Raw genomic sequence first — 53,299 nt, forward strand, 5'->3', positions numbered from 1 at the left:
GAGCTTAAGGCAAATTATAATAAAACCCGGAAACCAGCTGGGGATACCTTAGGCACATTTTAAGCGCTAGGAATGCCAGAATAACTTCAAGTTTGACCGTCCGTACGACACAAGAAATATGGTCGAGATGAGTAGCTTGTAATAGGAAGTTAATGTCAAAGATATCTCCGGAACCATAAATGCTAGGGGGTCGGGAACGGTATTGTTGCTGCGTAACGTGACCGGGAGCGCCTCTCTGACGTATTGGCATCACCCGGTTTTTATTCGCGTACAAGGTTCTCGTTTACGTTGCAACAGACTCCGACATAGCTTAATTGTAATGTGAATTTAATGGCGAACATATCTCCGGAACCACGAATGTCAGGGGGTCGGGACCGGTATTGTTGCTTAGGTCTCTTAATGCCCTACGTAACGTGACCAAGCATCTCTGACGTATTGGCGTCCCCTTTTCTATTCGCGTACAATCTTAAGTAAATATGACAACAAACCTAGTATATATACATATATGAAGAGATCGAAGTTAGACACATTCCTTTTTATTTATTTTTATAAGAACTATCAGACATTGCAATATTATAAAAAAGCTTTATTTGCATATATACAAGAGACAAGTTCTACATCCTTGACCCACACGAAAACACATTTAACCTCTTTTGATGTTCTTGTTGTTATGCTGACCTTGCGCTTTCGTGCTTCAGGCTTTTTTCCATTGGTGCAGGGTTCAACAGTAGTACAACCCCATCAGTGGAGTTTAACTAAATATACGTGTAAGTCCTATGTGACCTGAACCTTGTTGCAGATTTGACCGCTGAATAACAGCCATGGCCAGTCACCCAGCTTTTGACACCTTGAAACGCCTATAAACGGGGCAATGCGAATCTGGACAATTCTTAAAAGGGTACGCTTGACTTCTTTGTACTAACCAATAACTCGATCATGGGATAACTGGGTAGCCACGGTTTACCGTTTGCTTCCAAATAAGGTTGATGTATTCATAATTTTTGAACTTAATGTTAAGATTCTCAGACAGCGCCTGAAATTTCTTTGCCACTGTTATATAAGTTAATGGGTCGATTGTTCCAATCTTAAGACCTTAGTGCTCTAGAAGAATAATAGATACACATGTGAACTGTAATGTTCATAACAAGATTCCAAACTGTTTCAGCTCTACTTGTTTTCTTGAAATAAATAAGCGCATCGTCAAATATTTCACGTTCAAAAGTTAACAACACTGTCGTTAATCATGTTGGTATTAAACTTTAACATAGTTCTGAAAACTCAGCCCGATATATCAACTAGTTACGTTACATAACACATTTCTGGAAGACCATTGTTGAAGGGTGATTGAAATAAAAAAGTGAGTAAAATAATTTTATCAAAACATTTAAATCATGCAAATTGCCAAGGAAATGCCTCAGTAAATAGAAATGTAATTTTCTTAGTTTGAGTTTACGATTTAGAAGAAAATTAATTTCCTTAGTTAAATGTAACGAACGCTAGGTTGCGCTGTAAGTCTGCACGAGGAAATGTAGTATTTGTCAGGGAATTGGTCATTCAGCTTGACAGCTTTGGACAGTCAGACTGGCAGGACTTGGCTAATTTTATAAAGATAAACATTTTTATGGACCCTGTGTGTACATTGATAATGGGTGATTGCCTATATATATATATATATATATATATATATATATATATATATATAGGATATATAATACAAATTGGAATAAGTTGTATACATATTTAAAATGTGAATGTAAAATGATAATTTGAATTATTTGAAGTATTTGTTAATTTGTTATGTTATATTTATAAAATGTATTCAAATACTTTACAATTTAATGTGTGTGAACTTTTGCAGAAAGGGTGTATTATGTATTACGATGTGCGTTCAGTTGACTGTCCAGATGCTTACTCAAATACAGTAAATGCATTTCTTAGATTGTTGTTCGTTTTTATTTATTAAAAATATATATCACTTATAAACATGTACCAGGGTCATATGTGATCAAATTGAAATAAGTGAGAGAATTTGTACGTCAGGAACCATACATCTTTTGGCATGTATTCCATAGTACGTAAGAAAGGTATCCACGTCTTTGTCATGCAAGGTTATTTGATGTGTTTTCTATTATCTTTTTAATACATGGGATATCAATTTAAAGGAAAATTTGTATACAGTCCTTGGATTAAATGTTTGCCTAATAAAACCAAGGGAAACAATCCATACATTCTCAAGAGAGATCGCTCAAAATATATTATAACACATTTTGAGACCAACATATACCCAGAACAGGGTTTTATACCGATTATATATATATATATATATATATATATATATATATATATATATATATATATTTCACCTCAAATTAAGCGTACGATTATAAGTAGTAAGAATTGTAATTTGTCCCAGGTATATATTTTCCGGTATATAACCTTATTTTTTAATTTGGCATTTATTGATCGGAAAGAAACGCAAACTATAAGTCTGTATTTATAAATGTAAGTTGTTTTCAGCGCTCCAAACACAGTTGACGTTAACCAAGACAAATTTCGATGGATTTCAGTATAAACATGACATTAAACCGGAAACAACAACAACAAATAAGATCCTGACCTAGTCACTATTTCTTTGGTCGAGTTATTTTGATAACATACCAGTATGTAGATCTATTTGTATAAGATTTTGTACAATACTAGTGTGTAACCTGTATACACCTTGGAATTACATACTTTTAAAAGCATTTTTTTTATTGAAATCTACATTCTGAAAGCAAAATGTCCAACTTTCAAGGGACTGTCAATATAAACAAACAGCTGTCAAAAACCACGTGTATTTGTTTTGGTTAGATGACGGAACAGATATTCGCGCATGCGTAACAGGGCAATATCCGGGAACCTGCAGTCAAAAATCAACATGGCGGCCACTGGTGAGGGTGGAGGTAAAGAAGAGGTGAAAACGAACTTTGTCACTCGTGAAGGAACCTATAGACTTATGCCACTTTCTGAGTACTCAAAGCCAACACGTGTACCGTACAATGGACAAACAAACACTCCTTGTAAAGTGACATTTGTCGATCTGGAAGATGGAAGTGGAAATTCGGATAGAATTTGTTTCAACGTTGGCAGGGAACTTTACTTCTATGTTTATAAAGGAGTTAAAAAGGTTAACACCCTGTTAATTATTTAGTAAACTATCACTGTTGTTTATATGCCATTATGGGGTTTTGCTCCTTAATCATCATTGTCTTTAAAATGCATTAATCTTTCAAAATGTCCTCGAAAATAAACAAAATGACAATTTAATTTCTGTGAGTTCAAATTTCTGTGAGTTCATGATAAATTAATTACTTCTAGGGTATGGCTAAAATTTATTAAATGTATAAATTAATTTATGAAATATAAAATCATTAATTTTAGCAGCGCAATAGTTAGCATTTTATTTCATAATTGTTGGACATAACAGAATCATGGGTTTGTTGACTAACACTGTAATTTAACATGAATATTCACTAAAGTTAAAGATCAATTCATGGCTGGAATTTTATATTCACGAATTTCTTACAAGATAATTAGTCGAATACTATGATTCATTAAATAAGACGTAAGGTCACATTGACATTTAAGCCCAAAATGCACCAGTCAGTTGTAGCCACGCATACCCCTCCCCCCCAAAGCGGGGACTTTGACTTTCAGTCCAGTCAAGCCCGGGTATAAGCCTTGTCCTGCGGGACCAATGGCTGGTAAAATCCCCGCCAAATGCCCCCACACCCTAGGTACCTTAGATAAGGCCCATTCCCTGCTATTTTGGGCACGAAGGCAAAACCACCGCATTCACCCGGCACTGCGGGGCCACCTGGAAGGTAAAAACACGGCCCATTTCCTGTGCTATCCCTGGTATACCCCGGGACCTGGGGAGCTGTGTTACAATTGACTGGTGCATAACAACTGTTGTTCTAATGGTCCAAACTCATTGTAAGTACATACTCTTTATTGTTCTTAAGTTTACATAATTGATGTTAGTTATTGTAACACTAAGCTGAATTAAGCATCTAAGAAACTAAAAGTTTTTGTTGGAAAAGCATTTCAAACATATTAAACATATATATTTCTTTTTTACCTACAAGGGTTCTATTAGCAAAAAATTACAGTTACAGTTACACCTTTTTTCATGGAATTATTGGTTGATATTGAATTTTTTGTGACTGATAAATATAGAGGATTTATAATTGTTTGTTCCAGTGTAAGATCGTAATTATTTTCACCGAGTGAGCTCCAAAGTTTATATTTCACAAGTGGCGTAGCCACAAGTGAAACATTCACTTTTGGTGTTCACAAGGTTTTTAGGGAAACGTGCAAATTTGTATGAACACGAAACATCATTTTGGAAATGACTTCCTTGAAATGGTGTCCCAGTCGTATGTGTGCTGACGTTTGATTATGAAACGAGAGTGGGGTTACATTTCAAAACAATAGAAAATGTCAAATTGATATTTTCAGTTTGAAACAGTGAAATATTAAATTTATTTCACTGATTAATTTCTTTAAACCATCAGAGAGCATATAGTCAAATCATGTTTCAATCATTTTTGGTCTTGAAAAAAATTGGTGCCGATGTGGCCATATGGTTGGTCCTGTCAGCATTTTTGCTGTCTGTGATTCCCATGGTGAATACTTATTTATATCACATTTTTTCAGTCACAATTTCATGTCTTCATAATAATGGTGTCTCCTTGTCCTTGTTCCAGAATTCTCCTCTAAAGGTGCACCAAAATGTGCCTTTTGGCAGTGGTAATGTAAATCATCTTGAAATGTGGAAGGGGGGTCTCGCCAAAATTTGTGCATGAATTATTTTCTGGGGAAGGTCCTGTAATTGTTTGTCAAGAATTGTCTCTGTTTTAGTGAATAGGAATCATTTTGATTTATAATCATAACAAATGTGTCCTGTTTCAATGTTGTTTTTTTCTGACTCATTTTGTGCTGGAATTTTGCCCAATTCCCAATGCTAAAACATACAATTTTTCCATCAGTGTGAAACTAAAATTCCCAAATTTGTTTTTAAATGAATAAAACGGTATAAATGATGGAAATTCTTTTTTGATTGGAGATGTTAAGGTATTGGCACAATTTGAAATCCCATTTTTTGTCAAATGATGCATTTTTTTCCAGTCAGAAAGGCCTGCTCCCCTAAATGTTGAAAAAAGCACTGTGTTTTCAACATGTCCTTCAGAAAAATATCATCAATTCGATGCCCAGCATAAATAAACACAAATATATTGTCAGATGGTGCTCTGTGACAATCGAGTTGTCTTATCAAGGTACATGGAGGTGAAGACTTGAAGAGATTTCCTGACACTCTTATGCAAGACGTATATTTGTTCATCTCTCCACTGAGTACTCGTTATACATGTATTACTATGCATTTTAAACACAGTCCAAAGAAAAAAAGCATATCAAATAATCTAATCTATGGCCTTTTTTTTTAATTATATGTTTTACGAACGGCCAGAGTTGTGAAGTGTCAGAGGAGGAGGAAATAAAAATAAATTTACATTTCTGGAATTTTATTTTTTGGTCGGGAAAAAAAACACACAGAAAAGCAAAAGCTATGATGTATTCTCTATGATTTTCTATTTTAATGTCAAGTCAATATGTATGTGTGTGCACATTTGTTTTTGCTTTATCTAGATAAACATGTTCAAGTCATATTTTCATTAATCACTCTTTATACTTTGTAAATGCATCTTATAATAGAAAAAAGACATAAAAAAAAAATCAACTATTTTCGGTAAATTTATTTGCCATTTAGAGTTTAAGGAATCGGCTATCACTTCACTGTGTTGTCTTGGCTGCAAATTGTCTGATACCAATTCACCAACCATGTCATTGTTACAGTTACCAAAAGAGCTTTTTTGTTTCCTTCTATACAGGGAATATTTATCCGCCAGGAACTAGCAATCCAGGAACTCAACTGATTATAGCTGTCTGATAAAACAAAAGCTGTCTATCCAACAGTGACTCAAATAATACTAGTTGTCCATCACACATTCTGTCCAACAAGCTGTCCAAACAACACTGGTGGTCCAACCAACACTTCCGGTCCAACCATTTATAGTAACTGTTGTTCAACCAACAAGTATGATCCATCCAATATAGCGGTCCAGTAAGTAATAGATGCCCAACCAACAATAGAGTTTCAACAGGCACTAGCTTACATCATGTTGCTACCAATTTAGCAGCCCAACCGATTGTAGTGATGTTCTTCATTGAAAGTGATGGTCTCGGTAGAAAACATCAGCATATTTGAATCATATCTGTAAAGAAAGGAACGGAACATTAAAAGTATATTTTTTATAAAAAAAATAAGTTACTCTCAGACTTTTTTATGGATGGGTTTTAAGACAATTGGACCCCGATTTAATTCCAGGCCTGGGTGTATGTGACTAGTCCGGTGGCCATCATAATGTTTAAACATAACTAACTAGTAACAAATCATTCAGAAGCTGAGAACACTACAAAGGTGACAGCATAACATAATTACTCTTTCTAAGTAAATTTTTTATTACATAGTAATAAAACACACAGAGCACTATAAATATCATAATTTATATTGATGATGATTTATATAGATGTTCGTTCATATGACTATTACATAGTTATACTGTACCTGGTAATGTACATACATATTCCTCATTATAGATTATCACTGTCAGATAGTAAAACAGCCTAATGTATTATTTATTTTAATTTTCAAAACAAATGTTTTAGAATAGGTGATATTTTTTGTTATTAATATAAATACTCCAATAAGAATAGTAACCGCAGTCTTTTCTGAACCATCTACCCCACCCACCAGAACTAAATTGTCCCGGTAAACCGTCAAGCGATTTATATCTCATGACATTCAAATTATATCACAATAATGTAATATAAACTCATTTAAATGACAAATCTACTGAAAATAAATAAATAATAACAAACCTGGAACGATAATTAGTCCATATTTACTAGTCCATATTTATCGCTGTTATTATACTTCGTTATAACCCGGAAATAAACCAGAAGTCACCCTGCCGCAAAGGATTATCTGGGTGAGCTAAAACCTGGTACCAGGTATCGATATCGAGAAAAGCCGTTATCACAGTTTATGATACCAGATTATGTTGATACCATGTTATTTAAAGTATGCATTGGTTGTCAAAAAGCAATTAATAACGGACTGTGGATACTTGGATTTATCATCTGATATTAACCCTGATGTTAACATAATTCGGTATCAGAAAGTGATACCGGATACCGGGGGATACCAGGTACCGGATATCAGGTTTTTAGCACCAGCCTGCAAATCCGATGAATGTTTTTCATTGGATTAAACTTTTTTCAGAAATGTTTACACCAATATTTTTACACCTATTGCGATGTCCTCTGCTTTTAATGATTTGCCGCGATAAAGTTTCATCGGCGGAAATAAAACAAAACCCTAAATCACAATTTTATTTTTATTTCAAAAATGAGTTTTTTTGAGCGGCGATGTTCGTAAAACATAGAATCAAATAAAAAAGGCCTAAATATCTAAATAAATAAGTCTGCGTTACATGTAAATTTACACACATTTTTTTCCCAGCTTCTGAATAAGGCAATTTAAATTAAAATCACCTGTTGCAGTATTTATTCAAATATATCACCTGTCATATGTCATTAATGGGCAAGTCTTTGTGGATCTTGTGCTTGATATGAATGACTGTCAAGATTTGGCAATGTGTTGAAGTCTGGATGAAGTGCTGAGTAGGAAAAGAAGCCTATTTTGTCTTCTTTTTTATTTATAGTTTTCATGATTTTTAAAAAATGCTTTCGAGGGGTGCATGGATAACTAAATAGCTACCTAAGAAGCATGATACATTATTATTTGTTAAATTATGAATCGTAAAACTGAAATATTTTGGTTGTTTATTATGTTATTAATACTAATATTAATGGTATATGAGGTGTTTCCAACGGATAAAATCTACAGCCATTAGGAAACATATCATTTTCAAATACACTTCATAATTTAAAGTGATTGCAGAGAATATATATATTATTCCCTGAAAATTCAGCAGTTTTGCTATTTTTTGACAGGGACTACTTTAATTGAATTCGTAAAACTCTTCATTGATTGATCATTTAAAAATTTGGAATTTTTTTTTTCAATAGTTTTAACGCTAATGCTGAGTTTTAATATTTGTGTCACATCAGCATATTATGACCTTTGCATAAATTTTACACAGTGAGTGATTTTTCACGAAAGCGAACGGAAAGCGGATGTGCTCACAGGATCATGGAATAGTGACAATTGGTTTTACCTTGTTGGAATTTTGGGGATGCGAAACATGTCTGGTGTGAGCACACCGAGTCATTGAATAACGGCCTAAATCTGGGATGAAAAGGGTGCATTGCAGGGCTCACACCCAACAAAAAAGTCATTGAAACTCTTCTGAGCTAAGCTGGCAGTTGGTTCTTACCCACCCACGCACTCTACAATAGGCAATCTGTCAGATTGCTCAGCGCATTGGCACTTCGTTCAAGGCAGAGTACCAAACTTTTTAATTTGCGTAATAAGACAATTCGTCTGTTATCAGGTATCATTGAAATTTAATTTAGTCAAGTATAATATTTGGAATAATTGGGAAGATGATCCTGCCATTCCATAGCTGTCAAACTAGAGTTTTTTGTACATACTTGTTTGGTATTGGAGAAAAAACACCCAAATATTACGATAAATGTACTATTACAAAGCAGGATATACATATATTGACCAATAAATATCATCATGTTTCATCTTATTCGGCAAATTGTTGTATTTTAGAAAATACCTTTTGACAAGAATTTATAGAAGTCAGGTTGTTATTAAACTGAACTGCTCAGGTGAATATGAAAATAATTTTAGTCTATGAAAATAATTTTAATCTATAATTCTCCATGAATGTTAATGTTGTGAAATGTCAAACCATTGTGAGGGCATTAGACATCATAACCACAGAATGTGAAATACACATAGAAATGAACTATTATTTTTTAAAGGATTGAAGATGAAAAGAAGGAATTAGGCTGAGTATCTCAAATTTCCATGCTAGTAAAAATTGTAGTGACTTTGAACCTGGTATGTGTATAACAAGAAGCAGGTTACGAGATTGTTTGAAAAGTATGTACATTTATTGTACTTTCATGTATCGAAAATATACAATAGGGGTTCGAAAAGGTCAGGGTCAATTCTGAATATTGTACCATTGTAAAGATTGATTTTTGCCTCGGCATTTGCATCAAAAACAGTAAGAAGTACCTTGACATAAATATAATGTCGGGGAAACAATATTGAAAGGGTTCTAAGCCCCTTTTCTTTGGGTGTGTATTCCTCATACGTAAACAAAGCCCCAGTAATTTTTCAGGATTGACAATTTTCAGCTGTTAGAATACAACCTACATTTTCAGTCAATGAAACTGCAGACAGGCAATCATTAAGTAGTAAACTTAATTATTAAAAGAGTTTCACTTTTTGCGTGTGTTTTAAGTCAGCCTATGTCACTCATCCGATACACACCCCTGCATCAGAAATTGCGTTGACAGTGTATCAGCTAACGAGGTTGTATTCTCAGTCTGTTAGATGACATGAAGTTATCTCTTACGCTATGCTCACTCTGCCCATTCGTAATCATTTAGAAATAATTTCAAGTCATCTTACCATTATTTAAAACTCCCGATATATACATGTATTTTAATTTTGAATCCTAATTATCTGTATGTGTGGTTACAGGCTGCTGATCTCACGAAGCCTATTGACAAGCGTGTTTACAAGGGGACATTTCCCACGTGCCATGACTGCAACGAAATGCTCATATCACCGGACAGTGTCCAGTTACTGGTGGGCTTCACTGCCGGACAGGTGCAACTGATTGACCCAATCAAAAAGGAGCTCAGCAAACTATTCAATGAGGAGGTAACACTGTATTTTAGTTGAAATTTGTAAAACACTCTTAACTAAATTTCTCAGAGGGGAAATGCCTTATAACAAACCTATTACATGTACACAGTAGACTTGGTTTGAACAGGAAGTCATCCCAAATCCAGAAGCCATTGGGGGAAAACCTGTATACTAGTTATTGTAGTTACAGGATAAGAAAATGTACTCAGCCAGGGATTACCCGCATCGTATTGAATTGTACACCTGAATACTTGAGTGAGCTGTCCACATGTGCAGAATTTTCATTAGCTTTGTCTCAAAATGATATATGGTTGTCCAGAGTGGGAAGGTTGACTCCTCGTCAGAAATTGCTTTGAGTTGTTTCTCCTGTAGAATTTTAAAAATACAGTAAGGGAAGACTTAAAATTACTAAAAGCTTAACCAAGTAAATTTTGCAAATATATACACAACCTGAGCACCTGATTTTTATCTTGACTATTCTTAGAATAAGGTGAACTGTGCTTCTGACCCTGGGGTTGGCGTCACACCTTGGTTTAGGTTTTGAATGTAAGCAACATTCAAAAATATTTGAAAGTTTTTGCCCATTTCCAGGATCTATATAAAACAATTTGGAAGTTTTTGCCCATTTCTAGGATGTAATATCAGTCCTAACTTCCTTTCACAGAAACACTGTGTACAGTAATCTATATATCTTAATTAACTTGGTGAATGTGATTCACTATGAAAAACCTTTCATGTTTCTTGTGGAGTTAGGGTATCAGTGTGTGTGTGTGTGTGTGTGTGTGATAAATTATGTCATAGATGCTGTCAGAAGGGAACTTTTGAATGAAGATTTAAAACAATTTTTCTTTTTCTTCACCATTTTAAATAAAACAAAGGGCAGTCTTTGCTTTTACAGAGCCAGACCTTTGTTTTAAAAATGGAGTTTGATTAGGTAATTAGTTTCCTCAAACACTTCTACAAACCTGTTTTCACAGTGCTAAAAACCTGTTTCCAAAATAATGTTTGACTTTAACAGCTGTTTTGTAAAAAGGTTTGTTTTTGCCTAGATGGCGCTATTTTTCTTTTAAAATGGTGAAGAAATAGTAAAGTTATCTTTGTTCTTAGTCTTCATTCAAGCAAAATATTGCCTTCCGACGAAGCATTAATGACGCAATTGATCACGATGTAAAAAACACTGGGTATGTCGAAGAAATTCATACTGCCATGTTATTGCAAATATTAAATCCACAATACAATTAAAGAATTCAAAGTAATTGTTTTAATTGGGCGTGTGTCTTTGAAGTTGATTTGAATAAACTCTCCAAGAATGCTTTTCTCATGCATTTTGTAGAGAATACTTGTAATTCAATAGAATTGATTTGGTTTCAACAAGTATCATTTTTGCAAACATTAAATTGAATTAGAGGCTGTGTTGATGAATAATTCAAAATCCGTCAGATACTGTTACTGCAGTTACTTTTGAGCAAGTATGTTATAATTTATTCTTAGGAAATAATTTGTTAAAGTGCTTGCCATTAAACTTCTGGTATGAATGGATCCTGTTTCTTAAGTAAAGGAAATTTACAGCATTAAAATAGTTTTGTGAGATTTCCTGTTTAAATAAACTTTTTAATTCTAGAAATGCATTGTTTTTTGTTTTCTTTTTACAATTTCTATGTGGATTTTATTTGAATAAGGTATAAAAATTGTTCTTAATGTTTCTGAGAAAGAAATGTAGATAACAGTTTGAATTTCTTCTAAGAATTCCTAACTTTTTTTGAAGTTTCGTGCAATTTTAACGTGATAAATTCATGTGGGTTATGGGAATAATAATAACCCTTGAATCATTGTATAACAAGGTTGGGAGGACAAGTCTGCTTAAGATAACATCCCATGAATGTAGCTCTTTCACCATTTTTGCCTAGATATACAAAAAGTCTGAGAGTAAAGGAAAGGCTTCCTGTAATCGTGTAAAAATTGTGTAGAAGGCAGCGATGTTCATTGACTTTGGGAAGTTTGTGAGGCAGTACAGAGTGATTTATTGGTAATTGTGTTGTGACTACAGTCTTAATGTGATTGTTGTGTCTGCAGTATATACATGTCTGGTGTTTACAACCTACTGCGGTCAAGATTAGCACAAGCCACAGTTAAATATGTACAGTAGTGCTCAAATTTTATATTTTGTATAGCAGGTCTTGTTAAAACAAATGATGCCAAATACTGCATGGTGTAAGATTCGGGCCTTTTAATCAAAATGTCCATTTTTAACCAGGTTTTCAACTTAACCAGGTTTTCAACTAAAACCAGGTTATTAGAATGAGGTTGTCGTTGGGTCGTCAAACATTGGTTTCTGTTGAATAACTTTAGTTAGCATTGATAGATATTGATTAAACTTAATGTGTAGGTAGCTTATGGGAAGAGCTAGCTTGGGATTGCTTTTGAGGGGGTGGGGCTAAGGTCAAGGTCACTGTTACTAAAAATAGAAAAATGGTTTCTGCCCAATAACTTTAGTTAGCATTGATAGATATTGATGAAACTTGGTGTGTAAGTTGCTTATGTGAAGAGCTAGCTTGGGATTGCTTTTGAGTGGGGAGGGGCTACGGTCAAGGTCACTATTACTTAAAATAGAAAAATGGTCAAGGTCACTGTTACTTAAAATAGAAAAATGGTTTCTGCCCAATAACTTTAGTTAGCATTGACAGATATTGATGAAACTTGGTGTGTAGGTAGCTTATGTGAAGAGCTAGCTTGGGATTGCTTTTGAGGGGGGTGGGGCTAAGGTCAAGGTCGCCTGTTACTAAAAATAGAAAAATGGTTTCTGCCCAATAACTTTAGTTAGGATTGATAGATATTGACGAAAGTTGGTGTGTAGGTAGCTTATGTGAATAGCTAGTTTGGGATTGCTATTGAGGGGGGAGGGGCTAAGGTCAAGGTCACTGTTACTTAAAATAGAAAAAATGGTTTCTGCCCAATAACTTTAGTTAGCATAGATAGATATTGATGAAACTTGGTGTGTAAGTTGCTTAGGTGAAGAGCTAGCTTGGGATTTCTTTTGAGTGGGGAGGGGCTAAGGTCAAGGTCACTATTACTTAAAATAGAAAAATGGTCAAGGTCACTGTTACTTAAAATAGAAAAATGGTTTCTGCGCAATAACTTTAGTTAGCATGGATAGATATTGATAAAACTTGGTGTGTAGGTAGCTTATGCACAGAGCTAGCTTGGGATTGCTTTTTAGGGGAGGTGGAACTAAGGTCATGGTCACTGTTACTAAAAATAGAAAAATGGTTTCTGCCTAATAACTTTAGTTAGGATTGATAGATATTGACGAAATTTTGTGTGTAGGTACTAGTAGCTTATGTGAAGAGCAAGCTTGGAATTTCTTTCGAGGGGGGTGGGGTCAAGGTCACTGTTACTAAAAATAGAAAAATGGTTTCTGCCCAATAACTTTAGTAAGCATTAATAGATATTGATGAAACTTAGAGCGAAGGTAGCTTATGTGAAGAGCTAGCTTGGGAGGTGGGGTCAAGGTCACTGTTCCTAAAAATAGAAAAATGTTTTTCTGCCCAACAACTTAGTTAGAATTGATGGATAGTGATGAATCTTAGTTTGAATATAGCTTATATGAAGCTGCAGATTGAACTTGCTCATACAACAAATTAATTGGCTATAATTTCTGATTGCCCATAACAAAAACCTGGTTTCGTCGCATTGCGGCGCTTCTAGTTTGTCACTGTACCAGTAAATATGCCTCCTCTAATCGATTTGGGAGACACACAAATGGGTATATAGTGGGTAATGATTCCTTCATTACTTATAGGACAAAAATTGGTTGGCTAGGGATAGTAGGGCATTAGTGGGTATATTTTTATAATGGGAGTAATTGGAAAAACCTAACAAAGGTTGATATGTGAAAACATCTGTCCGTCCATTAGTCAGTCAGTCTGTACATCACAATTCACTATGCAGGTTGGTCATGACCAGTGGATGACCCAAATTGATTTTGAGATCAGTAGGTCATAAGTCTCAGTCGCATTGACTATGAGGTGAAAAAATATGGTTTCCGCTCAATAACTTCAAAATACTTGCACCCAGGATCTTCATGACCCCTATTGATTTTCAGGCAAGTAGGCCAAAGGTCAAGGTGACCTTTAGGTAAATCAACGGTTTCCACTGAATAAGTTAAGAATGCTTGGGCCCAGGAACTTCATACTTGGTTTGCTAGTTGGTCTTGATTATTAGATGATCCCTATTGATTTTGAGGTCAGAAGGTTAAGGTCACGATGCCCTTCAGGTGAAGATAAATTTATTGGTCACCAGTCTGTACATCACACTTCTTTCCACTCAATTACTAAAGAACGCTTGGACTCTATAACTTCATTCTTGGACCCAGGAACTTTTAATTCATACTTGGTATGCAGGTTGGTCATGATCAGTAGATGACCCATATGTTTGTACGTCTCCAGTTTAAAAGTATAAATTTCATGTCCATTATTGATTATTTCTTACCTTCAACCACACAATGGAAATCTCTAATTATTTGTTCAGAAAGGGGCTTCAGTGATTGTGTTATTTTTCAGGGTCCCATGGGCCACAGACATAAAATATATATCTGATCCATTCCTAATTGGATATTTCCTTTAAGATATGCAGATTCTCAGTTTTGACAAGTTACTTTTAAAATCTCATGCTCAATTATTTTATCAATGATTTTCACAATTATTGGTGCGAATGCTTATTCCCTAATGCCTAGAAAATGGTGTCCTGTGCTTCTAATTCTTTAAAACATCTAACCATAGGCTGTCTAAAAGACATAATGAGTGTATATAGTTAGAGAATTTAGAGTTTATACAATTAAATGCTCAAGACTGTCAAATGTTTCTTTTGTTTTTGTTTAAAACTTATAATAAGATTATATATACATACACACTTTACATATCTGGCAGTTTAAACCTAATATTACTTCAATAAAACACAATTTCTAATATTTTCTACCAAATTCATAATGTTCAAGTTCTTCATAGCCCAATTCAATATGCCCTTTTTACCTATAGCACCGTGTCCCTTTTCTGCAGCACCCTGTCCTTTTTTATTCCTGGCTAAAATCCTAACAGAGATGGAATTAAAAGTCTGAGGAGCAAACTTAATGAACAATAAAATTTAACTACCATAAGGCTAAAGTAACAGCAAGCAACAGTTTCTACTATGATATATCGTTACATGTACATGTATTTTACTCCAGTGTGAATAACTGAATTTTACACATCATAAATCTGCAAGCAATATATACACCACAAAAAACTCTATATTCCACCTACTCTGCTGACACCATGTCATCATCATTGTTAGGTGTTAAAGGAACATCATAAAACAAAACAAGTTTGTCATATAAGTGATTTAAACCAGTAATGTATAATAAAAGGGTTATTAGTACTGCATTTGGATCTGGGAGGTCATATTCAACTCACATTGATTCTTTGCAGATTTTGATTTCACTAGGCTTGTGCTTCATGAAGTCTAACACTACAAAACCAGCCTATTATACTTTGTTCATGCCATTATATAAACTTAAATTATGTACACCATGTTTTTTAATCTCTTTGCTACCAGTATAATATGTTCGCTGTAGATACTTGGAAGTTGAATAAGAATTTATCGTAAATTAAATTCTATTGTATGGATGAATATCATATGAAAATGGATTAACTCTCTTTCAAAAATTGAAGCCACTGAAAGTAAGACTTCTGGGTAATTGTCACTGCTACTCTGAACAAATTGAATCAACGGTATTGATTTTCGCCTCCAATTTTATTATTTTATTATTAAGTCTTGATTCCTCCTTGTACATTAGTCTGTACAGTTTCTAAGATTACTATAGCCATAATTTCTGTTTGTAATGTGATCTCGGTAATAAATTTGTGTCCTAAATCTGTGTCTTCCAATGATTTGTTCAAGAATTACATGTCATATCATGTTCTTTTTTCACAGATAGTTCTTAGATAAAGCATGGGGAATTCAGGAGTATGTATTAAATTGGTATAATTATATTGAAGGAAGGGTACATAATATAAGTTCAAGTATATGAACATAAAAAAATGAAATTAAGAAATTAATTTGAGTGATACTCATTGTAACTGTTTCTCATATTCTTGTCAAAGGCTGGTCTATAACAATGATAATGGTATTAACTGATGCTTGGCAGTGTTGGTGTTGTTGGCAGCATTGAAATAGAAATGTTAGCTATAACTGAAATGACATTAAGGTTAAATTCGGTTTACACTGTCTCAGTCATTCACAACAGTTAATCATAACAAGTTCACCCCTGTAAAAATACTTTATTTTCATATTTCAGAGGTTGATAGACAAAACCAAAGTGACGTGCATCAAGTGGATACCAGGATCCCCGAACCATTTCCTGGTGTCGCACGCTAGCGGACAGATGTATGTGTATAATGAAGAGATGCCTTGTGGACCTACACCACCTCACTATCAGCCCTTCAAACAGGGGGACTGCTTTGCTGTGTACACTTGTAAAACTCGTAGTACACGTAACCCAATGTATCGATGGGTGGTTGGCTCCGGGGCCATTAATGAATTTGCATTTTCACCTTGTGCAAAATATTTGGCAGTTGTGAGCCAAGATGGCTATCTTAGAGTGTTTAGTTATGACCGAATGGAATTAATAAGCTCAATGAAAAGTTACTTTGGTGGTTTATTGTGCGTGTGTTGGTCCCCGGACAGTAAGTTTATTGTAACAGGAGGGGAGGACGATCTGGTGACTGTCTGGTCTTTCCATGAAAAACGGGTTATTTGTAGGGGTCAGGGTCACCAGTCATGGGTTAGTTGTGTAGCCTTTGACCCCTATACTACCACAATAGAAAATGTCTGTGATTCTACTGGCGAAGAGGAGATTACCTCAAAATCAGAAAACAAAAATGGGAGTTCAGTTTACCCAAACGGAATATATCCATTGACAAATGCTACTGAAAATCACACAAAGAAACAGACTCCAGTTAGTAGTGCTAATTCTAGTGTAATAACTTGTTACAGGTTCGGTTCAATAGGGCATGACACACACTTGTGCCTATGGGACCTTACTGATGATATCATAAAATTGCCTTGTGGTCGTGTACGTGGCAGTGTTGTTTCGACATCTGCAGCACCGGCATACAGCAGTAACACAATACCCCGGTGTAGTAGTGCTAATGCAAAGACAAACGCAGTGGCAAACGATGTGTCTGTGATGGATGGCAATGCTTATGCAATGACAAACTCTACAATGAATCCAACTACAAAATTCGCAACATTATCATTGGGTGATCGGAGAGAAAATTCAGAAAAGAAAGAACACAAAAGGAACTTTAGCCTTGCTGGACGAAGCAGTGACAAAAGTCAGACTTTAAAAGCAAATAGTATACGACCTCCCGATAATGCGTTAAAACTGCTTGGGACGCCGGCGTGCCCAAGACTAAATGAGGCCCCACTGTTGGAGCCACTTGTGTGTAAGAAAATCTCAGTGGACAGACTAACATCACTGGTATTCAAGGAAGAATGCCTAGTGACAGCGTGCCAGGAAGGTGTGGTCTACACTTGGGCGAGGCCTGGAGCTGTGGTAAGGAATTACTGTGAAAATATTAATCGTAAATAAGTATGGTCTAACCTTTTCAACAATCATAAATGAGAGAAGTTATGATTAATTAAATATAAAACCACTCATAGTATGACTGTGTTGCGAGTCAAGATGTACAAATGTACAAATTCCTTTTACCAGTTTTTAGCTCCACTGGCCAAAGGCCATGGAGCTTATGTCGTCACAGATTGTCCGTCGTGAGTGCGTGCGTGCGTGCGTGCGTGCGTGCGTAAACTTTTACTTTAAACGACATCTCCTCTGAAACTGATAAGCGGATTTTGACAAAACTTCACAGGAATGTTCCTTTGGTGGTCCTTTACCAAAATTGCTCAAATGGTTCCGGTCCATTGCACAATATGGCCGCCAGAGCTAAAAATAGCAAAATCTTTAAACGACATCTCCTCTGAAACGGTTCGGCAGATTTTGATGAAACTTGACAGTAATGTTCCTTGGGTGGTCCTTTATTAAAATTGCTCAAATGGTTCTGGTCCATTGCACAATATGGCCGCCACAGCTAAAAATAGCAAAATCTTTAAACGACATCTCCTCTGAAACGGATAGGCAGATTTTGATGAAACTTGACAGAATTGTTCCTTGGGTGGTCCTTAACCAAAATTGCTCAAATGGTTCCGGTCCGCTGCACAACATGGCTGCCAGGGCAAAAAAATAGAAAAACCTTTAAAGAACATCTTCTCAGAAACCGATGATCAGATTTTGATGAAACTTAACAGAAATGTTCCTTGGATGGTCCTTTATCAAATTTGCTTCAATGGTTTCGGTCCACTGCACAAGATGGCCCCCAGAGGTAAAAATAGAAAAACCTTTAAACGACTTCTCCTCAGAAACAGATGATCGTATTGCAATGAAACTTGACAGAAATGTTACTTGGGTAGTCCTTAACCAAAATAGCCCAAACAGTTCTGGTCTGCTGCACAACATGGGCACCAGAGCTAAGAATAGAAAAAAACGTTAAACTACATCTTCTCAGAAACCGATTATCAGATTTTGATGAAACTTTACATAAATGTTCATCGGGATGCCCTTTAACCAAAATTGCCCAAATGGTTCCGGTCCGCTGCACAACATGGCTGCGAGAGTTAAAAATAGAAAAACCTTTAAGGACTTCTCGTCCGCAGTCTTCACGAAAAACATTTTAACCTACTAGCCAGTTGGACTAGCATAATGGCATATTTTACTAGTCCGAATGACAATCTAGTAGTCCGACTATTTTGCCACATTATAAAACTGTATGCTTGAGGTAAATACCTATTTCAATTGAGCAGCTTGCAGTTTGAGTAAACATTTCTTTATTATGATGCTCTCATGCAGTGATAGGGAGTGACATCCTTCTGTTGGGAATAGTGCTCCTTGTTTTTCAGAACCTATGGGTACTATGTAAAAACAAAAGGCATCTTGCTTGAATAGACTGTAATAATATCAACATGGTTAGAAAAGAAATGCCATGCTTTAATAGCTTTGATTACATTTTACTACTGAATTACCTCCCTTTAATAGAAAAAAAAATAATGTCTTAATTTTTCACCTATAGCATCTTTAGATAATTTTTAAACAATAATAATTTATGAGTAAACATATAAGCATAAAGTTCTCACAAAAAGATCAATTTAAAAACCTTACATTTATACATAGGAAAGTATATATAGACTGAACATTAATTTTTTTGTTTAAGTGACATTCTGAAAGTTTATGAAACAGCTATTTTTAGTAACTTAAATGGCCGAAAAGTGTAAGTGAAACACCAAGTCGATTCTATCTCGTCAGTTCTTGTTCAGGTTAGATATTTGCTTCGTAATCTATTCAGATTAAATGTTAACCGATGATCAGATTTTGATGAAACTTGACAGAAATGTTCCTTGGGTGGTCATTAACCAAAATTTGTTAAATGGTTCCAGTCCACTGCACACCATGGCTGCCAGAGCTAAAAAATAAAAAAACTTTATACGACTTGTCGTCGAAACCGATGACCTTTTTTCGATAAAACTTGACAGAAATGTTTGTTTGGTGCTCCTTTACTCAAATTGCCCAAATCATTTCGGTCCACTGCACAACATGGCAGCCAGAGCTATTAAAGTAAAAAAAAAAATTAAATAACTTCTCAAAAATTGATGATTGTATTTCTATGAAACTTGACGAAAATGTTCGTTAGGTGGTCTTTGCTTGAACCTTTTGGCCAGTGGAGCACAGGCACTGATGTGCCTCTTGTTATACAGTGTTCTGCCAAGGGCACCCTTCAGCCATTGGCAATGTAGAATTTCAAATTCTATTTTATTTGTGATCCTTATTAGTGTTGTGACGACCGAACAATTTCTTGCATTGATTATACCCACTTCTGAATTATGAAATAGTGCACTCGGTTTATGTCATCCTCTTTGCACCTAGCAATTAAGTATAAAAACTGCTGTTGTCATACATTTCTAATTCTCAAATTGATGTGTTTTAATGGGAAATTCCAATAAGGTTACCATTGCTTTAATATTGCCCTCAACTTCTGAAAATGACTCAGCCATCTGTCTCCATGTTTTAAGTCCTTGGTAGAACACTGATTTATGAATGGAACACATGTACATGTATGTAGATTACTGGATATGTTATTTTTATATAACATACCTACTTATAACTTGAAATAGTAATAAATTAATCTTCTATACTATAATATAAATCTTATTCTTATGTTTTTATGAGTTGTCAAAAGTAAAACAAGATGGTTGTGAAGTTTTTGTTTAGAAAGCATGCAAGGGAACAGTTTTATTAAGATTTAAAGGAACGATTTTGTTACAAATACAAATTTTCCAATGTATTACCATCTTTCCCATCTATTTCAGGGTCTGACACAACAGCACACAGTTGTCAGTGTAAGTACATGTAGCAAGTTGTTTAATCTTTCGAAGCAGTGGCTGAAATGCGCTCAAGCCTGCAAGTTCTGGATTTTACTCAGCAGGGCTTCTTAAAATATTAAGCAGGGCTTCTTAAAATTGTGATGCGCATTGGGGACTTGTCCATCTGATTCAAAAGTGTAATTTCAATAATTGTTAATTAAAGGAGCTCTCACATAAATTGGCTTCAAAATGTATTATCCATTAAATCAACATAACCATCAGATGAGTATTGAAATATTTAACTGCTTTCACTTTCGGAACTTAATCCTAGCCAAATTAACTAATTAGTAGTAACAGTACAGCAATGATTTTGGTTCCATTTCAAATTTAGCACAAGCAGCTAAAATATTGTAATATTATTAGTAGTACTGATATTAATGTCATCTCAACATAGGCTGCATTTAATTTTTTATCCCAAACCTGTTAACAAAGGAGTTCAAAGTCAACAACATTCAAGACAGGATTTGATCATGACTTGCCATTTCCTGCATTGTGCAATTAACCTAGTAACTTGAGCTTTCTAATTGCTAATGATTTGCAATTTTTGCACTCCATCAAGGAAAGCAATTTCCCGAAAATGTGCCTGTCTATAAGAGAGTGCCTTAAATTGGTTGCCAATAACCGTTTAGGCCAAGTTAGGTGTTCAGAAAAGTAAGCAGGAAAGGGAGCAGCGAAATATTAAAATAAAATCCTAATACATACACATATATACGTACATCAGGTAAATGCTGATAGTAAATCTAAATGTTTACATGTTAATCAGAAGTTGAATTTGAGAAGCTATTAATACTTATATTGTTTTATTCATCTTTATTTATATATATATATATATATATATATATATATATATATATATATATATATATATATATATACACATCACGTACAATATTTTTTTAAATACATTTTTTTTTCAACGTGTTTATGTTTTCTGAGCATAGCTGTAGACAATTGTGTGGAATTTAAGGGAATATAAAACACTGCACATAAATCTTTATTGCCATGTTTACTTAAATTTACCCCATATAACACCCATTGCCCATTTCTATTTCAGGAGAACTTGTGACATTAAATGGCCTGTGTGTCAAAGACTGTGATACAGCAAACCAGTTTGGTGTTACGTGTGCTTATACACTTACATTTCCATCAAGCAAAAATCCAGCCTATCTAGTGGCCATGCTCCAAATGCTATCAATCAGTATAGCAGAGATGTGGTTACAGTCCACTCGTAGCGTAAATGTTCACCTCGCAGATGTCAAGAAGTGCTATCGCTCCAGTCCACTCCAATTCAACTCCACAGTGATCCAGCTGACATGCAGTTACAATTCACTTATACTTAGTGTCCACTATAGAGTGGACAAGCAGACCTACGACTTATCATGGTTATAGTCCACTCTTTCTTGAAGTTAACATTGGAAATATAATATTATAATTCAACTTGGACAAGCGGTTATAAGCGCTTTGATGTACACTTTTAGTTGACTATAGTCTGTGTAGGGCTGAGTTTCAATCCTAGTACAAGGCTAGTATTCCTGTGTGCTGTTATGTCTAGGACCATCAGTCAGGAAAAAGTATACTCTCTATTTCGATGCAACACTTTTTTGGGGGAAAAATGTGAATAATGCAATGTGAAAGAAATACTGGATTTTGTATGTACATAAGTTCAATGGCTGTACGATCACATAGGTCAAAACATTGACAATTGGATGAATACTGAAGAATAACCTAAATGGGTTTAGAATATTAATCACAATTTTGGCATTATTATGCATCTTCATATTACATGGTTTTGCTGTCATAGATACAGCATCTCAGATTCAGAAATGATAACGGTCTTACTGAGCTTTATACAGGCATTGAAGGAGAGTAACTTGTTTCTAGCTGATGGGCTGACCCTGGACAATTTGTGTGATATCCACTAGAAAAACCGGCACAAAACATTTTAGCAAAATTTTGTTACGCTTTGTGATATGTTTTATATTATATTGTAATGTTTTTATTTGGAAACAGTTTATTGCTGTTCCAAAATAAAATTCTTGTACCAGACAAATAGAATGATTCCATTGTAGGCAAGTGAATTGATTGTCAAAAACATGGTTAATTCTGCTTTTTCAAGTCTTTAAAAAATTACTTTAATGGTTGAAATGTTGAGTTTTTTTTAATATACACTTGTTACTGGGACTTTAAAAAAGGGGGCGATAGAATTGAACAACAAGCATGAAATACACCTGAAAAGTACTTGGCTTATACGGGCACTAGAATAAAAAAGAGACTGTTTTTAAGGGATGCCAATTTTTCTGAAGTTGAAATTTTCATTTTTTATTAAAAAAAATATGGGTTTGCAGGTTCCATTAACAAACAAATAAAAAACAACACCATCAATGTATCTGTTTTTGTTAACGTTTATATTTAATGAGTAACATTGTGTAGAACTGTTTTTCTAGGTCTGTAATTTTCAGCAGAAAATTGTTTTGTTAAGAAATGGTCAGGCATCTTTACAATTTGTGCTATTCATTGTCAAATCACAATAAATCCTGTTGAGTTATTGCCATAGCCTTGATTTATTTGAGGTAGATGTCATCTGCATGCAAAAACATTAATATCTTTAGACATAACTCAAAACTCGATTGTAACTTGAAACTTAGTTCAAAATAATATTCATAATGAGTCAATGACAGTTTGTATTAGCACTTGTTCAATATGACCTGTAGATGGTTAAAACAAAAAAGATCAATTAGTGAGAGCCCTCCTGGCTGCTTTTTTGTTGCCCCTTAAAAGGTGATGTGAGAGGTCCTCAAACTCATGCCTACTTTCAGCAAATATCCAGCTTCTATCAGAACAAAAGTAAATGAAATCTTGCATACGTGTAACAAGTCATTTCACCCTAGCTACAACTATTTCTTGAGATATTCCCTCTAATCAATTGGAGAAATCAACAGACTAGCTCTAGCATATGCTTGAGATGCTCCCCATGATTTTTGTTTTCACCTGAATGTTATCTACAGCTCTCAGAAGCAATATATTTGAGAAAGATACCATGTCAATTAAGGAACAAGTTTCACAACTTTGAATTCAAAACCTATTTACCTGTTGCCATAATATAAATTAAGCATGTTATGTTTAGTGTTACTACACATATGATATATGGGTCATAAAGAAACTGTAATCCTGAAATTATCCAGATTATTTATTAAATGTTTAACAAATGTAGCTTTTTATTGTGCAATATTACTGTTTGTCTATATTAAAAGTGACATATTAAATTGACACACAGAAGTAATGAACTCAAAACCTTATTAGAATTGGTCCTTAAGAGAATATAGATGAGATTCCAGCCCTAGAGTGGTCTAATTACTATTATTATATGCATTCAAAATAAATTGGTTTCTTTGAGATGTTCTATATGCCCTCGTAACTTATTTTTGGAAGATGTTATACATCTAGAGTTCTATGGATGGAAATGATCTAACTTGACAGTTTGGTTTTAGTAAGACCTTCCTTTTGAAATCTGTTCAATTAAAAAATATTTACCAAAGAACATGTATGTTAAGATTGTGGCTGTTGAGATACTCTGCTTTTTCAAAGAGACGATGCACACATGTGTAGCAAGGCCCATAACTCTGGCTTTTAGAACTGTTATCTTTATTCACTGAGAAAAAAACAGATGTCTGCTTGTCAATTTTTCTAGCTCAGGTGGAATGTATTGCACTGTTGTTAAGACTTTGGCCCCTGAAAATCAAAAAATCAATCATCCACCCACCTGGTGCTTATAAAACATTAGAAAAAATGTCTGTTCTGTTGCAGTTTTAAGTTTTATACAAATAAAACAGAAAGGAATTTTCGGGTTTCCACCCATATGTTATTGTCTGCTGAAAAGGAATTCTGTGAATTCAGGACACAGCTGTTTTTTCTACAGCTCATTTTTAGCATCTCTTTTCTTTGTAGAAACAAGAGTTGCCTTGGTGTCATCTTCATCAGCATCATCAGCTTGCTTAAACTTTGACCTTGGCCGTTACTTGAAAAACTTCCTTACATTAAAAAATGAAAAAAGGTACATATATTGCCACAGACAATACAAATACGTAAAGTGAGGTCCATAACTAAGGCTTTAATAAGTTTTAAGTTATGCCCCTTGTTTGACTGCAAAAAACAAAACAGACATAGCTCCGCAGGGCTCTTGTTGGTTTATGCTCCTTTCATTAATAATTTATTGTCATTTTTATATTAAATTTATTTCGCTAAACATTGATTCAACATTTATCATTAGTTGCTGTTAAATAGGATTCAACATTTAAACAAAATGTTAGTCAACATCGAAAAGAAATGTTGTGTTTAATTATTTTATTTCAGCAATCTTTTCATGGTCATTGTACATGTACACCGTCTGTTGAATTATAATCAAGAGGAAGGGAAAAGAATATTGAAAAAAATATTTGAAAACAAATTTTTAACAAATTTTTTCAGATGTTACTGTCCTGTGTGTCATAACAGAAATTGCAAATTTTTAAGATTTGTGTAAATTTAAGCAAGCTTTGATGTAAAGTTCAGTCAGTTGATGTTATTATTTATTAAAGAAACTGTAATTTGCAATTTTCATTGATGCTATGTCTTTAAGCACTTCTTTTTATCTGATTATATATTTTCTTTACCGATGTTATTATTGTGTATTTGTCATCATATTTATTTTAAACAGTAAAACATAAATTGAAAGATTAAATTAAAGGTGATAAACATATAAAACTGTGTTGTTCTTTTGTGTTGTGTTTTGATTTCAAATCAAAATGTCTTGAAAATTGTGTATTTAAGTTTATTAAGATAGTTTGCATGAAAAAAAGACCAGGCGCCATTTTCAATACAAATCATATCCTTGAACATGTCACAATGCTTACATTCAGTCTATTGGCCAATTAATTCTAATTTTAAGTCCAATCAATACACTCTGATGCTACTCTTAAATTTAAGTTAAATCTAAGACTTAAATTGGTAATGGAATACAGTATATTTTGAAAGCTGTCTCAAATAAAAGAGTTGGCCAAACACCCGCAGCAGAGTAAAATCTACTATGATTATACCGGTAATTGTGTCATCATGATATGGTTATAAGAGGAAAAACAGTTGTCTTAATGCACCAGTCAATTGTAACCACGGTCCCCAAGGTCCGGGTCCAGCCAACCCCAGGTATTATCCCCGGGGCGGTTACAACTGACTGGTGCATAAACTGGGTCGTTATTCATGAAACATCGGAAGAGATCTGAAGTCCTACATTAAAGTGAGACTCTTATTCAAAATTAATACACATGTATAACAAACACAAATTTCGACTGATAAACCTTTAACTACTAACTTAATGCATTTATGAAAAATATTAATTACCGATAACAAGATTGTAAACATGTATTTAATAGCAGAAAGCACAAAAATATTAAATGGTTGGTGAATGTTAAACAATTTACTATGGTCTACTTTAGTTTAATAAGGGAGAAATACCGTGTTTTATGCTCATTTTTTTTCAAATTCAACACGGTTTTCTTCATAAGAACCATTGTTTTCAACATTTATTCATCCTTTTTGGAATATTAAAAAAAAAATTGTGGTAAATCTTATTCGGGAGTAAGAGTGTATCTCTAAGTCACTTTTCTAATATTTTCATAGTCAAATTAGAGATATAAATAAGTGTTTTTGCATATAAGTAGGAGCTTTGTTTAAAGTCTATGAAAATATGTATAGGACAGCTTCAAGAATTTCACCAGCGAGAATTATGTTGAGAACCAGGACTTAAGTTTTATGAATATTGTCCCTGAACTATACAATGGGCAGCTTGCTTTCATTTGATATAAATATATTTTATTCAACATATATACAAACAAACTACACAAAATATGCACAAACACACAAGTTGTCTATAATATTGAAATGGATTGGAACGAAAGCATAGCTTTTAGAGTTCTTCTCCGTAACCTCTTTCTTTCATTTAACCCCCATTAATACCATTTGTCATTTGATAAATATTAGGGTTTCAATTTTAAATAAAAAAAGTATAGAATTTTTTTAAATGAGATTAGTTAAATGATATATAATATGTACTCATATCATGAAAAATGGTTTAACATATTGAACAGTTAATTTCATAAAAAAGAAGAGAGAGGGTGACACATGAAAAGGTCTGGGTGAATAACCCCAACTATAATATTATTTGGTATCATGAACATCTACATTAGACTGTGTAAAGCACCAATAGTTATACATGTAGACAGGTGTAACTCCAACCCAACTGTCCTGTTTTGTCAAATGAAACTCCACCCCAACTGTCCTGTTTTTTAAAGTCACATGTTTGTCCATTTCAATGTCATGTTTTTAGTGCATGTATGTATGGGGTGATGTTTTAGTGGTAAAACAAGTTTTATATTTATATCTTACATTCTGATTGGTTCATAATATGAATTCACCGCCCTTAACTATTTTCTGAGGACTAACCTGCACTATTTGCCTAGCTCTCGAACTGCAAGGTTCAAGCAATTTCTTGTTCTACTTGTACACCAAAATTCAATTATCTTAAGACTACTTTAGTTGTTCCAGAAACCTTTGTTTAAGATATGTTTATACAAATACCACAAGCAGTCTGGTGAGTTGTTTTACATATATATTATAATCATTTATTAGTATTAAACTGGAGATAATAGTTTAGCCCGTTTTATTTATATTTACGTTTCATATATTTGCTGTGTTCTCATATTCATATTGATTTATTTATTTTGAAAGTTTTTTAAATCGGTTGGAAAGAAATTTGTCACCCCAGAAGGGTGTTGGTTGTGAAACCCCAGGTTCTACATACAAAAATTTATATTTCTTCGGGTCAGTGAGGTTGGCGTCCTTTTTTTAAGCGTAGGTATCCTCAGATACTATTTTAATATTGTCTTTGGCTTCTTAGACACTCCAGTTTGGGTATAGAACATCAGAGGGTGATGCTGAGAGAACAGAGTTACACACATTTGCTTCAGGTTCTATATGCTCCAGGGCCCGAGTAACAGTGTTTTGATAGTGACTGTATAGACGTCCTGTATATCATGGGAGTCAAAAATTAGAAATTTACTGAAAAACATGTTAATTTAATTAAAAATGACCCCTAAATGTATAATACAGACTTAGAGCACGTGCCAAAATGTCAGTTGTGTGATAAAACCTGAAAAATGGTGTTACACTGTCAGGTGTATGATAAAAAGTATGAAAAGGTTTTCTATTTTGACAATAAAAATATAATTTTTCGTGGTCGTGAAAATTAAAATGCTTTGTAAAAGGAACACGTTCAAGGTCGTGATATGGCCTTTCGTTCCTCCCAAAGCCCAAAAAGTGTTGACTGCTACTGCTGTTCAACATGTGCATCTTGGCCGCAAAGTACAAACTATTTTCTCAAAAAAGGTTAGCTAAGTGCTTGTGTTGAGTCTTTATACTCTTAATTGTTTTATATGTATGGCCCTTTTCATGTTTTATGAACAAGTATTAATTGCTATTCTATCAATATCACGTAATGGGATGACAAAATGTTTTGACATATATTTTCGCGACAGAAAGTACTTGAACATAAATTATTATGTTAACAATTTCCTTTTATGGATTTATTTCTTTCTATATCTTTTTTTCTTTTTCAAAATCTGTTGTTGAATCTGTATCCTGTCAAAGTTACTTCCACCTGTTCATTTAACAAGACATATGATCACCTATGACCATACACAGTGACTTGGAGGGAATGTGCTGAATTTTGACCTCTACAAAATTTAATGACATTTTACCTAAAATAAACCTAAAATATATATACACATGTATTACGGCAACCCATGGCAAATCGGGGTTGCCGTAATACCTGTGTCCCCCGACTTCATTTGTGAATAAAACTTCAAGAAAATATAATTTTAAAAGGAAATGACAGCTAAAGTCTGCTTAAATACGACGGGCCGGACGTTTTTTGGTTCAACTGAATTATTCATGAAGCAGACGTGGTAGCCGAATTCGGGGAAAAAGTAATAGTGTAACGTAACCAAACCTGCATGTGTTTTTTTTTAATTTACCCATTATCTCGCGAGTAAAGGCTGTTTTGTTCGTTTATTAATGAAAGGTAATTGATGAAATATTAGTAAGGTTGATTGTATTATTAAATACAATATTAAAAAAAAAATTAGACTGGTTTATTTTCATTAATACAATTTTTTTGGGATATTTTCAGAAACTTCAAATCAAATTTCCCCAACTAGATGCATGTTCAGGTGAGAATAGTGGTTGCAATTGAAAGATTGAAGGTTTATCTGCATGTTGGCAGCATGTTTTTGTTGCAACTTTTCGTTTGGGTGCTTTAGTAGGCATGTTTTTCTTAGCTGTCACATTTCGATGAAATTGGAGTTGTTTCACTTTACTCTATTTAGACAAATCGAGATTTTCTGACTTTGTAAAAGTGCCGTAATTCATAGTTATTTATGCTAGATAGTTGGTATGAGTGACCCCTTTGATGAATCTGAAGAAAAAAAAAAATATATATATTAGGTTTATTTTAGGTAAAATGTCACTAAATTTTGTAGAGGTCAAAATTCAGCACATTCCCTCCAAGTCACTGTGTGACCATGCACAAATTGAATATATGATGCACTAAAATGCAAAATATTTTTTAATAGCTGACAATATTTTCAAATATTGATTTGTGACTAACATCTGAAGTGGCCAAAGCAACAAAATTAGCTGTATCAAAACTGGCCAATAAACAGATTTTGGTGACTGGTACTCTAGTCCATATAAACGGGTCCTACTAAACACTACAAAGCCATGCAAAGTCTAGCAAAGCCAGTTTTATTTCTATTTTTTTTTATGTTGGACAAATGCATGATTTATAGCAAATATTGTTAAATATGTGAAATTACATTAGGCCACTACTTTTATATAAATTGGTTTACAAAACCGGCGGGTCTAATTTTCCGAAAAGTACAAAAAAAATAAAAAAATGAATTTCACTTTTTTTTTCAAGATTATTTTCCCGACCGTATTGATTTTGGTGCGAAACGAAAGAAAAACGAACAGATAAGAATACGAATGCAGTAGATCTCAACTGGTTTGTTGTTCCGTAGCCGTAATCGCCGATTTATAGTGATAACATGTGAGCCAGTCAATTGTTATGGCAGCGCCGTTGGCAATGGCGAAATTGACGATAGAAGTCATTCTTTGTATGAAATAATTAAGTTAAATATGCAGGAGTTGTTAAAATAACAATAGCAAAATACATTGGCAAATTTAACAGCCGACACAAACAATAACTGTCACGTGATTGTTGTTTTTCCCCGCAAATTTAGGTCATGAAAATATTGTTGTTTATAGATGAAAAATAAGTGGCAGCGGCTGCCATCGAATAAGTAGACACAAATATCTGTAAATTATGTGCGAGAAAAATATTTTATAACATTTTATGGTTAAATATCAAATAACAGTGCACTTAGTGTGAGTGGTGAAATCGAAAGTAAAATTTCTAAGTTGACACCGGTGATCTAGTTTCACAAGTTCGGTCGGTTGTGTTTATGGATTTTAAATCACAAACTGGTTTGGAAATACTTGTCATTGAGTCAATGTAAAAGCTTGTGTTTATTCTAGATTACATGTTTATTCATGTTTGGGTTAATAGTAGAGTAAAAACAATGAAAGAGTTGAACACATGTGTCAATGCCATTTACTAATGCCAGAAGTTGTGTGCAAAACATTAAGATAAAACAACACGGAAAACTATTTTGAATAAGTCCATTTTAATTTGTTATGAACTTGATATTTCACTATAAATGAGATTTGTTGTTGTAACCAAGGAATTCTCTTTAAAATGAAAAATAAACAATCATGAAGTATAGATGCCCTGTGAACGCATGATACACAAAATGGCGGAGTTGGGAGAAGATGAAAATATCCGATAAATAATTATGGATTTCACTGTTACTATCATTGGTACATAAAGTTAAGTCACATGCTAGATTTATTATTTTGCTATGTGATTTTTATGTACTGATGTGGTAATTTGCTGCAAGATTTGAATTTGAAATGGATTTGCTGAACATCGCATGGTAAATATCCCGGTCCGAAAATATTCGGACTTAGCATGGATTGGGTTACACACAACTAGGACCCCGCATGGTAAAGGTTATTATAACTCAAATCTAGGTCTAGTTTGGTTTTTAGTTTTTCAGGAATTGTTTGCACAATATTAAAGCACAATGTCTTCATACAATATTACTTCCTTATTTACAAAATTGGAAATTATTTCACTTTATTGACATTTTCCAATATTGAAATAACTGACACAATGCTTAGAAAATGTAATGTATTGTCTTAATACAGTGCAATTATTGTGTATTTTAAAGCGTAAAATTTGCCTTCCCTTTTTTCCAATTTAATATTGGTCAGTTTTTAAGTGTTCTGCATTCACTTTTGCTTTAGCATACCATTAAAGCTAAACAAATGTCCTGCTGAGTAATATTCAATGTATCTTTGATAAAAAGTGTAGTTTATACATGTAAACATACCGTATTATATCATGTATAGGACGCTAGCATAGATAGGACGCAGGCAAAAAAATAGTTGAAAAAACGGGTAAAAACCCTTAATATATAAGATAGGACGCAGCGAAAAAATGTCAAAATCGGAGCCGAAAAATTGAGGTTGGTGAAGTATTTATAACATATATTGAAGTAAAAAAAAAATGTATATAAGGCATATTTCGATAACTGTCTTGTGTATTTCGATAATTATCGTCGTATTTCGGTAACACAGTACACAACAATGATATAAGTCTTGACATTTTGAGAACATTCACGCATATTATAAGACTTATACAAATGCTGTAATAGTCCTGAAACGCCTTCTGACTGACAGTCAACCGTTGCAATAGTTCCACATGCCTTTTGAATGACAGTCAACCGTTGCAACCGTTGCAATAGTTCCGACATGCGTTCTGAATGACAGTCAACCGTTGCAAAACTGTGTATTGTCAAAACTGATGATTGTTTTGATAAGGCTTGTCGCTGCGCGGATTAAAGCATAATTAATGCGTGTCGGTAATTATCCTTGCCAGCGGAAGGCACGACGGGTAAAGTGCGAACAAACAACCATACGGTATTAACATCTCAATAGTTCGTTCTATGGATGTTTTTCTAATGACAGACAGCGGGTGTTTTTCACACCTTCGCACATTTGAAAAAGATTTGATAGTGACAATAATGCTACTTTGCGTTATGCACATTCTTTTATTATTTTTTAAAAACAGTAAGATACAACAACATGTTTTGTAAAATATCGAAACATTAAAATCATGAACAACGATTAATTGATATTTACCTCCTTTCCCGATTTTCCGTTGCCGTTATAACTCAAACCAGTTAAAGTGCTGACTCACATCGAGTTTTTGTGAGTAGCGTCCCTTTTGTAAAAAAGTAAACACTCATGTTTGTTTTCAATTTATTTCTCAATAAATCATTTTAAAGTAAACATTTCTGCGTGTGTTAACTTGCGTGATTTTACCTATGTCAGTTGTTCTCTTCGGTGACGCAGTACAGATACTTACTTTTACCGCGTTCTTCCCCGGGCCGATATTTTCGACCTGAAATGGACTTGGAAAAAAACAGATGCAATTCTAATAGCATAGAAAGGACGCAGGCCCTTTTTAAGACGAGAATTGGAGGTAAAAAAGTGCGTCCTATGCATGATATAATACGGTAGTTTTATAGTCAATTTCATTGATGTTTTATATGCACAGTATGTAAGATTTAATCTGTGTGTTTAATTAGAAATTAGAACTTTGAAACGTTGAGTGTATTAAAACATGCATTAATAGCAGTTTTAAAATTTAAAATGTCAAGTAAATGATATAAATTTTCAATGTTTTTATGTTGTTCTCTGATTTTCACCCTTAAAGAGTATGTTTTGTGACTTTTATCCTTTTTTTTTTTTTCCGACCACCCGGTGGACATTTTTTCCAAAAATTCTTGTAAACCAAAAAATAAAAAAGGAGTGGCCTTAGGCCAAATAAAAAAATAGGTGTGTTTCAGGTAACGCTGCCAAAAAAAATAGGGTAGGTAGGTCGGAAATTTTTTATTTTTTTTATTATTATTTTTTTTATATATTGATTTCAGTAACTGTTGACTCAGAAAGTAACAAAAATAAGTCATCAATTTTCAGGTTTATCAGTTGTTTTTCAACATGTTCCATGCTTTAAAGGAAACATTCTCTATTTGTCTGGTTAAATACTTTGACAATGATGGTTGGATTTCAACTAAGTTATGGTACACCACTCTGCTATTATTTAAGACTTTCCAGGAACGGTTTTACTTTTCTTTATGCACCCTTTTGCTTTCAATCACCCTCTGTAGAATGCAGTAGTTTTTAAACATGTTCCATGCTTCAAAGGAAACATTCATTATTTGTCTGGTCAAATACTTTGACAATGATGGTTGGATTTCAACTAAGTTATGGTACACCACTCTGCTATTATTTAAGACTTTCCAGGAACGGTTTTACTTTTCATTATGCACTCTTTTGCTTTCAATCACCCTCTGTAGAATGCTAACCTCCCTGTAACATAATTACATGAAGAGTGGGACTGCAAATTTATCATTAGCCATTAGCCAAGGAAACCTCGATGCTGTCAAGAGGACCAGGGGGTTCAGGTTTGAAGAACAAGTAACATGCAGGTTTTATTGCCAAAATTGCACACTTAAGTCTGACATCAATCCGAAAGTCGGTATCTGACACATTTGTATCTGACAAGAAAATATAGTTCAAGAATTGAAATATACCTGCCACACAAGCACAAACTACCCGTAATTCACCTTAAGAGTTCGGACAATCTAAAAATTCGGACATCCATTATTATTTTCAAAATTATTTATTTTAGGTACCTAATTTTCGGAAACCCAAAGGACATCGATTGTAACTTTTACAGTTACTAAGTCTCACAGACAAGTATTATTGATCTTTATCGTTACAATGCCTGGCTAGATTACCTAACCGTATACATCACTGTGATAAGTTACTACCCATCCTAAACAATTTATTGCCTGTTGAAAAGGATGTTTGATATATTTAAAGGAGGATTAAAGAAACAACAAGGGCAATCAAGAGATTAAGAAAACACAGACATGACATGTTTGTAAAACGATCCCCCAATAAACTTTGAAACTTGTACCACACTTTTAATATAGACTTTATGAAGCAATAATCGTACAGTAATACTCATTGTAACATCAATAGACAATAAAAATCAACACATTCAATGCTACAGGTAACTATTTAATGTGATGAATTATAGTTAGAAATGCAATACTGAAGTTACAATCGAAAACACCACTCAGAAACATTAATCCTGCATAGCAATATCCATGAGATCCTCGTGGGTATAACTGTTAGTTATGTGACGTCACACAATGTGACTGTTTAATCTGAAGCCGATAAAAGGTGTTTATTCATTTCAATGCATGTATAAAATTGTGTTGAATGGGATTTTAATATAAAACTTGATGAAGGAGTTACACTTATAGGCGTAATAACCATTGATAACTACGGATAAATTAATGAGTGGTAAAATGCAGACATGAAGAAAAAAAGGCAGGTTTATCATACATGTAGATAAAATGTAAAAATGGTTATTTTCTATGAATTCGGAAAGCGAAAAATTGATTATTTTAAGTTGCCCGAGCTCTAAGGTGAAGTACGGTAAATACATTCAGAAATCCAACTACACAACTTGACAATATTGTCAACTTAACGTACATACATTTCGTAACAAATGATTTTCGTACCCAAATCACATTTTTTTCAGGGAAACTGAATTAATCTGGGACCAATTACCCTTAGTCCACTATATTAAAGTTTCATTTCAGAATTGAAGGATCACCTTAATTATGTTATAGCTTTAACTCAATAATTTGTTTAATATAAGTATTTTAGATCTTATTATTGCAAATGTATCAATTCTATGCAAGGTCAATCAACGTGTAGCAATGTCAGGCAACGTGTAGCAAAGTCAGGTTTTTGTACATTTATGTATTATGTATGTTACTTATTTGTTTGACAAATTTAGAATTTCTAGAGTATATATTTTAAAATGTTGAATTACAGTAATGCAAGGTTTCAAAACCCAGAGAACTAAGGTACTCGGACCAATTACCCCAACAATAAATTTGATGTACCAATGTAGTTAATATGAAATGATATATTATTTAAGATGTTATAAATTTAAATAAACATTTTAATTTTTTTAGCGGAAAGATAAAGGGCACCTGCTAGATGGTTTCAAAATGGCGATGTTTTATTGACAGAAGTCGATCTAAATTAAACTAATTATTTGTGTTTCATAAAACACTTATGTGTAATAAGTAAAAGGTACTGGCTAAAATAATTATAGTATAACTTCTGTGTTTTAATTTAACAGTAAAGTGTTAAGTATTGTGGAGTAACAGTTGAAGAATATATTTTACATTGGTACGGCTCAGTTGACTTGTGGCATTTAGGGAACAAAATGTTTATCCAAATTTTAAAAAAGTTCCCTAAACGCGCATTATTGTGGCTAACCGGGACTCTTTCAACACCATCTGCCCACGCTATGGCCATAGAATCAGTAACATTTTTTCTGTGATCGGAATAGTTACATAGACCATTGGAGTTTGAATTCGGGAAACAGGCATAAAATTCACAGACAACATAAAATTATTATGAAGGTCACTAGGAAAATAGGCAAAAATGCTTAAGTCTGTAATTGAAAGTGAAGATGAAAGTTTATAGGAGAAATTGATGGTTGAACATAGAATATGTAATTCTGTATAATTCTACTTGCCCCAGCTTCTGTGGTGGCATCCTATTAAAGTTTTAGGGCAAGTTTGCATTTTCACTTATAAACACCTCCAATACCCTCCATTCAATTCACTACACACAGTTGTTGATGGCCGTCACACAATAGGAAAACATAACTCCATCAGACATCACAAAAGGTCAGAAAAGGTGTGGGTTATTTGGACTTTCATTTATTGTTGATCCAAAAGAAAATTGGCCAGCCCATTTTTATGTTTGGAAACTTGTTTTTTCAAAGCATTTGTTGCCAAATTTATGTTAGTACAAGGAATAAAAATATATTAAGATATTAATAAGCTACTTTTACCAGGTTTTCCTCCAAAATAAATTTTAAAGAAGCCATTTTGACACTTGCATTTAATTATAATGAAAATTTTGATTGGAATTTGTTGGCAATGTGTATTTTTCTGATCATACTGGTACCACTTTCAGAAACGAATAACATGATCTAATGAAAAAGATTTTGTTTTGATTCAGAACTAGTCTATCCTTTAAAACATTCAATTGTTCATGACATAAGTTTCTCATTTTGGCCCTTCAAATCATTGACGATACTTACAGTATTATGCATTTTTGTTTAATTTGTGTTGCAAGGGAGGCAACTGCTGCATGAGGTTTGACTTAGTGCAGTATACATTCTGACAACTACATTAATGAATACAACATCTGATTTGTAAACAAATGTTTTAAACAAAAGATCATTCATACATCAGGATTTCATTTAATGCTGTGTTTGATAAAGATTAAATCTTTATTATTTTTTACATCGACCCCAATACATATTTAGTCGGACAGAGTCAAAATTTACAGATTGGGACTACCGGACAGAAGTTTTTGCAATGTCTGCTTAAACGACTTAAAGCAAAATCCCCTGGGAAGCCTCCTAAATATATGGCATGTATGAGGTTATACCATGTTTGTTTTAGACATGTGAATACAGAGCTAATGTCAAAATCACCTGGTTTTCTGAACAAATCTCCTAAAAAGTATCCTAAAAAAGTATCTTTGAATATGTGAATGCTGGTGTATTATCAAACAACAAACATTGCTGTTGTTTACACTCCTGCACATATTGTTACCCTCAAATCACCATTTTTACTCAAACCATTGCCATTGTTACTCCATTCTGCCATTATTACCTCCCTCATTGCTATTGTGTACACTCCTTTCTCTATTGTTACCCCTCCCTTCGCAGTTGTTTTTATTCCTGTTGCTGTTTTTAGCCCTCTGATGGTTGATTCCACTCCAGCAGACTTGACTACCCCTTTCGTTGTTGTTGTGCACTTTACTTTTCAAGTTTTGTCCATAACTATTGGGGGAATTTCCTCGTGTAAATAATAAATTAATTTTTTTACTATTTGTGATGTTTGTACAATTTAAAATTACATTCTAGATTATATATTGTAATTAAAGGACATATATACTTTAATGAAATGGGCCTCAAACCCTTTTAATAGGTTTGTAACTCTTATCACAACCAGTTTCATATACAGCATTACAATGGAGAGAAATGATAAAAAAGATAATTTGCAATGAAATCTTACAATATCTTGTGAGTCACACTTTAAACTTTGAAGACACTAATTCTTAAAAAAATCTGATGAAAAAACAAAAAAAATTTGTATAGAAAAGTACAATTACCTTTATTTTGATACCTTGTACAACTTTACAATTATTGTTAATTATGGGCTAAGTGTGTGGTTTGGTACAATAAACTAGTTTGAAGCCCTAGTGAGCTCTTGTTGTGTTGACCATTCCAAGGTGGTAACCCCAACCTTTATTGATAGAGATACTTTGTTGCAAGTGTGGGCTGTACGTGTTGTTGGTTACGTAGTGTGTCTTGTTCAGTGTTTATTAGGACATAGCGATGTGCCTTTAAACAGGGTGTTTGTTAAATGTTTGGCCTCTGGACTTGTCCCTTTAGTTTCCATGGCATTATTCACTTAGAAAATAATTAAAAGAAACAAAAAACATTTATTTTGTTTGGCTACTTTTGAATTAACATTTATGATCAATATTTGCTTTCTGTAAATACATAAAATGTCTAATCTTTCTAATAATATCATTCAAATTCATTTCAAGATTTATGAAACACTTACAATTGAAGTTTGCATAAATTGTAGATGTCCAGCTTGTCATATTTTGATTGTTTTCTTATCTTTGTATTCAAAGGTATTATAATCAGTCATAAATGGTACTTTCTCTATTCTTATATAGTAGTGCTACAAACCGTATGAATTATATAAACGTCAGTTGTTGGATGTCAAATTTACCACATATTAATAAACATTAAATTCACATTGTCATTTGCCTTTAAACTCTGTTTTAGAACATCGAGATTACACCTTCATTGAGATAAGAGAGAGAAGTGTTAACGGCCAGGATGGACCAACATTCCACTGTGGAGGGAGGGCGGTGGGGCAAGATAGTGGTGGCTGCAGCATTCTGTATACAGGTGTGTGGATTGTTACTGCTACTTATAAACAGTTATTTAAACGTATAGGTGATGTTAAAAGGCTCAAACAGTTCAATGGACTAATAGTGGATGTTTAAACGCGCAAACAGTTCAATGAACTAATACCGGATGTTTAAACGCTCAAACAGTTCTTAAAACTGAAGGCTGATTTTTCAAACCCATGTTTAAACTAATCACTAGTCTCCATATTAGAACATTTGGAAATACATGTATATGTGACCTTGATTATTACCCATTATCCTTCAAAGTATGTAAACTTATAAATAAGATGAAACTTAAAGGCTTGGAAGTGCAAAACATCATGACTAGTGGGCTATAGATTTAATATGTTATATTGTGGACGACCCACATTTTCCCAATATTTTTTAATTATAATAGTTTGCATTATCCAACCCTTAGTTATTAATAAGTTATCTTTAACCATAAAAGTTGTAAAAGTCACACATTGAAGATTTGCTCTTGAAGGTGACAGGCTTTGGCACTACCCAATCTATCGGAGTATACAACATAGAGTGGCTCCGCTATTTTGATGCTGGAGCTGCAGCAGTCTCACTTGTGGGTGCCATCAATCTGGGTGTCTTTCTTGGAGCAGGTAACCAAAACAATGGTGAAAATCAGCACGGGCTTGCCTTTTTCGAGTAACTAGCTTAATTTATAGAAGGACTCACAATAACTTTTCATGCAACTTCATAATGATGGCTGGTCATATAAAAATGTAATTAAAACATAGCCAGACTTGTGCCAATTACTAACTCAGGCTAACAAGAATTATAAGAATTCATGCTTGTTGATTCAATACTTTTATGTTGATGACTTCAAAACTATTTTACAACAGGTACTCACTGAGAAATACACATACATGTACTTACTTCTTTAGTAATTTCTTTGTAGTAAACATTATATTCCAAGGTCTTGTAAAAAACATCTCAATTTAAACAGTAAATATTTTAAAGAAAATAGTGACTATTCCAGTGGTATGCAATAAAAGGTTAGACTACAATAACTTATATGCAAAGAATGATTATATGTGTGTATTTCTGATTGCAGGTCCCTTGGCGAGCGTGCTGATGTCACGCTGGAGTCACCGGCAGGTGGCACTGTTGGGTGCCATCCTGTCTAATCTTGGCCTCATCTGTATGCCGTTTGCCCCTAACTTGCCCTTCATGTATGTGTTCTATGGTGTCATATCAGGTGGGTGACAGTGTTTAACACAAACTGGTCTTGTGCATGAGTCTATTGGACTATACACTAATGAGACTTAGTGGTCTGCAGTCAATCATATAAAACTTGGAGAAGTAATCCACGCTTATCTTTAGGAAGTCGACTCTTTAACATGATTTGATTGGTTAATAGATCTATATAATTTGACAAATATCAACAAACATTTTGGCTAGCTTTGACCAAAGTTATGAGGTATCCGATTTATATTCATTTGTCTGTTGAATATTTATTAAGAAGTCCAGTGGTTGGAAATAAATTCATAGTCATACAGAGGGTATTTTTTCCTCTAAATATAATCTGTTTTGAAAACAAGCTTTACATAATTTTGAATGAAGATTTCAGTAATTGACAGGCATTGCTAATGAAAAATGGTACTTAGTCCAAAGCTCAAAATCTAGGAATCTGAGCCTATTTTGCCTGCAGGACTTCTTTAAATGTGGGGTAGTTATACTAATAATTCTCATTAACTCTAATTCCTTTAGTTTGGTATTTTATAAAAGGGGAACATTTATACCACATGTCCAAAATGGTGGCTGGGCTTGTTCAAAAAATATAATTTAAACATAGTCACACTTAACAATTTCTGACTCGGACTGTAGTATTGTAAGAATTCAGGCTTGTTGATTCATACCTTTTATGTGGTTTACCACAAAACTATGCAACAGGTTTTCACTTATAGATGCACATTTACATGCACTTTCCAGGTATATTTATACCACAAGTCCACTTTTATATGATAACTCATAAAATTAATTACAATCTTACACTAAAACATGGACCTATAAACATGGATTGGCAACTCTAATCTGTGTTAATGCGATAATCTCAAACTCACTCGTGCAGCGGGATTTCATTCCGAGATCTTACTGTGTGGTCATTTTCGAGACGTCCGACATCGGCCGAATATATACATGTAGGAAAACATTAGTTAAAAGTGACTCAAATGCGCGGTACTTTCATTTGAGTTGATAATAGTCCAATTGAATCCGATTAAAATCAGTTATTAATTATAATTAAATCTATAACGAACAAGGCATTATTAGCATAGTTGGCGGAAATAACCGAAGATCGCTGTTAATCGCCAATCGGAGATTCGGCGGAATTTTCCGATATTTGCCAAGCACGCGCTAAGGATTGTGGGTAAATTATTATTTCTTATCGTTTCACCGATATGGGGCAGATGCCAGTCCATGGTTTATAGGTCTGTGACTAAAATAAACAAATATCCTGTATATCATCATTAACATACACAGTGTGTGTATACCACATGATAAATTGCGTCATAAACGTTGGAAGGCAGCATTTGGCTGAGAGTAAAGAAGATAACTTCACTATTTTTTCACCATTTTAAATGAATCATAGTGCAGAAGACTGGAGTTATCTTTGATTTAAGTCTTCATTTTAAACAAAATGTTCCTTCCCGACGTGCATATATGACGTAATTTATCACGTGGTATACACACACTGATACATTTACAGTGAAATGTTACATGCATCAGATTATTTTAATCAATTACAACAGCTAGGATCCAAGATTTAAAAAGATGTCATTCTTTTTTGCAGGTTTGGGTAACTGCCTGTCGTACGTACCTTCCCACGTTCTGACAGGTCTCTACTTCAGCAAACATCGCAGTCTCGCCACAGGTAGAAATTACTTTTATACACCTGCAAACAACGTTTAAAGGGGCTGTATCCAGTCTTTATATGGTTGGTTGCTTAGTTCGGTGGTATTTTGCAAACAGTTTATTGAGAGAAATACATGCACAGCTTTAGCAGATTGTTCTGAGATATTTCATTCATCATTGATTAAAAATTTGGGAAACAAAATATTGTTTTTCATTTTGCCAAAAAAATTAGAGCACCACAAAATTTCTGTGATCTCTTAAAACCCCCAATAATGGTTCCTTCCTTGAAATCAGACTTAAGTGGGATGTATAATCCTATCACATGCTATTGTCACAGTACATGTAAAATGTATTACATAAAATAGCCTACTGAAAAGATGAATCTAAGAATAACATTATTAGTAATACTTCACAAATACTTATTTTCTTACAGGTATAGCAACAGCAGGTTCAGGGCTGGGTTCTACAATTTTCCCCATCATTATGTACCACCTTATTCAGCACTACGGCTGGCGGGGCTCCTTGTTCATTGTGACGGGACTGAACCTCCACCAGATCTTGTTTGCTGCCCTCCTCCACCCTGTACCGAAAGATATTCAGGCTTCTGTTTCATGTGCTGATGAGCTTATGGAGATGAAGGAGAAGAGAGAAATGTCAAAGAACTTGGAGACTAGTCAGGACATACAGGAGAAATTGTTAAATGGGAAAACTTGCAATGATGTAAAAATTGTTGATGGTGATTTTTCAAATGAGAATGGTGAAATTGAAGTAAATGAAATGGAAAATTTATCAAAAGCAACTTCAGCAATGCTGGAATGTAGAAAAAACAGTGATACAAAGTTGACAACCCGAGTGAAGTTAGTCAATCATTTAAAAACTGTGTTTACTGTAGATTTTGTTATTTTCTTTATAAGCAACATTTGTTGGAATGCAGGGGGCGCCATAGTTCTTATATTCTATGCAGAGTATGCATATACCGCTGGTCTGGATAAAGAAGACTCTTCCACAGTGTTCACCATGTGTGGGGCCGGAGCTTGTTTGGGGTGTATACTTGGGGGATTTCTCGGGAATGTCAAATACTTCAACAGAATATGGATCTACATTGTAGGGAATATTGGAGTCGGACTTATTTCCATGTTGATCCCATGGCGAGTAATGCACACATTCTGGGGACTATTTATGCTCATTTTCATATTCGGGCTGATGTTTGGGATAATTCTCGGTCTGCTCGTTGTCGTGACTTCTGACCTTCTTGGGACCAAGGCTCTAGGGGACGGGTTCGGGTATCTGATGTTGGCCAATGGACTTGGTGTATTTGGTGGACCACCTTTAGCAGGTTTGTGATGATGATCATGTTATAACAGTTACTTGCTGCATAACAGTTGAAGATCTTAATTAAAAGATGTAGTAAATAAGTGATTATCATGTACATGTGGGTTTGTATAAGTTCTAACATGGCTAATAAAGCTAGGACTATGGTATAGAAATATAAGTACATCTAGGGTTCATTATTGGTAATTTGTAGCAGTGTAGGTCACTTTTTTCTTTACTTGTTAATGTAAGTCATCTGTTCTATTTACGGTTCTATGAGTGTTACCTAAGGAATGTTGAAAAAATGTTATGAAGGAAATGGATTCCACCTCTCATGCCAAACCCAATGCCAAACCAATGCACAAGACAATTTGTCATTCATATTAACTAGTATTGTTGAATACTCCAAATTGATATCCAAGTTGATAAAATTTCAGTGCATTTGAACTGCAAACCTTGTTTTATTGCAGGTATATTGATAGATTTATATGGGAGCCAGGATCCTGCCATGTACCTGTCAGGGGCCTTCTCCACCATGGGAGGGTTGATCATGTGCCTAGTTCCACTCCGAAGATGGCTGTTTCCCATCACAGAGAAACAGTACTTACCCAGCATAACGCTGGAGGTTGTGGTTGAGTAAGCCACCATACTTGTAAGCTTGTTGTACTAAACCAACTCTGCACTAGATTGTTCAGATGAATAAGCTTTCATTTTTTTTAGGTTGTCTCATTTTGTTTAGAAAAAAAATCAAGGTTTTTTTTGGTGAAAAAATCCAAATACATTATTACATGTCATAAGATGTCTTTTTAGGATGTCAGAAGTTTTAGAATAGAATTCCACATTGTGTTTATTTAAACGAAGTCCATATATATAGGTTCCTTCTTTTTTTTTGAGGAAATCTTTATTTGTTTTATTATTTTGAGGAAAAAACTGTTTGTACAAGTCATAACACTTATCTCCACTTTCACCTGCACATATTGGTATAACACAGAGGTAAGCAACAAAACTGTGAAACTAGACGAGTAAGGCTTCAATTTGTGAACTTGGTGTGAATTATCAGTTCCCCTTAAGTTACGATTTTGTGAAAGTCGAGTCAGCAAAATTGATGTATGGATGGAGAGTATTGCATTTTAGTTTTTTCCACAAGTTGTAACATATTGGTAAATGTGAAAGTTAAATATCACCCATCTTGACATTGCATTTTGGCAGTACATGTAAATGTGGCCAATTTTACCATGAAACAAAATTATATTAGACTCTTAAGTCTGCAAGGACTTGATTACACTTTTTAGTATAGGTTAATATATTTGTTTATCCCCAGTTGAAATCAAAGGTTTCGGGAGGGGGATATTGTTTTGGCGTTATCCGTCCATCCGTCATTTCATCCTTCCATCCGTCTGGAACAATATCTTGATAGGCTTGATCAGAAAATGTTCAAACTTGGTCAGAATGTTCCCCTTGATCATATCTCGACCACTTGTAAAAGTGGGTCCCTTGTGGTCAAAAACTAGGTCACTAGGTCAGATCTTAGAAAAATCTTTGGAACTTACTAGAGGCATTATACATGGTCAAATATTTATGAAGCTTTATCAAAATGTTTTCCTTAATGAACCCTTGGATTTATATAAAACTGGATCACATATGATCTCAAATTCATAGAAACTATTACAAATGTTACTCTGTATTCAAAACATTTATTTCAAATAATTCCAAACAAACTCAAACTTATATCCAACATTTTAACCGTCCATTTTTCTGCAGCCATATTACCTGTTAACGTAGGAATATTCCACCTTCTTTTCTTTTCCAATCCATGAACTTTGCCTAATCAGGAGGACTTAAAATAGCCATTGGCTGACAACTAAATTTCTAATTCCAAAAAATAAATAAAGATTTTGTTACACTTTTGAAATCTCTGGGGAAAAAAATGATCAAGATTTATCTAAATAAAGTAGTTTATTATCAATCTTAATCATGTTTGCTAGTTCTTTTAAGTCATTTTACCTGATAAAGATGTCACATTTCAAAAGGCTCGCTTACTAACAAATGTCCTGAACTAGTTGAATAAAATAGTGTTTTACGTGACAAGATTTTCTATGTATCAACTGAATTACAATTGCTCTTGTGTCAACTTTGTGATAATTTCTTTCTTACGAACATCTCTTTTACTTCTTTCTTTCTACCTTGTCTCTCAGAAAAACAAACAGTCGCTCACATCTGTCTTGTGATCCATCAGACTGGTCATACTTTCTTGGTTTTTGGTTTGGAGTCTAACCTTGGCTCTGGGAAAGTTTGTCACCCTATTCCAATCAAAATTCATACTTTCAGCACTTTCCCATCCAACAACATTCTTCATCTTGAGAGGCATTTTCTTCTCCTGGTCATAATTATTATCAGCCTTGAATCTTGGGTATTTTTGTCTTCCGTGAGAAGAAATAAGATACAGTAAGGCCAGACTGTGATATGATTTAAATAGTTAATGAGGAATTTTCTGTATACTTCTCAGTATGACTACTTATTGATAGAAGGCTCAGTCTCTTGAAAGCGTCTGTTGACTAACCATATCCTGTGCATCACTACATTGCCTCTTTTTTTTGTTACGATATGGAGCTAAATTTGAAATGACTCCGCAAATGAAAAGTAATATCCATTTGTCCCCTAAAATTGTAGGTATACGGCTATATGAAATGCGTATTAATCGTAGTTCCCACTTTTTTTTTATGTGTAAACTCACCCCCTGGTTACTAAAATCAGGGTAAAATGCAATTTTTGGGGATATGACAATGAATAAATATATATTCTTTTTATTGAAAAGTTAAATTATAACAAATTGTTAGCTTTGTACTATTCGTATTCTATTTCAAGCATGTCAAACAATGCATTAGACTTTTTCCGAGTCAAATTTGAGCCACGAAAATTCAGCAAACTACAAACTACGTATTCTTTTTGGATACTCTTTCTTAATCCTTGCACTCGTTGTTTTATCACCTTAAGTTTGCACAGGTTCATTGTTCGGATTACTAGATGGTTAGTTTTTTCTAAAACCAAACGCTGTCAGCTCGATTGCATCGGCATTTTGGATGCAGACAGAATATCCGTGTGTAGATTGTCCACAATGTTTCGTTGCTTATCATTCATTTTTCCAGGCGTAAAAAGTTATAACCCGTCAACATTGTAATGACATCACAGAGCAGAATTTGCGGTTTAGCCAATCAATGGGACTAGAAAGTATTTGTTGTGTCTATTTTAAGAACAGGGTGTGGGATTCATATGAAATTAATATTCGCCCCCATGATATCTTATGTGAGAGGGAACTCTGATTAATTGCTTATATTTCTATATATGTTTCAAGGCTTTGAGTCACCAATGCATTAATATACATCTCTTTTCTCCACTGATGACAAATTAATTTAATCACTGTGGAAAAATCTTTGCAAAGACTCGTTGGAAGTCTTTACAGCCTGTCAAACTTTTTAAACAACCAAAGGGTACACATTTGTCAAAATAGAACATACCATCAAACTTAAAACCCAACTTATTATAAGTCTTGTGGAGAAAATGGCAATATTATAAATGCATTTTGCTCATCCATTTTATCATCCATTTTATAACAACTAACAGTTTTTGCCCAAAATTTGGAGCATGTTAACTGCTTTATAGAAACTTGTAATGGACAGAGAAATTAACTGAATCAATGTTATCATTTAAGGATTTCGAACATTTTTTTCATTACTTGACTTTTTGGGAACAAAACCTATTGGTGAAGATTTGGTGGCATTGTCTATTATTGAAATCAAAGCATTTCTTCTCTGCGAGATTGCCCGAAAGCGGAACTGCTCGTCGTAAGAACGCTAAGCAAACCCGCCATGCCTAATGGCTGCCTCCCGCAAATTGCACATGTATTTTATCAAATTGGGTGCCTCCCCTGTGTACGCACTAACGTACACCGCCATGTAAATCAAAAATGCATCTGTCCATTTCTCAATCGAATGGACTTTACTCTTGCATTCCCTAGGCCTAGACTCAATTGAACCATCATTACCAATGCACAATTTTCCACCACTACAAAATTCTTCGAATTCAGAAGATCCCTTCAATAAAAGGGAAATGTTTACGTACTGGTCCTTCCAGATTTTTTCCCTTAGCGACATGGGAACATGTCCAAAAACTTCATCACTTAAACACCTGGTTCTATTGAGGCCAGACCCAGGGAAACCACCACCACACCCCTCAGATTCAATTGCTATTGCCTCCGACTGACTGTCTTTCACCGTACTTTCTACAACTTTGGGCAAGACGCCAGACGCCTCTATAATTCTCTGGAAGTCTATTGTTTGACCTTTATTACCCGTGCTTTCCAACTCAACGGTGCCTCAACGGTCTCTACAGCTTTCCTCTTCCTGCCTTTACCTCTGCCCGGCATAATGTATGCGATTCCGCTGAATTTATAGTCAGTATTTATTTTGTTCAATATGATGATCGGTGTGAAACCGGAAAAGGAAGTTGGCATCCGAGGTGTTCCGAAATACCATAACAATAAAACGAAAGTAGACTTGATCAAAACAATAACAGCGATTATTTTCAGACAAAATAATCGTCATTATTGCTTAAAACAGCCAAGGAGAGACCCATGCAAAGGAGCCACAATTCTTAATCTATTTTTACGATTGACAGGCCAGTTGGGTCAGCGGCTAATTTAATTCGGAACTGCTGATTATAGTCCCGCCAGCCTAGGCTGGCATGCATTTTGGCGGCTAGCCAGATATCACGGCCATATTTTAAAAGAATCAGAGACCTGCGGGGTGAGCGGCCAAAAAATGGTCAAATAGACTAGGAATGCATCTGTCCAAGAACTTATATCATTTACTTTTTGCTGTGCGGACTTCAGCCGACTGTCCTGGAAGTGCCCATCAGAGCTAGGAGCTAATGCGGGCACTGCTACGGTTGTGTTGGATGCGAACGTCTGGCCTGTAACTGAGGGGATATCCTTACCCACTTGGCGGCCCGAAACTCTTCCACAGTCTCTCGAATAAAAACACTTATTTAACCATTCTAAAATGTTCATGTAAAGTACTGTACTATAATTCACCTAATAACTAAGCAATACGATTTTAATACTAACAAATAAATTTTTCTTGAATAGCATTAATTGTCTTTGCAACAAAGTGGAACTGTGTATCTGCTAATCGTAGTTCCCACTTAATATTTTTATGCCCCCGAAGGTGGGCATATTAAAATCGCACCGTCCGTCCGTCCGGCCGGCCGTCCGGCTCTGTAACTTTCCCTTGTATGGACAGATTTTAAAATAATTTGCCACATGTGTTCCACATACCAAGACGACGTGTGGCGTGCAAGACTCGTGTCCCTACCTCAAAGGTCAAGGTCACACTTAGTGTTTATTCACAATGGAGTGCTGCATATAAGGATATAGGGTATAGGTTGTCGTGTCCGGGCTGTAACTTTCCCTTGTATGGACAGATTTTAAAATAACTTGCCACATGTGTACCACATACCAAGACGTGTCGCGTGCAAGACCCGTGTCCCTACCTCAAAGGTCAAGGTCACACTTAGTGTTTATTCACAATGGAGTGCTGCATATAGGACATAGAGTATAGGTTGTCGTGTCCGGGGTGTAACTTTCCCTTGTATGGACAGATTTTAAAATAACTTGCTACATGTGTTCCACATACGAAGACGACGTGTCGCGTGCAAGACCCATGTCCCTACCTCAAAGGTCAAGGTCACACTTAGTGTTTATTCACAATGGAGTGCTGCATATAAGGACATAGAGTATAGGTTGTCGTGTCCGTGCTGTAACTTTCCCTTGTATGGACAGATTTTAAAATAACTTGCCAAATGTGTTCCACATACCATGACGACGTGTCGCGTGCAAGACCCGTGTCCCTACCTCAAAGGTCAAGGTCACACTTAGTGTTTATTCACAATGGAGTGCTGCACATAGGACATAGAGTATAGGTTGTCGTGTCCGGGCTGCAACTTTCTCTTGTATGGACAGATTTTAAAATAACTTGCCACATGTGTTCCACATACCAAGACGACGTGTCGCGTGCAAGACCCATGTCCCTGCCTCAAAGGTCAAGGTCACACATAGTGTTTATTCACAATGGAGTGCTGCATACAAGGACATAGGGTATAGGTTGTCGTGTCCGGGCTGTAACTTTCTCTTGTATGGACAGATTTTAAAATAACTTGCTACATGTGTTCCACATACGAAGATGACGTGTCGTGTGCAAGACCCATGTCCCTACCTCTAAGGTGAAAGATACACTAAGTGTTTATTCACAAGGGAATTCTGAATATAAGGACATAACAGTGTAGGTTGTCAAGTATGGGTGGTATTTTTTTATGTTCAGAGGCAATTTAAAATAACTTGCCATATGTATTGACACGTAAAGGCAAGATCAACTTTTCATGTACTGACCTTGTTCGTAGGTCAATGTCACATTCGGGGGCATTCGTCACATACTGTGACAGCTGTTGTTTTATGTGTAAACTCATCCCCTGGTTATTAAAATCAGGGTAAAATGCAATTTTTGGGGATATGAAATGAATAAATATATATTCTTTTTATTGAAAAGATAAATTATAACAAATTGTTAGCTTTGTACTATTCGTATTCTATTTTAAGCATGTCAAACAATGCATTGGACTATTTCCGAGTCAAATTTGAGCCACGAAAATTCAGCAAACTATGTATTCTTAATTCTTTTTGGATACTCTTTCTTAATCCTTGCACTCGTTGTTTTATTGCCTGAAGTTTGCACAGGTTCATTGTTCGGATTACTAGATGATTAGTTTTTTCTAAAACCAAACGCTGTCAGCTTGATTGCATCAGCATTTTGGATGCAGACAGAATATCCGTGTGTAGATTGTCTACAATGTTTCGTTGCTTATCATTCATTTTCCCAGGCGTAAAAAGTTATAATTCGTCAACATTGTAATGACATCACAGAGCAGAATTTGCGGTTTAACCAATCAATGGGACTAGAAAGTATTTTTCATGTCTATTTTAAGAACAGGGTGTGGGATTCATATGAAATTAATATTCGCCCCCATGATATCTTACGTGAGAGGGAACTCTGATTAATTGCTTATGTTTCTATATATGTTTCAAGGCTTTGAGTCACCAATGCATTAATATACATCTCTTTTCTCCACTGATGACAAATTAATTTTATCACTGTGGAAAAATCTTGTTTCTTTGCAAGGACTCGTTGGAAGTCTTTACAGCCTGTCAAACTTATTAAACAACCAAAGGGTACACATTTGTCAAAATAGAACATACCATCAAAATTAAAACCCAACTTAAAGTCTTGTTGAGAAAATGGCAATATTATAAATGCACTATGCTCATCCATTTTATAACAACTAACAGCTTTTGCCCAAAATTTGGAGCATGTTAACTGCTTTATAGAAACTTGTAATGGCGGAGAAATTAACTGAATCAATGTTATCATTTAAGGATTTCGAACATTTTTTTCATTACTTGACTTTTTGGGAACAAAACCTATTGGTGAAGATTTGGTGGCATTTTCTATTATTGAAATCAAAGCATTTCTTCTCGGCGAGATTGCCATTATTGCTTACAACAGCCAAGGACAGACCCATGCAAAGGAGCCACAATTCTTAATCTATTTTTACGATTGACAGGCCAGTTGGGTCAGCGGCTAATTTAATTCGGAACTGCTGATCATAGTCACACCAGCCTAGGCTGGCATGCTTTTTGGCGGCTAGCCAGATATCACGGCCATATTTTAAAAGAACCGGAGACCTGCCTGGATGAGCGGCCAAAAAATGGTCAAATAGACTAGGAATGCATTTGTCCAAGAACTTATATCATTTACTTTTTGCTGTGCGGACTTCAGCCGACTGTCCTGGAAGTGCCCATTGGAGCTAATGCGGGCACTGCTACGGTTGTGTTGGATGCGAACGTCTGGCCTGTAACTGAGGGGATATCCTTACCCACTTGGCGGCCCGAAACTCTTCCACAGTCTCTCGAATAAAAACACTTATTTAACCATTCTAAAATGTTCATGTAAAGTACTGTACTATAATTCACCAAATAACTAAGCAATACGATTTTAATACTAACAAATAAAATTTTCTTGAATAGCATTAATTGTCTTTGCAAGAAAGTGGAACTGTGCACTTTGTTTCATCATACAGTATTTCTTTTGTCACAAGATCTTTAACATATACTTTAAATTTCCCTGTACAAACTTGTAATTCCATTTCTTTTTTTTGACTGATTAATCTATTTCAACTGGTCTCAATTAGCATCTGAATTGAAGGATTGATTTTTGAACATATTGCCTGATATTCATTGTCAAGTCGCACTTGATTCAAGCCTGCAGGCATTGACATCTGCATTTTCCAAAGCTGTCAGTGCTACAGCATTAACTAGATCCATGATAAGATCATCAAAATTCATACTCTCAGGACATTCCCATCGACCAAGAAACCTTCAGTCCCCTGTATGGTCGGTACTTTTCCTCTTAGTGAGTATTGTTGAAACTTTTGAAACCTCACGTCTTTGGAGGGCATTTTTGCCTCAATTACCAGAAATATTTTAATTTCTGGTATTTAGTATTCCCCTACCAAATAATTTCGTTTTTTATCATCCATTGTCTTGTCAATGATTTGCTCTGTCAATTTGGCCATTTGTTTCGAAACTGGTGAACCTATGGCTTCACTCAATGACAAGGCCATGGCTGGGTCCTGAAATATACTAGATGCCATAACTGGTTGGATGCAGCTGGCCTGGTTCATGTCATCAGGCGTTGAAGACTTACCTTCACTCTCATCACATTGTGCATGCATTTGTTTTCAAAGTCTATGACAAAAATATTCACAAATACATGTTATTAAATGAAGAATGAAAGAGACTAGAATAAAGATCACTTAATGCATCCATGGGCAAGGAAGGAAATGCGCTTCCCCTTGATCGTTACCTTTAAAGTCTCATAGCCTCCCCTGTTTTTGCTTCCACAATAAATCAAACACTCGCTGACGAGACTTCTTATGGTTTTAAAGAATAGAAAAGGGTTAAAGGGTTACGAAAATAAATAAAATCTGAAGTGAAGATTTAAAATAAAGTATTGTTCAATTTAGAATGATCAATAACATGTATGAATAATACCGCTCAAAGTATAGTCTGAGGAACATTTAAAAAAAGTAATAACTATTATGAAAAACAACTTTGACAAAAGTATTCTCAAATATAGATATTACTAAATGAAGCATGAAAGAGACTAGAATAAAGATCACTTCATGCATCCATGGACAAGGAAGGATATGCGCTTCCCCTTGATCGTTACCTTTCAAGTCCCTTAGCCTCCCCTGTTTTTATTTCCACAATAAATTAAACATTCGCTGAAGAGACTTCTTATGGTCTTATAGGTCCAAACTGTCTTCAACTGATTACAGGGTATGTCTATACCAGTAGGACAAAGTGTGTGTTTTTTCTGGTATCTTTTGCGAAATACTACCTTCCATAACAAACAGAATAATAATTATAACTGAAACTAGTTTGCATTCTCAATGATAAAAATTAAAATAAATCGAATATACCACTAACTTTTACAATCGCTTTGAGCTTACTCTCTTCAGGGTCACAATAAGGTTGTTGCATGTCTATGGACAAGAATTCAGAATATGCGCTTCCCCTTGTCTGTTACCTTTCAAGTCGGATAACCTCCTTTGTTTTTATTTCCAAAACAAAGCAAACACTTGGTGGCAGGACTTCTTATGGTATTTTCTAACAATTGAGTTTTAAGTCTGTATAAAAGAGCCTCATTAAAATTTTACCTTCACCAACTTGAGAGCAAAAGAGTTTTTTAGAACCTTTGAAACATTAGGCCACACCAATAAAATCTTTGGTTGTATCAATTTTTGTAAGATTTGTTGACTATATCTGCCATTTTAGAGTTAAAGGGACTCTTTCATTTCAGTAGATCTGTGCAAAAGCTGTACAAATCATCCATAAACTAACTCTTCTTCTTCTGCTCCACTTTTGTTTTTGTCCAAGAATGACTCAAATGCATTCTGTGTCAGAATCTGAGTCAATTTGGGTGCATTACTTTTTTGGATGTCTCCTTGGTACCTTCATCATCTTTTCCTTTTGTGATCATCTACTTCTTGCTTGTTTTTCATTGATTTTTTTTGTCTCCGCCACTGATGACATGATTGCAACAGGGCACATTATATTCAATCAAAATTCTTTTCAAGAGCAGCGATCCTTGCTCTGTTCCATAAATGTGTTGGGATGAAAAGCCAAGCACTGAGGTTAGTGTGTAAGTATTAGTCTTTGTGATTGACCATGCTGCAAGAGCATTGTTGTCTTTACTAATAAGCATGGCTTAATCAACAAATTAATGGCTGAGAATGTTCCCAATTGCCTTTTTATATAAAGAAGGAAATGCTATGGAAAATACCTGAAAAAAATATGATCACCATGTAAGTATAGACACAGGGTTTTTTTAATGTAAAACATAACATATTACCAGAAATGCTTGATCATTAGATTCATTACATTTGTTGCAAGTCAAGAAACAAACCAAATTTGATCAAAGTAACTGAACGCTTAAATCGAAGCGATGACTCCTTATCTTATAGGATTTGATCCTGACGAATGCTTTTTCAAAATGAACTCCATGTGGAGCATTTTCTTGATCATTTTTATCTGAGCTGTGCTCATCTGAGTACCACTTCAAGCTAAAGGGGTATTGTTCAGCTTTAAACCTAATTCTTCTATTTGATCCTGTATTCTGAAACCTAAAAATATCCACCATAATGCCATTCCCATCCCAAACCTTTACCTCAGCTTTCAGGTTTACTTTAGTGACAGAAAACTTTTTCCATTCAATATGAATCAGAAATTGAGCCAGTGAATAAAATTGATGCAAAAACTTCACCAGTTCTTGGCTCAATGCCAACATGACCTTTAACATTGTTATATGACTTATAATCTGAATAACATCGGCTTTGCCTTGTCATGCAACTAGGCTGTTGGATTTTTAATTCTATTCCATCAAGCATCATTTCCATGATTGTGTCACAGTTAGAAACACGAATTGTTTTCCAATGCGGAGAGAATGATATTCCTAATAAGCTTCATCATGGTTTTTTTCCTTAGAGGACTGTTTGTTTAGGCAGTACACTACTGCCATATTATCGTAGATGAAACGGAGGTTAGTGTTTTGCCAAAGATGTCCAAACATAGTAACCGCCAGGGCAATGGGGTACAGTTCAAGAATGTTGATATGATGTTCTTTGACTTTTTGGGGAAATATACCGAAGGTCCAAGATGACCGGTGGGTACAT

General features: G+C 34.6%; 2 protein-coding genes across 2 annotated transcripts; both read left to right on the plus strand.

The window, feature by feature from the left end:
- Positions 1-2,912: 2,912 nt before the first annotated feature.
- LOC128208791 (WD repeat-containing protein 20-like) lies at positions 2,913-24,053 on the plus strand. The gene is made up of 5 exons (XM_052912388.1): positions 2,913-3,166; positions 9,791-9,973; positions 16,290-17,549; positions 20,411-20,440; positions 21,519-24,053. Exons 1-5 carry the CDS (start codon positions 2,918-2,920, stop codon positions 21,528-21,530), a joined length of 1,734 nt encoding a protein of 577 aa, XP_052768348.1. The 5' UTR covers positions 2,913-2,917; the 3' UTR covers positions 21,531-24,053.
- Positions 24,054-27,835: 3,782 nt separating this feature from the next.
- On the plus strand, positions 27,836-42,668 carry LOC128209524 (monocarboxylate transporter 9-like). The gene is made up of 7 exons (XM_052913577.1): positions 27,836-27,880; positions 37,653-37,778; positions 38,265-38,391; positions 38,847-38,990; positions 40,584-40,664; positions 41,079-41,981; positions 42,427-42,668. Exons 2-7 carry the CDS (start codon positions 37,707-37,709, stop codon positions 42,594-42,596), a joined length of 1,497 nt encoding a protein of 498 aa, XP_052769537.1. The 5' UTR covers positions 27,836-27,880; positions 37,653-37,706; the 3' UTR covers positions 42,597-42,668.
- Positions 42,669-53,299: the final 10,631 nt, after the last annotated feature.

Source organism: Mya arenaria, chromosome 11, assembly GCF_026914265.1.
Source record: "Mya arenaria isolate MELC-2E11 chromosome 11, ASM2691426v1".
NCBI classification, from domain to species: Eukaryota; Metazoa; Mollusca; class Bivalvia; order Myida; family Myidae; genus Mya; species Mya arenaria.

Coding starts and splice junctions, on each gene's coding strand:
- LOC128208791 (XM_052912388.1), top strand. CDS start 2,918: ATGGCGGCCACTGGTGAGGGTGGAGGTAAAGAAGAGGTGAAAACGAAC. Junction 9,974..16,289: donor GCAAACTATTCAATGAGGAG/GTAACACTGTAT, acceptor TTCATATTTCAG/AGGTTGATAGACAAAACCAA. Junction 17,550..20,410: donor GGGCGAGGCCTGGAGCTGTG/GTAAGGAATTAC, acceptor CATCTATTTCAG/GGTCTGACACAACAGCACAC.
- LOC128209524 (XM_052913577.1), top strand. CDS start 37,707: ATGGACCAACATTCCACTGTGGAGGGAGGGCGGTGGGGCAAGATAGTG. Junction 37,779..38,264: donor CTGCAGCATTCTGTATACAG/GTGTGTGGATTG, acceptor TTGCTCTTGAAG/GTGACAGGCTTTGGCACTAC. Junction 41,982..42,426: donor TGGTGGACCACCTTTAGCAG/GTTTGTGATGAT, acceptor GTTTTATTGCAG/GTATATTGATAGATTTATAT.